The 72,089-nt window shown below is 45.0% G+C and overlaps 1 protein-coding gene across 1 annotated transcript; it reads left to right on the top strand.

Annotated features, from left to right (window-relative positions):
* Positions 1 to 23,305: 23,305 nt before the first annotated feature.
* On the top strand, positions 23,306 to 66,198 carry SCML4 (Scm polycomb group protein like 4). Its single transcript, XM_066314322.1, is given in 10 exon segments — positions 23,306 to 23,586; positions 31,967 to 32,096; positions 34,621 to 34,763; positions 34,765 to 34,816; positions 37,932 to 38,059; positions 38,061 to 38,078; positions 38,080 to 38,131; positions 52,543 to 52,809; positions 61,366 to 61,511; positions 65,870 to 66,198. Coding segments are annotated over 10 exon segments (1,263 nt in total). The 5' UTR covers positions 23,306 to 23,385; the 3' UTR covers positions 65,996 to 66,198.
* The last annotated feature ends 5,891 nt before the right edge of the window (positions 66,199 to 72,089 follow it).

The following is a 72,089-nucleotide window of genomic DNA, read 5'->3' as shown; positions in this document are numbered from 1 at the left end:
TATTGTGGGTTTTTTGGTTTTGTTTGTGGTTTTTTGTTGGGTTTGGGGTTTTTTGTTTTGTTTTGTTTTTTTTGTTTGTTTGTGTTTTTTTGGTTTTTTTTTTAGTGTGTGGGGGTTTTTTTGTTTGTTTGGGGTTTTTTTGGTTTTTTTTGTGTTTGGCTTTTTTTTGTTGTTGTTGTTGTTGTTTTTTAGGTAAGAGCTGCTAGTGCTTTGCTAAACTAGGGAAGAACTGGTACTTTTTGTGATGAGTGACTGGAAATTCAACGACAAGCCGCTCCTGCACTCTGCCCAAGTGGCACAGCATGGCAGCCATAATCGGTTACATAATTTCTATATATTATGGATATCTTTGCCTGGCCATACCTGTAAGATTCTCCACAGAGCCGACTTTGTGGGTTTGTGTACAGGTGCATGTGTGTGTGACCAACACTATACACAGCCTCAGTGTCGCTGGCAGAAAGATGCCAGGCACTGTTCCCTCAATTTCCATGTAAATTATCAAGCCCGAAGTGACTGGTCCTTCCCATCCGTGGCACATCACGTAAGCTCAGCATCGGGCCAGGCTGCTGCAGGAGTGGGACAAAGGGCTGATGCTACAGTCCGGTTTCCATGGCAACAGAGGAGGGGTAGTGATACCAGAAATGTTGCAAACATCCCTTCTTCTCACTGCAGCCCAACACGCTGTATTGCAAAAGAGTGCTCTTTTGAGGGAGGGGTGGAGAGGGGGCAGGAAGAGTCCAAATGTCCTTACCTTTCAGGTTGCAGAATTTCTAAAATAAAAGGAAATGGCAATTCTCCTTCTCAGTGTAGTTGCAAAGGGAAAGGAAACCCGCCACGCAGGCCTCGCTTTCTGCGTGTCAAATGCGTGTGTTCTTTAAAAGGCACTGGTTGGCTGCTTATCCGGACATGATGTGGTTGAAGCTGTCATCGTAATGGAAATTCATTGCTGTAGCTATGGTAAATTGAGTTTTCTGCCTGTGCTGAATGCATTAGTCTAATGAGATGTTTGCAGCTGGAGAGCCGAGCTGCTGGAGACTTACCCTGCTAAAAGACAGGGAGAAGATGGCTTTTGCTGGGTCCCTGTGACTGTGCTGAAAGTCCTCTGTCCTTTGGGTCCCAATGCCCAGGCTCTCTAAAGGCTCTGCTCAGTGTCTTAGCCTAAGCAATAGGTAAGGGGAAAGCATTCTTCTTCTTCTCCTTCTCCTTCTTCTTCTTCGCTGCCTGGTGTTTGTCGCTGAGCCTTGTCAGAGCAGCTCTTGTTCTGCATGTCTGTCTGTGGTAACTTTGAAACTCCTCAGCTGCAGACTCTCTTCCCCAAAGCAGATCCTTCCGGAGCCCTGGGAGCAGTCCCTGTGGGGAGAGAGGCAGAGATCCGCCGGTGCTGCCGGCAGCGTGAGCAGGAGCGTGTCTCTGTGTCTGTGCGGGGGGTGTGTGACTTAGTGAAGACTTCTGACTACAGAGCGCTCTGCATGCAGTGTGGCTTCAGGCTTTTCCAAACCTGAATCTGAGTGCCTTTTTTTTTTTTTTTTTTTTTTTTTTTTTTTTTTTTTTTTTTTTTCTGCCGAGGTAAATGTCTCTTCCATTTTAAAAGCAACTTATATTGCAATATATGCAGCAGACAATATATGTCTCCCATGTTCTGGGGTTTTAGTATAGTTCATAGAGCAATGAGTTTGATTACAATCTCCTCATCCCTTCAAACCAGATGTTAAGTTGAATTTTTATGCCTAACTGGAAACTGGAGGGAGCAGTACTGTCTGCAGACCGGGTTTTTCCTTCGAGACCAACAGGCTTCTAGCTTCTGAGAGACACTGAGGAGCACACTTGAGCAGAGTTGGTGTTTGCCTTTCCAGGTGTTTCAAAGCTAACTTTGAGGGAGGACGGAGCGCGGGGATGCGATGCCCTGGCTCTAGCCCTGCTGCTCCCTCCCCAGCCCCGCTGCCGCCACAGCCCGCACCCACCGTCTGCTGACAGAGGGGGAAGCCCGGCGTGGTTCAGTGAGTAATTCCACTTTTCCATCGCTGCCGAATGGCCGTGGGGGCTGGTTGCTTTGCCTGGGGCTCGTCTGACAGCAGCGGTCTGGCAGAAAGAAGTTGCTTTTGGATTTGGTGCATGCGGGGCTTGTGGCAGGAATAAAGTTAACCCGGTGAGCTGCAGAAGGAAAGTTGCTCGAATGCTCTGCTCGGAGGGGGATTGCTGTTTAATCCGGGGTTTGTTTCAAAGAGGCTTCTGAAGACGTTTTTCCCAAGGACAGACCAAGGGCGTTTCAAATTGAATAAAGGCACAATGGGAGAAGTAAAGCAAAGAAAGGGATGTTGCTTTTTTGTGGGAGCAGGGCTTGAATCTAAAGAGTGTCTTTGTGCTACAGAAGTACTTACAGCATCCTCCACCCCACCGTGCTGCCGGTCCCTGGTGCAGCTCAGCACACCAGGTTCGATCAGCCGCTGGTGTAAATCAGCACAACTTCCCTGGCTCCAGCCTCATCTGACACCAGCTGAGGACATGGCTTGGAGATTTGCAAGTTCAGGTTTTGCAATTTTATTTAGATGAGGTGCCTCCCAGTTCTCTCTGGCTGCAGGTGACTTTGTATTTTAATTCAGATGTCACAGTGATTTTCCTGGTCAGGCAGAGCCCCTCTGCCCCATCATAAAAGTTAGTTAGTTGATGCACCTGTTCTTTAGATTAGAAAGACTGCCAGGGGCATGAATTTTTCAGTGATTGAGTGTGAAAGAGGGACTGGGAAAAAAAAATCTACCAAGAGGAAAAGTACATGTGCTGAATTAAATCAGAACCCTGCAGAAGGTATACCTTGAGAAACAGTTTGTTGGTGAGTGCAGTAACTCTGATGTTTCTGTTATTCTGTCTATTGGAAATGTTTGAGTCAAATACTTCCTTATATTTTGTGGAAAATGGTGGGTAGAAAGTGGCAATTTTCTTTCTTGGGCATCCAGTGACTTGCCATGAGTTTTCTCACCTGCAGGGTTGAGACATGACTGCACAGGTGCTTGATGGTGGCAATAGGACCTAGAAAGAAGAAATTGCAACTAGATGCTTTTCCCTCGGCCATTGCCTTAGTTCCATGCATGACACAAAGTTTTGGGGTTTTGTTAAACCTTTTTTTTTTTTTTTTTTTTTTTTTAAGAGAAATACGATATAGCACCTGATCATGGTACCAGAGGTTCAGTAGCCTGAGATGTGATCTTATGCAGATGTCTCCTCAACATCTTTCCCTCCTCCAAATTTAGGTAAAATTAAAGAAAAGGAAAAAAGCAAGAGAGGTCAGGTTGTGGGGTGAACAAGGAAGTGGGATGTGGGACAGTTGTCCATTCACATCCTGGTAGCAGGAGACAGGCAAGCCCTGCCATCTGGGCTCCTGCCTGCTCCCCCAACCAGCTCTGCTGAAGGGAGGCACTTGAGCAAGAGCCTCTCTGCTGGGACATGGGCTGGCCTCAGTGGGGATGTATCCATCCTCATCCCTGGCCATGCTGGCGCCTGTCAGCATCCTAGGACACCCCCAGCTCTGGAGGGAGCCAGTTCACACCCAATAGTAAAATATGGGATAATTTAACCCGTTTGGGTTGAATCATAGAAGCTGGACTTCAGTGATCCTGTGTGTCCCTTTCAACTCGGGATACTCTGTGATTCTATGATTCACATCCCCCAGCATCACCACTTCTCAGTGGGCAGAGGACTGAACTCACATCACCAAGGCTGGCCTTCCTAGCACTACCTTGGAAATACCCAGGGTACTTCCAGCTGAAGGCAGAGGCATCCTCTCCTCCTGCAAATGGCAGGGAGCCCACACACACCTGGCAAGTAAATAAAAGGGGTAAAAGCATATTTTGGGATAAGGAAGACCTTCAGGAAATAGTTGATGAGAGCAAGATAATAACGATTTCTATTGAAAATTGACAGGAATGAAATGTTTATATTTGGTGACAGTGAAGTCAGCAAAGCCCTGTTTTCTTCAGGAGCTTTTAGTTCACTTTCATAAACTATACTCAATGGCCATGTGGTGTCTCTAAAAAAAAGGTAACTATGAGAACATATACCCTAAAATCCTACCCTGCCTCTTCCTCTATAGTTTTAAAATGGTGCAAAGGAGGAGTCAGCTTTATTTCTATAAAGCACTCCCGGCTGAGTTCTCCAGCTGACCATTAAGAGCAGTTTAACAGGTGATGGCTCTCCACAGCGAGAATGAACAATAATTACTTTTCTTATGCAAAGAAAAATATTCAAGGCTCACCTTGGAGGGAAGAATTAATTACATGTATTAATTCTGTCCTAACAAGTTGTCTCGTGAGGAATTGGTTTCCTATAGAAAGGAAGCAAAATTTTCTCTTTATTTTGCCTTATCCTAGAAAAGAAACTTGATTCAAAATTGTGTGTCAGGAGACTACACATTGCTCTGCTGAACACAATCATGATATATTGGTGCACTAAAGGTACTGGCTGATTTGCTACTGACTAATAAAATTGAAAAGAATTTATAATCTAAGTTAGTATGTTTGCACGAAGTTCCTCTGTTGATAAGAATGAAGAAATTAACAAAAGAAAAGGTGATGTGCAGTGAAGGTAGAGTTAAAATTTATTCAACTTCCAAACTTCTGACATTATTTTTTTAATAAAGCCTTATTAAAGATGATGAACCTGTAAGTCATTCATTAAGATTGACTGTTCCCTTTAGGAAATAGTGGAATTTTGGCTTGAATAAAGGATTGCCCAGAGAGTGTCTGGGTGTGTAATTATATTCCACTGAAGGATGAATAATTCCTCTTGAACAGAACAGTTTGCTGTAGCCCTGCAGTTATACTGACCTCACCTTTAAGGGTGATTCTCACTGTACAGAAGAAATGGTGCTATAAATGCCAGCCTTTCCCTTTCCCCCTATAAGAGTTTGTTACTCTGTTCACTTTGGGTGTATCTGATGCAAAGGATGGGGTTTCCTTTCCAACATGAGCTGGCAGTGCAGCCAGAAATATGTGTCTGGTTTCCTGCTCCTCTTCCCTGGCATGTGCAGTGGTGCCGGTGTGCTCAGCATCTGAAATGTCAGACTGACAAAAGCTTTCACAGGGGCCAGCTGTTGCTCTTGTTGCTTCGAGTATTTTCATACATGGGGCTCCCAGGAGTATTCCCTGGCACTTTCTTTGTTTATGACAGTGTGACTGAGCTGGAGCATCCAGAGCTGTGCCCTAAACTGCTCAGAGCGCTTTGGTTACCCTGCTCCTCACAGAGGGTCTGCTCCTCACCTGCCCCACACGCAGATGCTGGTTGCCCCCACAGCTCTGTTCAGCTGGAGCAGCAGGGAAGGGGCTGCACTTGGCACGGGGAGAGGGAGGCCCAAGGTCTCACTCCTCTGTTAACCCTGCCCTGGCACACAGGCACTGCCTGCCCTCCTGCCACCATGCTGCAGCTCCTACATCCTGGCTCAGGAGAAGGGCAGCTGGCTAAGGCCACCTGCAGCTCTGCCCCAGATACATGCCGGTAGAGATGTACTTTCCATGATAGCTGGAACTGGTGCTGCACCTGAAGCAGTGTCTGGCTCTGTACACTGCTCCCACCTCAGCACAGGGTGCCAGGGAGAAGCAGTTGCTCAGTTTCTGGAATTCTGCTGGCACCTGTGCAAGCCTTGCTTTCTCAGGGAGAACTGCAGAAAGTTCATGCCACAGCATGTGCAGTGATAGGTGATTCCTTGTGGCATCCCTGGATCTCAAGTAGTTTGAAAACAATCAGCTGCGTTTCTCTGTGATGCTCCTCGGAGGTGAGGAGCACGTGTGCACATGCTGCTTTTTGCTGAGGGATGAGTCTCTGAGACCTGCCCTGCCTCTCTCTTGTGTAAACACCTTTTCATGGTGCTTGCCTCCATTTCTCCATGCTTCCACTTGTGAGTCAATGGTGTGAGGGAGCTACCACATGATATATTGTATTTTACTTGGTGGGAGGTGCAGGAAGGGTATGAGGGCAGGAAAGGTATGAGATGCTTTCTGGTTTCAGCCCATCTTCCTGCAGGTGTCACACACCTGAGGTTTCAATGAAAGAGCTAACTGTGAGTAACATGTAAACAACCACGTCCCTAAAATGCAGGATAAGTCTTTGTTGACCTGAAGGCCTGTAAGCAGCATTGGCCTCCAATGATCTCTTCCTGCCTGCCCACCAGGAAGGACACCACAGACAGGTAGATTTTTAACCCTTGTCTTGCACCACAGGCAGATTTATTGGGAATTATGGTAGTTGTCATCCTGAGAGGCTCCAGTGAGTGTTACACACACACACTATAAACTCACACTCAGAGGGAATGTGTTACTTAAACACTCAGTCAATCAAGGCAAGAGAAAGGAAAGGTGGGAATGAGGGATCATCTCTAGTCTTGTTTGCTGGGTGTCCTATTGCCATCTCCTGTCCCCTTGCCAAAGTCACCTCTTGGGGACTTGCTGCTCACTAGCCCCACAGAGCAGCCAGGATTTGGGCAGAATAGGCAGACCTGAGCCAGGAGGTCAGCACTGCACCTTGCAAGCTGTGGAGGCTCTCCTGGGGAAGCAGCAAGGGGGTACAAGCTGCTTTCTGGAGGAATCTGTTTTACAGGATCACTGTGTAAAATGATCTGATCTCCAAAGTACACATCGGTGGTTTGCAGCCATTAACACCTGTGGACACTCTGGGGAGAGAAACACGATTGCAGGCAGGAGTAAAGGTTTGGGAGAGGTCCTCAAACATGGCCAGAGGTGGTATTCAGAAGAGATTTGAAAGGAGAAATAGGCACTGAACAGGGCAAAAGAGAGCTCTGGGGTTTTAGCTAAAGACAAATCCAAAGGGCAACACTACAATTAGGCGTTCCATATTAAAGAACCTGAGAGATTGTGAGGTTTTCTTTTGTCTCTGCTATCATTTTTGTTTTGGGCTGAGCTGCCACTGTGCCTGACTCTGTCTCTGCAGGGAAATGCCTGCACACACTCATTGCTGTGCTCTAAAGCTTGGACAGATGCACCAGCCCAGAGCCAACACAGGGTTTCCAGGATCACTTCAGGGGTTTGTTGGTGACTCCTATGAAAAACCCCACAGCATCTCTAGGATTGCAACCCAGCAGATGCTGTGGAGTCTAACGGTAGATAAGGCCTTTTAATATATGTATCTGCATATTTCCATGAGCTTGTATGTGCATGGGAACTATCCTATTGAACTGTGCAACAGAGAATTTTTCCTTGTTCTCCATCAGAAAGAATAAAGTGAATCAGTTTTACTTCATTCATTGTCCCTAGGAAGAAATATCTTGTGGAGGACACATCCATTTGGCACGGCATCTTAAAAATCATGCAGAGGGAACTGAAGGAGGACTTCAGTAATACTGTATCTGATGTGTTTTTAAGATCTGTTTCCCACAGAAGATGTCTGTTTTCTGCCTCAGAAAAGCACAGACCTGGTGGTGGCTCTTGTTTTGCAAATGCCCAGTGCAGATTCTCAAGAGAACATCAGTGAGGAGAAACGGCACAAAAAGTCTCACCTCTCTTTCCTGCACCAGGTGCCAGTAAAGGAAGGGCTCACATTTTGGTGCTGGGAAAAAGGGAGTTGTAGTGGGTGGCCCATCTTTTCAAGGTGAGAATGTTCCCTTCCTGCAGCTTATGCAGCTGCCAAGGAGGTGGTGAGTGAGTGAGCAGGGATGCTCCTCTGCCCCTAAGGGACAGGAGGGACTCCAGTGCCGCTGTCAGGCAACAGCAAAACAACAAATAGTGCTTCAGTGCAGATGTGTAGTATAGACACTCACAGAGTAAAAACAAATAGAAGAGGGGATGTCTTCAAGAAACTGTTTATACTCACTATTTATGTATATGTGGAGACTCAGTACCCTGTTGCCTTAAAAAAAAATGTTTGCGGCATTTATCTTCCAATTGAATCTGGCAGCCTCCATCTATTTCCCTGTAAACGATGAATGAGATGTGCCTAGTAACTATCTCTTATGGCTCAGTAAATACTTGAATTTATTTGCATATTAAGTTGGCCACGTTTATGTCGCGCTCGCTAAATGCAGCAGCACGAAATACTACACAGAGGAGGCCCATGGGCCATTAACGTGCCCAGGATTTATGTGAATGACTCCCTTTAACATTAATGGGAGGTATCTGCACAAATCGCCTTCCGCTGGGGGAATAGCCCATAATGTATGTAAATATATATCACTCACTACTGTTTAGTTATTCAAGAGGACGCTTGGCAACCTAAAACACCATACTGGTGCTGATATATGAGCAGTTTGCCTTAAAACGTGGGTGAGAGAGGGTGCTGCTTGTTGTGTAGGTTGTTATGTCACCTCTGAGCTGGCACACATTTGGAGGTGGTTGCAGCCCCTCAGGCTTCAGTGGGACACAGAGAAGGAAAGCTTTTCAGGGTAAAGTCCTGGCTGAACTGGTATTTCACATGGGAGTGAGGGCAGTTCTGCTCGGTGGGATGCAAGAGCAAGGAGAAGATGGGTTCCCCTGTCCTTGCTAAGCTCCCAGTGGGGCTGGGAGTGCTCCCTGTTTGCCACCCAAAGGCTCTGCTCTGTGCCCCAATGCTGCTGCCTTTCAGGAGGGGCTGCAGCGACCCTTCTGAGTTTGTCAGTCTCTCTCCTGCCTTCACTCACTCACCTGGGAAGTCCGTGTAGGTCAGCGAGCAGCGTGCCTGGGCTCTACCCACACGTGTGGTGTAGTATGTGTCCCTTCCCACAGAAATGGATGGTCCCCTGCACACTGGGAGTTTGCTGCTGCCTGCCTGGAGACCCCGGGGCTGGGCTGCTCCTGCTTCACTGTGGAGGCAGGAAACATGGGCAGGGTGTGCTCTGGGGAAAAAAAAAAAAAACAACAAACTGTTGTTGTTCCCCTTCTGCGTGGCTTTTCCCCACCTTTTCCATATGTGTGAAAGTCAGCAGTGTGCCTGGGGGGTGCAAATCCTGCCGCACCCTCAGCTCTGCTCAAAAACCTTTGGACACATGTTAACATGTTGTGCTCCTCTTGGGATTGCTGCAGCAGTATCAGATCTCTGAAGTTAAGTCTGTGCAAATACCCTTGCCTCTCAGACCATGGGCTTCTTGGGTGATGTTAAAAAATCAGAAAATTTAGCTCTTCTCTTGTTCACAGCTGACTAGATGAAGGCGAATTTGCTCTGGAACAAAAAAGAACCGAGTTTTTAGGCTGATGAGACTGACCACATTGTCTCCATCAGCCTGCTCCTGACCCTGGGGGACCGCAGGTTTGTGTGCTTCCTACACCTGCCCTCCTGAGCCTGGGTGTGTCAGGGCACCCTGCAGCAGACACAAAAATGTGCTGGTGGCCTCTGCTAGTCCTCTGGGATTAGGGGGATGGGGAGAGACACCTGGGAGAAACCTGCAGCTTCAGGGACATTTTTCTTAGCAAGATTATTAGAGATGGTGAAATTCCTTCAATCTCAGATGTTTTTGAATTTATATTAAATTTACCTGCCATGGTTGTTACCTCTGATTTCTAATTAAACGAGGTTATTAAACTGGGAGACAATACTGCAAAAAGCATGATTGGTTTTTTTCTTTACACATTCTTTTTACATGCTTAGCAGTGGCAGCCTCTGCTGACAGCAGGGATCGACGCTGAGATGGCAAAGAATCTCAAGGATCTGTCTTTGTCAGAAAGAAAGATCTGCTCAGGCAAGCCACTATTAACCTCATGCCAGAGCTTTTGTCTCTCTGTGAACTTTGAACACATGGAGCAAGAGGGTCTGTCCAGGGAAGGGCTGATGTTTAGAGGTGGACTTGGCAGTGCTGGGTTAGCAGTTGGACTCCATGACCTCTGAAGTCTTTTTCAACCTAAATGTTTCTTGATTTTTTGCTGTAGTATTTATTTACCCGGGTAGGCAGTAGGCTGCCATATGATCAGGAGAAAATGAAGATTGGGGTATGTGATGTGGAGGTAGGCACACAGGAACATCCTCCTCTGTGAAATGGGGAGAACAGGACTGATTGAGACTTCTGGTGGGTGATTTATTCTAATGAATTTGGAAGCTGGTGTGTTCTCTCAAACTCATTAATATCTAGCTCTGGAGATACAGAGGTCTCATGCAGAGGGACATACGGGAGGGGATGATGAGCACACAGGAGCCCATCCTCCTGCCTGGGTGAAAGCTTCAGGGCAGGCAGGGAGCTGGGAGAAGAAAGAAGTGAGGCTCCAACCCCTCCCAAGTACGCTCGGGGGGACTCCAGCACAACTCGGAGAGCGCAGCTGACAGCGAGCCCTTTGGGAGGCTGTGCCAAGGGAAATGGGCCCCGAGGCCAGAGAGGGAGAGAGCTTTCCAGAGCAGGCAAAAATTGCCATGCATGCCCATCTGTGTGCTTTAAGACCTCACACAAGCTGGTTTTCCCCAAAGTAATGTGAGGTTATAGAAACATGTGACAGACAGGTCCAATGGCAAACAGGGCCGTGTGTGCCACTCAGTTTTTTCTCCCATCAGTGCCAGCATGCAGAAACATGTACAGCCACGGGGGCACTCGTGTCTGGCACTTTACCAGCTAAATGAAAGTGCAGAGGGACTGGAAATGCTAACGATGGTCTTGCTGTGTCCTCAGCCTGTGTCCCAGGCTGTGACTGCAATCTTAATTACTGCTCAATAAAGAGGTGTTGCCAGTCAGAGGTGTTGTAATTATTTATTGTTAGTAGGTCCAGGAGACAGCGCACTGCCATCCCTGACTTGTTTGTTTGTTTTTAACAAAGAAATAAATGGCAGCAGAATAAATAAATAAAGTCAGCCTCTGAAAAGGTCACATTTGCCTACAGTCACAGTCCATATGCCAGTTTCTTATGCTAATTTTGGGACAGTGAAAAGCCTGACACTCTGGTCATGCTGCGTGTGATTGCTAGAGGGGGCAAGCTCAGGCTGGTCAATGCAGGTGCCTTCAAGCATCAGAAGAGAAAAGATGGGCTGGGAAGGCCAGGAGACTGTGCTCCATAAGGGAATGTTAAATTAGAGGAAAATTAAACAAAGTCTGAAATTCTTCCAGGTGCTCAGGAGGCTTCAGTCATCATGTGCTATGGATGGCACCATGTCACAGCCCCCTGAAAAGGGAGAAGAGAAACTTGCAGGGAAAATAGGATAAACTCTGACTAGAGAAAATGGCTTTCAACAAAGAATTGGGGGGATAATGGCATTGATTGTATTTGATCCTGTGTGAATTACAAGAGAGGAAATCTGATTTTGGGCTTTAAGGAGCAGAAGGAGGAATTTGCAGTGGGTCACTGTCTGTTCTACTGTGGGCATCTGAAACACACACGATCCACATTTAGAGACTGGTTTGGATTTTCCAGAGAGATACAAGCAACTTTTCAATCTGCCTTTTCATTTTCTTTCCAGTATCACAGAGATTTCATGAAGAGATACGTACTAGTTTTCTCAAATGCTCCCACAAAGAGCTTATAATCTGTCCATGAGTGATGTGGTCCCACATACAAACAATAAAAAAGGATGACTTACTTCCAGCCAACGTGACCATCCCCTACAGAGGGGCAGGCAGAATGAACTGTGACCTGCAGATATTTTATTTGTCTCATAATCACTTGTGCTTTCTCACTGGCAGGAGAAAGCGGTTAAAAGCCGAAATGTTTTATCGAACAATTTTGAAATGACTTTTTGCAGAGAATCAGCGTGCCTGGGGCATGGAGGGGCTTTATGAAGGCTTTGGACTAAGAGGATTCAGGTGATGGGAGAGCAGAACAGTCCACCCTTCTGTGCAGGCCCCCTGAGCCCTTCTCACCAAGTGCCCACTGTGCTTGGCAGGAGTTGGAGGGAGGTGTCCCTGAGGGAGGACAGGTGCTGCTCCTCTGGTGGTTCATACAGTGGGACAGCTCTCAGACACTGGCAGCCCCCAGAGCCCCTGCTGCCCCTGGGTACAGAAACCTCTGTGGTGCATTGGAATATGCTGCCCCGGGTGGCTGCTGTCAGTCTCAGGCTGCTGTGTGCCTCACCCTGAGCATGAAGGCACTTCTCCCCTGGCAGCCCCTGGTATCTCCATGGAACAGAGAGGAGTTGTCTTGGCTACCTGAGTTTTTGCCCCAATTAGTTACAAGAAGCATAGCCAAGAATGGAAGACATTGCCATTCCAGAAATCTCTTTCCCATTCTATGATACAGACATAGAAAAGATGAAAACAGTGGCACCTTGAGAGCCAGTAAACAATTCAATGTGTCGTGGGGAAAAATCTTTGTGTGTCATGCAAGTTCTTCTCTGGTCCCACAGAGCCCTGTTGCAGAGGTTTAAGCTGTACTGCAGGAGCACACATGCCTTCTGCTAGTGCTCTGTGTTTGCTCTCACCAGCCACTGACAGAGTTACACAGGGGCCAAACTGGTTCCATAAAATGTCTGAAAGCTTTCTGTTAGTTGCCCTCGGATCAGGTTTGGAAGTGTGCCTTCTACTGACAGGCCCTTGCAAGCACAAACCAACTGAAAATTCATTCAGAGTGATCTTTCATCTGGGCTGTGTTTTTTTTTAAATAGCAGCAAAAGCAGACATTTAATCAGTACAGTTTTGCAGATTCTATTGCTGAAGGTATGCAGACTCTGACACACGAGCCAGCTGGAGAGGTTTTGCTCTGAATATTGAGTTTCTAGGTGATGAAAACAGGGTTGTTGCCAAACACAATGTAAAAATCATTGAGAAAACAGAAAATGGTGGTTAGTTGAGGGAGGAAATGGATCAAAACAGTTCTGAAAAGTAAAGGTTATATGTTTATTTAGAAAATGAATTACAGACATAGTCAAACAGGGCGAACTTTACTCTAGAGTGCTATGTCCTTTAATAATCAGCCCCAGAGCAAAGCTTTGCTCCCCAGTCACAGTGAGCTGCTCCTTGCTAACTTGCTGCATGATATTCCCATGGTTCAGTCTTAGATCCAGAATATTTTGCAGTTTCCCAGCATATTTTTATTCCAGATGTATCTAATCTGCATTTTGAGAGCCACCTGCAGCCTTCCCTAAAGACAGATCCAGTGTCCAGGCAGACAGCAAGCCTGCAAGTGGCCAGAACTCACCTTCCTAAGAGGTGTGTGCCAGAAAAAAATCACAAGTGATTGTCTGAAACTTCCCCACTGCTTTCTGCCAGCCTGCCTGGTAATCACTGAGGCACCAGAGTTTTTCTGCTGGAGTGGGAAGCAGCAGCACTGGGGTGACCATCCAGTTCCCAAACAGTCCAGGTTACCACAGCAGGCTTTAGTGAGTAATGCACATGCTTCTCTTACTCCTGAACCTAATTATTAAATTAATATATTTTCATTCATGCTGTCCAATTAAAATGTTAAAATGTGATCTGAATATAAATGTATCTCTCATGCATGGAAGTGGAAGCTTTCAACATCTTCAGAATCTGTGGTCCCTGAAATCTCTAAAGACAGAAACATAAGAGCTACTCCAGTTTATGCCAGAAAAGGATGAGTCTTTTATAAGTATTATTTCTCAAAATGTAATATAAAAGTGCATCAGATCCCTAAGGAATAAGGTTAACTTTATGTGAGAAATGTGTGAAATTTCTGCCCTCTGTCCAGTCCAAAAAAAGATATTTCCCTATTGACTTTTGTAATATCAGCTCTTCAGATTTCAGGGGCTAATTTATTTCTTGGGACAGATATCTGTGGTAGGCCCATCAGCTCTGGCAAGCATGATCCAGGCAGGTTCATTGGTGAGGAACCCTCACGGAGTCAGTGGCTGGCTCTCACTGGGGCAGGAAGGGAGGCAGCACAGGGGCTGGTGCAGGAGCAGGGGGGCTGGACACGGCTGCCGAGCACCCCAGGGCTCCCCAGCACGCTGCTGGATGTCAGCTGTGTGCAGCTGGAGAAGCAGTGGACTGCTGCTTCGGTGCTCACGCTGCCTGCAAAGCGTTTTTCAGTGGGAAAGAGGGGAGAGTTCCGTGTCTTTGTCCCAAAGTAGGCACATTAGCCCTGGTCATTTCACATAGTAGATATAATCTGGCAAGGAAGGAAAAATGGAAATATTATCCCATACTGTGGGCTCAAGGAAGGCGGGGAATGATGGCAACCATACTCAGGACAGGAGCTGTCTCTGTATTAGAAACTTAGTTACTTGGCGAGGTAACTCAGAATGGCAGTGTGTAAGCCTTAATAAAACACTGAGAGCAACACAGAAGGCAATAAATGACAACACAAAACATCCAGACCACCTCAAGCTATTCATCATGACAATTTTCTATTTTATCACATGAAATTTGCTTATATTTCCTATTAAACTGAATCTGGGGAAGACAGGAAGTTTTTCAACTTGACTCCAGTTTCTGTTCCAGGGATTCTTTCTGTTAATTACAGATGATTTCAGGGATCAGACCAGTTTAAATTAAATCACTGGTTGAGAATCACAGCCTCCGTGCCACATAATTAATTAATTAATTAATGTCAGACTCTCAGACATACTGGGCATCTTTGCATCTCCAACACTTGGGGTTTGAGTTGGGGAAACTGAAACTTTAGGATCTTGGTGTTGAAAATCACACCTGGTAGGTCAGGGAGAGAGGGATGATGTGTTCTGTGTTACAGTCCTCCCAGTCACTGGAAAATTCCCTTGGTGGCAGACTGCAGATGGTCAAAGGCAGGGTGGCAGAGAAGCAGATGGAGGCTGATTGCAGCCTGGAAAGGGAGCAGCCCTCCATTACACATCCCTACATCCAGAGGGATGCTGGGGAAGGATGCAGGGTCTCATGAACCACCTAAGCAGGAGTATAATGTCTGTGGAGGGAGTGGGGGACAGGACCTACCTCCTTTGGAGTCTTTGCAGCCTGTCAGCACCAAGGGGAGGATGCTCAGATGAGGCAGGGGAGGTGAGGAATTGGAGGTAGGCTGATAGGAAGGCCTGCCAAGCAGAGCTTGGAAGTCTGCGGGACTTTGTATAATTTTGTATAATAAGTACCAAACTTATAATACTCAGCCCTCGGCCTTAGCTCTCCATCCTGCCTCCCCAAGATCCCAGAGAGAGTTTTGCACGGCTTCTGGACGGATTCCCCAGCAGTCCATTTTACCACCCTCAGGATTTCAGGACAGGGGATGGGATTTTAAGAGGACCTTTTTAGCAAAACAAAATGGCACGTGTGCATACACAGAAGCTGAGGCAGGAGGTCTCAGGACAGTGAGGGGAGGGATACAAGTTGTTTTTCTGGGACCTTGTCTTCCAAATGGTAAACCACAGCCTGAGGCAAAGGTCTGCAAGTGGAACCCCACCCGTGCCTGCAGCTCGCCTAGGCTGGACACTAAGTCCACTTAGTATTTCTTCTTCTTCCTCTGCGATATCAGAAGTGGGGCCACTAACTCCACATAAGATAGAGAGGGAAGGAAGGAAGGAATTGCTTTTGCTTTGTCCCTTCTTTGTGCACATTTGCCTTGACCACCTCTGCAGGGTGACCCTTGCCACTCACATGGTCTCGCTCATCCATTTTTCACATCTTTCCTTTGGTGCTCTGCCTGTGCTCACTCACTCTCCATAAAGTTTCATTCCCTCAACTCCCTGCTACAGGCTACATGTCTGCAACAAAAACGTCAGGCCAAATGAAGAAAGGTAAGATCAGGAGGCGAGGCTGGCCTCGGCTGCTCCTGGGGGTCCCATTCTCGCCAGGGTTTTCAGGTTCTTCTGCCTCATTAAGCAAACCTGAGTGAGAAGGGGCATGCAGCTACTGCTCTACCTGCTGTCACCAGGGTGCTATCCTTCAAAAGAACACCTCCTCAAGGACAGCACTGTCATTGCTGATGAATTTAACTTAAAAAAAATAATCAGGCTCCTAGAAGACACTGGGAATAATTTTCCCTTTCTTTTACTCTTAGTAATACAAGGTGCAGACGCCATCAACCATTTTTGTCTGGATTTTGAAGAATTCTGTGTTTTTTCCTACCAGCTCCCTGTGTCTTCATTAAGGCACCCAGATGGTGAGGGGGAGAAGAGGGCAAGAGACAGCATGAATGTCTTGCATGATGCCCAGTCCTTTCCCACCCCAGTGCAGTGACTAAAAACACCAGGACCTGCTCTCAGCATCTGAAGAGCAAACCTGCTGCAGGACCCCTTCTGCCACTCCTGAGCCTGGAGCAGCCAGCAGACCACCGGTGGCAGACACATTGATGAGTTTCTGCTGCACTGAGACATCTTTGCCAGTGTAAAAGGGTGTTTCCGTGTTTTAATTCTGTTTGATTTGGATCCTCTGGCAAATTATTAATTGAAGCACTGTACAGTTGCTGTTGCAGGGAACCTTCAGGACAGGCTGGAGGCATGCAGGTGGAAGGGCCTGAAGCCACCTGCAAAGAGAAATGTGCCATTTTCCAAGATATGAAAGCCAATCAGCCGAGTTCCACCCACACCCAGACTGGCTGCTGCACCTCCTTCACCTCCCATGGGGCAGGGCAAAAACTCAGTCACAGCATTTATAAGAACAGCCTCAGTAGTTTCCTGAGCAGAGGAAACAAGGATGGTTTTCTATAGACTGATGGCATTGGTTACCTGTAACTGCCTGATTCTGGTGTTTGAGAAGGTATCAGGTCTCAGAAGTTTTTCCCAGCATCAAAATTCTTATATTGTGTATTCTGCTCTCATTGTCTTGTAAGAGCACAACTAGGGTCTCACATCTCCGTCTTTTACACATTTCCATTACACCTCCAGGCCTTTGCACCCCTTGCTCTTGTGCTCCATCAGGTCTGTTTGAAACAAATCAACAAGTTCAAAAGTCATATGAGGAGTGAAGGAGAGCATGAGTCTGTGAATACATGAACTCTCACTCTGCAGGGAAGTAGACTAAATAAATGAACCTACTTTTTGCCATGTATATCTCATGCACCAAGTGATGTCACTGAAGGAAAACTGTCATCTCCCACAGCGTCCCTGGCTGACACAGTGGCTCCAGGGCAAGGTACACAAAGTCTATGCAGTGACAGACACCACTAAATGTTGTTTTGGATGCTGCAACTATCTTTAGTTCTATCAAGGAGAGTTAAATTTCTTCTGTGCTGCAAGGAAGTGATGATATGGGGCTACGACCTCTAACAAGAGACTGCAGCTCATTAGAAATCCATGTTTTTACAGTCCAAAACATAAACACACTCCCCCTCTTGTATCTGTGTACACTCTTCACTGTAGCACCGTTCCGAGTAGGGAAAACTCACAAATATCTCTTTGAATACCTCAGGATGAATCTTATTGGGAGTCCTTTCAAGCAGAAAATGTGTTTGAATTTTCTTCACCCTTTCTAAACAGCTTCTGAAAATGTCTAAATCAAAAAAATAGCTGGCAAAAGTAAACCACTCATGAACTATGGGGGAAGCATATTAATTTATTCAAATGAAAGGTACTGAAATATTTTGTTCACTTTTTCTTGAGAAACAACATGTGGCAGTGGTTGGGTATGGGTGATGGGAGTGTGATGAACCTGTATCCTGCCATCAGCTGGCCTCATCCCAGGAATGTTGCTTTGCATGTCTGGTTGTCTTCTGGTCCCCGGAGGGGATGCTGTGGGACATTTGGGAGAAGCACATACTGAAAGGATAGTAAGTTCCTAACTTGGAACCCGACAAAGAGGCTGAAATAAGCCAAACAATCTCCTCTTTCTTACTCAGGAAGCTTGAGTTTTCACTTGCAAAAAGGCAATTCTTTCCTCTGCAGTGTAATGTACTATTAACCAGGAACACAGGACAACACATAACTAGCTACTGCAAACAGGCAGGAGAAACCAAGTATGGGATTCACAAGGGCATTGTAGATATGTAGACATGAGTTTGCTTTTCCAGACTCATTTTATAGTCAGAAGAAGAAAGCACATATAGGACATGATAAATTTCACCCTAGTGCTGAGTATAAAATAGACAAGTCAAACCTAACTTCCAGAAACAAGATAAATTTTGGTGTAATACACCTAAATGCAGATGTCTACAAGGAAGAGACAAACTGGACCTGATCAGTGGACCCTAGAGCCACTGAAGCCACCCCAAACTACATTTATATCCGGACCTTTAACCATTTTTATTTGGACACATCCTTCTCACAGCTTCAACCATACTGGCCACATCTCTCCTGACACCATGGCACATCAGGCATCCAGCACCCATAGAGACACCTGTGTCTAAATGTTTGAATCCAGGCATTTAGGTCTCTTAATCTGTTACTGAATACTGCCTACACCTATGTCTGGTTGTCTAAAATAGTCATCAAGAGCCATCTTAGATGACCTGAAATAAGTGAGATATTTTGGCAGATGTGATACAGGGTAGCACATTAAGATGACCAGAGGCACTTACAATGAGATGAAGATAAATTGGTGTTTGAAATTAGGTGGGAATTAATCCCATTTTTGGTTCCCACAGCTAGCACAGGTATTTGTGTTGGGTTTTTTTCTTGAATTATTGATTTAGGAAAATAGGCCTGTCTGCCTATATCTTGTTGGCTAGACACTCTTGAAGAGAAGAGTTTTATATAGAAATACTCTTCTTGGGCTCAAAATGGGAAAAAGAGTCCCTCAGAGAAGCAGCTTCTCCTTTCAATCCCCAAAGCAGTAGGCAAGAAAAGAGAAGAGGTTTGCAAATCACTGTAAAAGAACTTTGTGTCACAGATGAAAATTATCCTGACCTTTCTTTGAGCAATGGTGAAATGGGTGCTCACCATGAGAGGTCATTAGGCAATCACATACAGACATGCAGAGAATATTGGCTCAACGCTTTTATTAGCAAAAAATTCCTACTGTCTGCTCCACTAAACTCTTACCTTTCATGTACTCTGCAGCGCTGCTTTGGTATTCACGATGAAGAGATGTGTAATGTCTCATGTCCCCGGATACTCCCCAGGAGGAGCAGGCAGGTTTAAAGCTTGGCTTCCAGATCTGACAGTGCTTTTCTTTTTGCTCACCTACTCCTCAGACCATCATCTCCGAGTGGTCACAGTCAAAGGACTGCCCTGCTGTGCACAGAGAAAGAGGGGACAATAGTCATGTTACTGACTGAAAGGCATCCCCTCCCTCTTGTTTAACAATGTCATATTCCCAAACAAGGTGCTTTCCTGAACAACATCTGAAGATAAGACAGGATCACAAGAAGTTTATCTCTTCTCAGCATTCAGCTGTTGGGGATGTAGATCAGTGAGACACAAAGCTCTGCAGGATCCAAGGGTTGGAGGCAACAATTGCTGACAGAGTCTTTCTGCAGCCGGGAGCTGTGGGTGTAGGGAGGGAAGGGCAATCTTCAGCTGCTGAGGAACGGGCACATTTTCTACTTGACTGCACCCCTGCTTACAGCAGGAATTGCTTATTCCTTCCCTATGTGTCATCCCCGTCCCTGTCCAGGCACAGGTTTCCATGAGGCCTGGTAAAAACCAAGTTTAAGTGATCATCCTGTGGAATTACCGATATAAAATTTAATGTGGTATTTTTACCTTCAGTCCTTGCAGTTACTGGAGTGCAGGTTAAAAGCTGCATTTATAGCAGACATTTACTTTTATTAAGAATGGATCTTTGCAGTCCATCAAAAACACTCAGCTTGGGAGGAAATGCACTGTAGCTGCCTCTGCTCTCAGCTGTAGCTTCCAGCATGGTGATCTATGTTCCTAATTGTACAGCAAACACACCAACACATGGTGCAAGGCGTGGATGGCACAAAGAATGGGCTGTTAGGAACATCCTACAGCTCACCAGTGTTGGCCTAGAGAATGTTTTCTCCCCATGCCTGGCATCCCATGGGGTGGACTGCTGTGCACAGGGTGCTCCTCAGGATCCTCTGAAGTCATGGCTGAACCTCTGCTGCCAGGGGGGATGAGACTTCACCCTTCCTGCAGTGCTTGCCCAGCTGTCAGGGTGGGGAGAGGTGTTTCCCTGCTGCCTCCTCTCTGGGGTCTGATGGGGCAATGTGGAAGGGAGGGCTAGAAATTGTATTTCCAAATGTCACTGTTTGAGAGACAATTTAGGAGAGGTCACCCTGTGCCCAGCCTTGCATTAAGTGATGAGAAGCCATAAATGTTGTTTCCTGTTTTTATTTTTAAACTGAGAATACAAAAGTGATAGAACAGGTCAGACTGAAGCTCACCATCCCTGGCCATCCAAAGCTAGTGCCTTTGGAAAAGTACAAGGACAGGGCAAACATACACTGATTTCCCTCCTGCAGCATTCTCCCGAGCTATTTGTGCCATAGTGATTTCCTGAGCTCAGGCAATGCCTTTGTTAGTAGCCTGTAATTTGCCTCCTTGGGTTTGCCCTTAAATTTCATCAAACTCTCATAACATGCCTTGAACCCACCAAGCTTTCCAGCACCGAGCTGTGGGTCAAGGCCAGGCTGTGGCAGCAGTCAGAGCTGCCCTAGGAAAGTCATTCCAAGGTAACCCCCTGACTTTGTCTGGGGGCAGTCAGACAAGCCCCTGTGCCCCTCTGATCTCTCTGGCCAGCCTGCAATTTGACTGCATGTGTTTCCAGCCTGCCCAAGAGTTTCCTCCTGGCTGTCAGGGAAGGTTGTGCTGTCACCCCTCACTGTCAGGCAGAAGCAGTTTTTGCGTGTCTGCTGCCCTTCCCTGCTGCTGGGAAGCACCTTTGCCTTGCAGGATCTGCCGCAGCGTGACAATAAATGGCACCAAAAGCACTCACATTTCCCTTAGCACACAAGAAAGGAGAATCGAGTCACGGTTGGGCTTGTAATAAAATGTAATTACAACAGCTTGTATGCTGAAGTTGACAATGTCTTTGCTGTAACAAATCAAATATGTTACGCTGAGATCCTTTTGTGCACAGTTCATCTGGGTCTTGTGTCAGCTCATGTGGTGAGGAGCTCTAAGAGGTTTTGCCAAAGCACAGTGTCACAAGTAATGGGAGCGCAGAAACAGCACAAAAAACGGTGATTGTTAAAATTTAGTGTTTCCTGACCACCATGTATTTAATTCCTCATCAGTTGCAAAAGAAAGGAACATTTCAGACAAAGAAGTGCTCTGAGTCAGTAGCTCTTGTTTTGGGGGTTGATAACTCAGAGTTTCTGAGGTGCCATCAGCTACTCTTTCAATCAGAGGAGAATGCGATACAGACAGTATCACGTTCGTGCAGTGTGGTGTTCCATGCAGGTGCACAGCCTCTCTCTCACAGCCCCATGGCCTCCAGTGGCCCCTTCTGCAGGAACCACTCCCTTCCTCGAGCAGGGAGCAAACCTGGGCTGGATTTGTCTTCCTCAGCCTCCGCCAAGCTCCTCTGCAAAGGTTTATCTTGCCAGGTTTTGTTTAAAGCAGATTAAAATGCAGAGCCTGCAGCTCTGGGCTTTCAGTGTGTTTTGGTGCCAAATCCAGTGTAATTGTTGCATTTCCTTTCCCTGCTGAACTCCCTGCCTACAGCCAGCCTGTAATGGAAGATCCTGGGAATGTTTTGTTTTGGGAGGTGGAAGAGGCACTGAGGGGGTTCCTCAGAAAGCACTACAGGGAGGAAAATGAACACTGCTGAAGACAGAAGGGAAGCAGTGATGTTCAGGGTAAACTGGGCCTTTCCATTTAACTCCTGCTGTGGCAAGCCTGATGATTTTAACCCTGAAAGGACACTCTCTGCAATCACATGAGACTTTTCTTTGGTAAAATCACAGCTCCATGGCAGGCTTTCATGGGGTTCCCGAGCTGCCTAAGCATGCCTGGAGAGTGAGTGCAACCCTGATGGTTCTGGACAATATGGTAAATCAGGCACTGCAAATTTGCTTTGCTCTGGTGTTTGACATTCAGTATTTGCATGAGAGTTTTAGGCAGGTGGAGCTGAAGACTGGAAATGTTATAATCAGTCTGTAAGTCCCATTATATGTAGTGGATCTATGTGAATAGAGCAGATACCCCTGATGTAATTGAAAACACACAGGTTTTAACATATCAAAATCCGTTTACTGGAGGGTAGGGCTGCGAGCCCTCTAATTTTTTATCATACAGGAGACTGTGTAAACTACAGACTGGACAATACCATAAAGGTGGGTTTATTTTTGGTTAGTAGCAATTACAGAGTTTTTACTAGGCATAACATACTTGCCTTTGAAACGAAGAAGCCCCTAGCTGCAGATACCTGTCACCAGAGGACCCCTACCGAGAGGTACCCTTCCCACTATGTGAGTGAGCCATCCCGATTTCATTCCCAGCAACATCAGCTCTGACCACATTGGGTTCTGAACCTGTGAAATTTTTAGGTTTTATAGCTTATAGATTTTGTAATAAATTGTAGTTGTTTGTAGTAATAAACAAACTTTTGTTTGCTTTATGTAGAGGATGCTCTTGAATCGTGTCTTTAGGTTTTCTCTGAAGTTGAGAAGCAGCTATGAGCCTGCTCTGTGAAAAAAAGCCAAGAAAACCGGGAGTCTTCCATTATCACTGGCCTGAGGGAGCACAATTTTGACAACATTAGCCATTGCAAGGCTTATCATAAAAGTATGAGAATCGCTTAGACCTTTGTGTCTAGCAATATATGCAGGCAGGACTGGGATTACTATTCTGCCCATATGCAGGAAATCAAATGCCTGGACAAAGCAACATTTGAAAACATATTTCTAAAGCTGGTTGTTTTTTGTTTTTTTTTTAATTAACCTTTGTTCGTAGGTGACCCTTACTAGAAGCAGTGAAGGATGCTGTATATTCCCTTGGTATTGTGTGTATGGTTGTATATTTGTTTTCTTTATTAAAATCTGGGCAGAAGAAAATGGATCCAATTCCACTCCATTACCCCTGCTCAACTTCAGCAGCTCCATGGAGTTGTGGTGAAGTAACTGCATTAATGGAGTACATCCAAAAGCCCGCTACTAACATGTGTGTTAACAGATGTCATAAAATTGCAGAGGGGAAATGTTTGGCAATTACCCTCTAACATGGCTACCTTGTGCTGGCAGCCTCATGGCCCAGCCCAGCCTCCCCACTCAGGAGTGCTGCAGAGGGAGAGGAGCTCTGGAAGTCCATTTTGGTACTGGTAGTACTTCTGAGGCGAGGCAGATTTGCAGAACCATGGAATTTGTGAAAAAAATCAGGTTGGCAGGGACTTTAAGAGATGATCTAATCCAAACCCCATCTGAAAGCAGGCACTGACTGATGGCTGCAAGACCAAGCCTTCATCACACTTATCTGCAAGATGCAGGGTCAAGGTGGTTGTTGTGGGATTCACCTATTGGATGTCTGCAATAGAAACCTCACCACCTGAGCAACTCCCTCTACAATACTTATGGTCATGAGAGGGAAATGGAGAAGATAAGGGTTTTGTCCAGCTTTGGTCAGGTGAATCCCACCCAAGGTGAAACACACCCACTCAGGTGTGTTTCTTGCTGCTTTGGCATCAGTGGTAACAGGGAAAACGGTAGCATTGAGCAATCTGCCTTTGGATTAAAAACGACTAAAATGAAAATTAACTAAAGAGTTGGTTCGTTTCTTGTCTTCTCTCCTTAGGGCCAGATGAGCCACCCACCGTGCCTGGACCCCAGCCTGGCAGCTGGGGAGATGCAGTCCCCCAGGATGGCAGGGAAGAAGCGAGGGCGGCCCCCGCTCCAGCCAGCGCCCATCAAAATGGCTGTGCACAACCTCTTCCCAGCTCCTGCTGGGGCCCTGCCTCTCATGAAGATCCCAAAGAAGAGAGGGAGGAAACCTGGGCACAAGGTAGGTGCATGGCTTTCACATTCCTTCTCCACCTCCTGTCGGCCTTCATAGGTTTTCTTCTAGAATTTCAGCTGAAATGCAGGAAGAGAGGAAAAGTGTGCATTGCTCCGTGCTAAACTTGCACAAGGAAAAAAAAAAAAAAAAAAAAAAAGAAAAAAAAAAAAGAAAAAAAAAATGGTTTCTCTTCTAGCTGAGCTGGAGAAAAAAAATCACAGAGTATTCTAAGTTGAAGGGGACCCATCAGGATCATTGAGTCCAGCTCCTTGTCCTGTGCAGGACACCCCAAGACCCACACCATGTATATTTTCCCAAAGGTTAAAGTTATTTTAATTTGGTCTCTTTGAAAATGTTTTCCACGGTGTTGTGAGGGATGGCTGCACACCTTCAGGGAAGTGTTTCTCATTTGTCACTTTCTTCTTTCTCACTAACAGTGATTAGAAATTAAACCAACTGAACAGAGAAGGAAAGGAATACAGGAGAGTGGAAATAAAGGAAGGAGGGAAAATAGCTGCTTTCCAAAAGAAAAAAGAAAAGAGGGGCATTTGAGAAAAATAATCGGATTTTGGTTTATTTTTCTGCTCACGGCCCAGCTTTCTGTGCAACCCTGGGGCAAAGGTAGAACTAAAGAAAGACAGGAACCTTTAGTGCCTTAAGCCCTTCTGATGCTGCTGGGCTGGGTCTCTCCCACCAAAACCACTTGCAGTGGGCTCGGCACGGTGGGAACAGTGCCACTGTGATGCCTCTCACCAGGAAAATGGGACTGTGATGATGAGGGAAGGAGAATTTGTTCTGGGGAGTGAAATTGGGCTACAGCTTAGTAAGGGTCTTGTATTCAGCAGATTGCTCTGGTAATCTCTCTGTCTCTGTCCCCCACCAGCTCAGGCCACTGTACTTGTTTGCTGTGCCTGGTCCTTGTTTTGAAGGGCCACTGGTACAGACATGCAGACTGATACACAAGGAGGGCAAATTGCTGACTGTTCAAAAATCAGAGCTGCTTGAGTCTGTGGTGTCGAGACAGAAAAGTGAATAAAACAATCAGGATATGCACAAGGCTGACCCAGCCTTCCCTGGAGAAGGTGTTGCCTGGCTCTTCCATGGGTCTCTCCTGCTTCATAGGAGGCAATAACATCCCATGGATGGTGCTTCTGGCTGAGCTCTGGACACAAGGACCAATTGTTTGATTCCTGTGATCCTTGGATTTGAGCTTAATCTAGAGCAGGCTACGCTCATCTTTATTTTCCCTCCTTTTCACCTCCTGGGAGACCTTCTTCCTCCCAGCCCCTAACCTCTGTCTAACAGTAGTTCAAAATAGAGATCCAAGCTAAGACTGGGGCAAATATTCAAGTGTTTTGTAAAATGTGGGGTACGGGAATACTTTTTGTTTTTTCACTTCCATATCAAGATAAAACTCCAGGATGGAAACATCTGAATTGCTCTACTTGAGATGTTTCTTATTTCAAGTTTATTATTAATTGTATTTATTTATTTCAAGTAATTTAGTTACTATCAGTAAAGCTGAGTGACTTGTAGACTCTTCAGATCAAAACCATCCAGTCTGGACAATAATACGTTGGAGATGTGCGGAAATTGGGTCTTCAAGGTTTGAGATTGAGTGATTTGCCAAATATCACAATGACCTTGTATGCAGGGTTTTTCAGACCCCACCCCTTCTATCCTTGCTTCTGTCCCATTTCTTCCTCATACATTTACGTTTGATTTGTAATTTGACAAAAAAAGAAAATGTTGGGGAATATGTTCTGTTCTATCCCAAATGCACTCATCCACCTGGAAAAAACTTTCACCAACTACCACATATATATAAATGGGAGAAGTGGTAGATTTAAATTCCTGGAAATACTGCAGTAACACTGTGTCTTGAACCTATGTGGCTGAGCATTTGATTGCTGTGTCCCCCTCTTCTTCCAAAGGGACCCTTTATCCCTGGCTGGGTACCACACACTCCTCCTCTTTGTCCCCAGGCACTCAGTGAGGAGGCAACAGCATCCCTCCTTCGGCAGTAGATCTGAGATGAGGTTCTTTCTTGGTGAGCATGGCACATAAAAAGGCATCCTTTTATATCCAATGGTTTAAGTGGATGGAGCTGACACTTGTGAGCTGCAGCATCCCTGGTATCTGGCCTGGTGCTGTTGATTTGTGCTGTGGGATTTGTACACAAAATGTTTTCCGTGAGGTGCCTTTGTACACTGCGCTCTCAGCTGGGGTGAACCCCTCTCCCTCCAAAGCACTTCCCCAGAGTGAGGCAAAGATTACATTTTTTGATGGGGAACTCTTGCTTGATTTAATTAGCTTGATAATTGTATGACTTTCAGATACCACGAGATTTAAATGCATTTAAAAAAATTACTCCATGCCCAAATGGCAGACGACCAAATTCTTTATAGCAACCAGAGAGCTGAATTATTACAGAACAGATGGAAAAATACTTCTGAATTTTTAAGAAACCAGGAATTTACAGCCTAGATTTAAATTTATTTTGACCGAGATGTGAATAACAGACATTTTCAATCACATGCTCTTTACAGACAGGTGACCCATTGCCTGTTTCATTGATATTAAAGCAAATATCTGTGTCTTCCTGAAATGGCATTTCATCACACTTCATCACCAAGAAAAGCCTTTTCCTTGCTATCCTGTTTATTTTTTCACAGCTTTGGCCATAAAATTTCATCAGCTGTTTTTCCAAAAACTGTTTTCTACCTTATGCGAAGCTATTTGCCATAAAATGTTACATTTCCCCAAAATACAATATTCTTTCTGATTGTCTAAATCTCTGGGAAAAAGCCTATTCTGGCAGCCGGGGGGGAAGGTTAGTAGATGGATGGGTTTTATTTCTCTGGCTGTGAGTGAGAGCAGCCCTGAAGAGCTGCCTAGGAAGCCTGTACAAGGGAAGGGTTTGTTAGTATCCTGCAGGGACACTCTCATGGGGCAGCACTGGCACAGACCATCACCTCCCTCCCAGAGGGCAACAAAGCCATGGCCCCCTTTGGGCAGCTCAAGGGCAGTTTGTCCCTCTCTACAACCAAAGCAGATCCCAGCTGGGGAGGTGGCCCCAGCCCAGATCAGCCAGGACCTTGCAAGCTCCTGCCAGGTGGGGTGGGCAGTGACAGGCACACGAGTGGAGTGACAGTTCCCATTACAGGGCACAGGTTCTGCTGCTGCCATAGGAGTCAATACTAATGATGACAAATAAGCAGTCAGGATTTGGACACGTTGGGAATGAGATTGCACAGACAACCTTAAAGTGTCCTGTTTATTCACCTGTCCTATGGTACAGCCTTGGATTTCAAGGTTGTGTACACTCCTGTCAAGGTTACCTGCCTCATTCACTGTGAAACACTGATGGGATGTAGGAGGCTGTGTGCAGACTCACTTTCATCATTTGCTGTGCAGAAGAAAGTTATTGCACGACACCAGGAGGTGGGAAAGACCTTGGACTGTGTTTCCCTTTGCCAGCTGACCTCCCCTCTCACCCTCAGTGACTGGGCTTGGGTAATGCTGAGTCTCCTCACTCACAGCCAAATGCACAGAGCCACAGACCCCAAAACATGTGCTCAGAAGCTCTGTGCTTCCCTGGTGTAGGCTTAAAGGCAACCTTTTGTCCAGCTATCAGAAGTCCATGTGGCAGGACCAGGCTGGCTCAGACACTCACCTTACTGCACATTTGCAGGGGCTGGAGATATTTCTCCCTCCAGCAGCAAAAGCTCTCATTTCCAGAAGGTGCCTCTGCCCTCCTGTCTGGAAGGACAAAGGTCTGTAAGGATGGGGTGAATCCCAGACTTTTTTGGCAATTGTTTTTTCAGGACAAGGGACAACTGGTATAGAGGAATGGGGAGCTATAAAAATGACAACCTGCATCTAAGGGGTTTAAGAAAACTGCAGGGAAAGATTGTATTGTGGTTCATTGTGTTTCTTTCACACGTATTTTATTATACAAGCTGGCAGAGTTCTTCTTCAGAAATAAAAAAGTTGCCCGGCAAATGTTCTTCACCCTCTTTCTTTTGTTTTGTTGGGGGATGGCACAAGTACCAGTCAGATGAATTCTGGCTTCTCTGAAGAGGTTTGCAGATTGTAATAAAAACTCCAGGACTCAGCAGAGTCATGCCCATCCCCAGCCACTGCATACTCAAACTTGTGGCCAGCATCAATGGCACAAAAGCCCATTCTCTCTGCATCTGATGCATGGCAACTTGGATAAAGTAGACACACTTACTTCTTACCCAAAATCCCTGATCAGCTTTCTCTGATCCCATTTCCATGGTACCAAGAAAGTCCATAAGAGGGGAGGGTTGTTTGTAGATCTTGTTTTAAAGCAATCACTTTTATGTCTCATATCAAAATGCATATGTGCATTTTTTATGTGCATATCAAAACTTACGATATTTGATAGTCAAAGGCTGATTCAAATGCCTTACCAAAAGGATTTCCCAATGTGCTCTGACAGATTTCCTCTGTCTCCTTTTCTCTTTCTCTTTCTCTCTTCTTCACTGCTTTTTTTGACTCTCACGCATATGTGCTTTCTACTGGCAAGCTCTCAGTCAGTCAGCTGGTCGGTTGGGTTGGCTTTTCGATAGAGAAGACTCAGTCCAAGAAAAGACATCTTTAAATGGAATACTTTGAGATTTACACTTTGTTGCATCCTACTCAGGGTTTCAGTGGTCAGGGGGTAGCTGTTGTTTACTTGGTGTAGTGTCTCTTGCACTAATCAGGCATTGTTTTGTTTTGATCTAACAAAGGCCAGTTCTCTACTACCCCTAATAAAATGACATTTGTCTGTACCCAGAGGATGTAGAGCAATTTTGTTTGCAAGACATTTTGTTGCAATTAATTTTGCAGTAAATTGTTCACTGAAACAGAAACTGCCAAGAAGGGGCTTCCACACTATAGAGTCTTGCCCTCTGTTTATTTGCTCTTGAACATAAGCTTGCCTGGGCCTCCAGGATTTGGGAGGAGAGAAAGGTTTGATGGTATTGGGAGGCAGTGCTCAGTGTTGGTGGGACAGCACACACTCACGAGGTCAGGGACTGAAAAGAGGATGTTTGTGCCTCTGCTTGGGACCACAGGAATGTGAGCCAATAAGGTTATTAAGGAGCTAACACACAAGTGTAGCAGAATTTGTCAGGCGTACTGCCTCAAAAATATTATCTATATAGAGAAATGTAAGTGTGAGAGCATACATGAGTTACTAGGACCTGTCCACAGAAGGATAATAAAACCAAAGGTCTGGAGCATCAGTCTTATGAGGAGTAGTTGAGGGATCTGGGGTTGTTTAGCTGGAGAAAAGGAGGCTCAAAGGAGACCTTACTGTTCTCCACAACCACCTGAAGGGAGGGTGTAGCCAGGTGGGGCTGGTCTCTTCTCCCAGACAACCAGCAACAGGGAAAAGGGAAGTGGCCTTAAGTTGTACTAGGGGAGGTTTAGATGGTATGTTTGGAAAAATTTCTTCTCTAAAAGGGTGATCAAACATTGGAAGAAGGGAAGTGGTGGAATCACTGTACCTGGAAGCGTTCAAAAGATGTGTAGGTGTTTAGGGACATGGGGTAGTAGTGGTCCTGGGAAAGTTAGGGAATGATTGGACTAAATGACCTTTTCTGACCTGAATGATTTAGTGATTCTTTATATACATGTATATATGCACACGTCTCTATAAATATATAGATTTCATATAATTATTGAGTGTGCACAAGTGCACATATGTATATATGCATTCTTTTTATATGTGTTTATATTTATGTGATCAAAAACAAGGCCAGAAGCCTAACATAAGGGCTAGCCAAAATTTCACTTTGTCAGCCTACTTTGCCACAGAAAAGTGAGTAATTGACATATTGCTATAGAACGTAATAAATCGTGCTGCTTCTCACCTTCTTACGTGGAATAAATCCCAAACTGGACAGAGACCTTGATTTTTGAAACGCTGTTCTCTTCCCATTCAGTAAAGCTTTCAATACCTTCTTTCACAGTATCCTTCTGGACAAAATGCCAGGCACACAGCTGGATAAACACGTCATGCCATGGATGAGCAACTGGCTCACCACTCAGGCATGAAGGGTTATAGGGAACGGGGTGACATGGGACAGGTGACCTGTCACTGATGGGTTTCCCACAGGGCTCCATCCTTAGCCCTGTGCTCTTCAATACCTTCACAAATTACTTGGATGTAGGAGTGGAATGGATACTGAGGAAAGTCACAGATGATAGAAAACTGGGAGGAGCTGTTGACTCCCTTGAGGGCAGGGAGACCCTGACAAATTAGAGGACTGGGCAATCACCAACCATATGAAGTTCAACGAGGGAAAGTGCCAGATTCTGCATCTGGGATGGGGCAACCCTGGATCAATGGACAGACTGGGGAATGAGAGGCTGGAAAGCAGTGCTCTGGAAAGGGACCTGGGAGTCCTGGTCGATGGCAAATGGAACATGAGTCAGCAGTGCTCTGGCAGCCAGGAGGGCCAACCATGTCCTGGGGTACATCAAACACAGCATTGACAGCTGGGCAAGGGAGGGGATTGTCCCACTCTGCTCTGTGCTGGGGCAGCCTCACCTCGAGTGCTGGGGGCAGGGCACCACAATATAGAAAGATATTAAGCTATCACAGAGTATCTAAAGGAGGACAACAAAGATGATGAAGGGTCTTGAGGGAAAGCTGTATGAGGAGCGGCTGAGATCGCATGGTCTGTTCAGCCTGGAGAAGACTGAGGGGAGACCTTATTGCAATCTTCAACTTCCTTGTGAGGGGATGAGGAGGGGCAGAAGCTGACCTCTCTGGTGAGCAGCAACGGGACCTGAGGGAATGGCATGAAGCGGTGTCAGGGAAGATTTAGGTCGGGTATTAGAAAAAGGTTCTTCACTCAGGGTGTGCTGGCACTGGCACATGCTCCCAGGGGAGTTGTCATAGCACCAAGCCTGATAGGGTTCAAAACGATTTGGACAAGGCTCTCAGGCACGTGGTGTGGCTGTTGGGGATGGTCCTGTGCAGGGCCTTGTGGTCCTTGTGGGTCCCTTCCAACCCAGCATGGTCAGTGATTCTGTGAAAACAATTGTCAGCATTTTGTTGGTGGTCATTCTTGATCCAAATTTGAAGGCAAGATGACTCTACAAAAACAGGACAACACAGGCAAGTGAGAAATGGCACTAGGCAGGGGCCAGCTCAGGGTCCCTCATACTCTACAACTGCCACATGGCAGGAGGTCAAATCCATAGCTTATTTCAGATGCACTTATTGAATGTTTTTTTCCCTCTTTCACATTGAAAATAAAAGGATTTACCCTGCCCCAGGGGAGGTGGTGGTAAAAACTCAGATGTGCCTAAGTCCGACATACTTCCCTCTCCTTTCTCAGCTTTTTGGTTTTACCATTATACTGAAACAGTGACCATTATTTTAAAACCTCTGTAATTCATAGTCACAGACAACAAAAATCTTCATCCAAAACAACTTCCACTCTCCACCAGGGATTGCTCAAGGTGTGGCTTGCAGGCAGTGGTCTGACTTCCTTTCTGCTTAAAATATACTTTGTACATTGTCCACTGAAAAACAACAAAAGGAAAGAAATACCTGTCAGAAGAACACTTTGGTGTAGGACATGTAAATATATAAACCAGCAAGCTGTGTGCTTGGCTTTCTGCTTTCCCCCCTACTTCCCTTCTTGGAAAAGCAAGAGTGGTACCTTCAGGTCACATCCATCGCATCAGTCCTTTTTAAATATGAGGACCTGATCATTGTTTGGTGAGATGTTGCCAGGTACTGGCAGCATAAAGGCATAGTGATATTGCACTGTAAAGTCACATAATATTTCTCTTCTCTGAGCTGGGCTGCAGGTCACAAAGATCACTGGATGCAACAGTGCAGCGGTTTGTATTTACTACCTGCTAGTAACACAATCTGGACCACAGTGTGAGCTTATTTACATGGGTGTCAGCCCAGAGTAGCCTCTTGGTGCCTCTGGATTTATACAAGATTACACCCCTGCAACCAAGAGCAGAACTTGGCCCTAAATTATGATGCAGTTTAAGACCCCATGTTTCTGAGTTGTGGAGCATTGTTTACACCCACACAAAATGGGGTCGTAAAATGCCATTAGACTGATTTGTTGGAGTGTTAGGAGTGTTAGGCTCAATTTGCTCAGGTGTAAATAACTACCCAGTGGGTGGCATAATATTTGCATCCTGTAGCTTAAGGCGTAGCTGTCTGCTGCAAATCAGTCAGGCTTCAGGCTCCAGTATCCTCCTGGGAGCAGGATGGATCTTCTGGCCTGGAGAAAGTGATGCAATAGCAGATTGCTAATGAGTGGGAGTTCATGGGGCGTGACATACATAGAATAAAATCGGAATATCTTGTGTATACTTTCATTATTTTTTGCAGCTGAAATCTCGTGTCCTGATGACTCCTTTAGCAATCTCTCCTCCGAGAAGCACGCCGGAGCCGGATATTAGTTCAATCCCCCAGGATGCAGCTACAGTACCCAACTCGGACACCCCACAGGCTCTCACAGGTACACAGCCTCAAGCACTACTTGACCAAGGGGTGAGCAGGAGCCACAGGCTGACAGCCAGATGTCACAGCCAGATGCTGGGGGAGCTCATGAAAATGGGGTGTTGGCAGATTAGTCTAGTGACCAGTGACAAAGAGCAGATTTATCCCGCAAAACTGTATTTTGACTGTCGTATGTTGATATTGGTGGCCATGTCAGTTCATTCCTCTTGAAATGTGAACATCATAAACTCATGAATGCTCCATTTTATACCTAACATTTTCACCCCATCTGATATGTTGCAATGACCAACCTAAATCCCTGTGTGAATATGAAGCACCTGTTACAGCTGTGGGGAGAAGAACGGAGGACTGTAGGCAGGGCTACCAGCACAAAAACCCCAATGCCTTATCACAACAGCAGGCATGGTCAGTTCCAAATGCAGTTGGAAAACACAGCTTTACACCTTCTTTTTTGTTTATATTACCAGAAGTAACATAGGCCAAGGCTTTTAAACTGATGTAAATGAGAAGAAATCAACAAGACAGCTGATTTACCCTGAGATTTCAAACAGAGATGTATTAGATAACATTAGAATCTAAACACAACACATAAATCCCATTATTTCTTAGCTGGGATGCACAGAGGAGAAGTTTTCCATCTGCTCTGGTGGCAGAATGATACTAAACCTAGTGACAATGGCAATAATATATTTTATTCTCGTTTATCCCTTCACACGCAAAGTCTGCAAAGCACTTGGCAAACACCAGCTGAGAGGATGGAAGTGCTCTGAGAGTTGTGCCCAGGGCTGCTTTCGGAGTGGGACAGGGAGGCACAGCCCACCAGCCCTGCCAGATCACCAGGGTGGCTGCAAAGGCAGGGGCTCCGTGGGTCATTTCAGGCTCAGTGGATGCAGTGCCCCACACTTCTGTCTGCCCATCCTCACGCCACTGGCACCTTTCCTCCCAGCATCCTCCCAGCAGTGTGTGCAGGCTCCCACCAGAGCGGGGTTGGCAGGAGATGAAGGGAAGCTCCAGCCAGCTTTTACCTTTCTCTCTGCTTCAAAAGGACTGTAGGGACCCTGGCTCTGCAGTGCCAGGGACTCAGCACATCACCTGCAAGCTGCAGAGTCCCTCCCACAGCTGAGCCCTGACAAAACCTGTGGTTTGTCACGCAGAAGCCACATGCTGCAGATTTGTCAAGGAGTGGCACTCTGGGAAATCTGCATTCTGACATCCCCTCTGCAATTCCTGCATGCTGCTGCTGTATCTTCAGTGCACTATCCTTTTGTTTGTTTGGCACTTGGAAGGGGTGAAGTGGAATAATGATAAGAATGATTGCTGTTATCCTTCTGTTTACCCAAGATGTACTGCCTGAGCCCCTTCTGCTGGTCCCTGCGAGATGGGGGAGCAGAGTGCACTGTGACGTTGCACTAGATTTTCATTATGGTGATGTAAACTGTAAATTATATCCAACTTTACACAGCTGTCATCATGTCCTCCACTCTGCTTGATGGAGGTTTTTTTTGTCACATATCTGATTTCTGTCAGAAGATAATGTTATATTGTTTGAGAGATGACAGCTCGAGCACACTCAGCCAGCTATTATAATATGTCTCACTTTAGCCTGACTTTAGGCTGTGTCTTAGTCGCCCTTAGTTACCACAGTGCTATCCCTGCTTTCCCCGAGATGCAGTTAGCCTCAGCCAAGCTTAAAATAAGTTCATGGGAGTGAAGAGAACACTCATTTTTTGGCCATTGCTGGCAGGCCTGGTGGCATGTAGAAAAACTGCCTTTGCAGCTTATGAGAGGAGGCATGCAGGGCTTGGCTGTGGAGAGGCTGGGGCAGAGCCCCTCGCAGACCCCTGTGCAACACAGTCACGTTGTTGGAGTCCCAAAATGTTGCACTGCATACCATGTACAGTTTCCCACAACTTCATGCAGTTTGTAGAGTGTTAGGTTGAACATGGAGGGCTAGGAAGCTCCCAAAGACCAGATTCTCTGACATGGCACTGTGCAGCCTAACCCTCCCAAATTACAGCTGCATTAGAGTCACAAGAAGCAAAGAGCCGAAGCCTTTCCAAAAGTCATCTCAGAGCAGGCTTCTCACAGTGGGTCTCAATGAATCAGACTAAAAAACAGAGGAAAAAAAATAAACAACCTGAAACACACCTCAGGCTGGCATTCCCTCCTTACTGTGAAGTCACTGCTGGTAGTCACTGCTCTGCAGTCCCAGTGCGTTTTTCTGGTCACAAGTTTAATGGACAAGGTAGAGTTAAGAGAGCAGACCCCAGGCAAGTATAGGAGCTTTTTTAGATGTGTGTATCTTATCCTAGCCTGTGACACTGAGCTAGACCTAAACTCAGCTTGCTTTGCTCTGGGAATGGGCCACTAGCACAAGAAAGTCTGGCTCTGCCATCACAAATGGCAGCAATTCACCAATGGAGGAAAAACTTGGGAAATTAATAGAAATGCAGAATGCTAGCATTTCCTAGGATGCTCTCAGGACAGTTTTGTGATAATCTTGTTGGGATTTATGTCTACAGTCTGCATTTATATCAACAAACAAGCGAACCTGGGGCCATACCTTGACAGAAAAAAGGTGCAGCAGCTGCCAGAGCACTTTGGACCGGAGCGGCCGTCAGCAGCCCTGCAGCAAGCAGTGCAAGCCTGCATCGACTGTGCACTCCCAGCAAAAGGTGGTCTTCTCCCTCATCAGGCAGGGCTATGGAGGAGAGATTGGTGTCAGGTAAAGCATCTTTGTAAGGAGTTTGTGGCCAGTAAGGAGTGCTTGAAAGTCTTAACATGTTCCCCAGTCCTGACTGGCCCTGGATGTCCTGTTCCCATCAGTGGGATGGCAACCAGCTTTGAATATCGACTTATGCCTTTGTCAAATAACCTGCTGCAGGAATCACCTTGGTGTCAGATGAAAGGACTGATGGTAAGGGGTATTGCAGTGGTGATTCTCGTGAGAAACAGCACTCCAGAGATTGCCTCTTACTACTCTTTGGAGCAGTGCTGAGGCCAGGGCTGAGAGCTGTTTTCACGCAGCTGTTCAAGGATGACACACTTTGCCACTACAAGTGCGTGCCTCATGTGATGAGGGTGGCAAAACTCTGGAACAGGTTGCCCACAGAAGTGGTGCATGCTCCAAACTCAGATATATTCAAGGTCAGGTTGGACGGGCCTTGGAGCAATCTGAGCTAGCTGAAGATGTCCCTGGTCATTGCAGGAGGGTTGGACTAAGTGACCTGTAAAGTCCCTCCAGCCAAAATCTCTCTAGAACTCTATGATTCTGTGTTTGTCGAAAGGACAACCTTTATGGAATTTAGCTGTTGGTGTGTCCCCTGCCTGCAGATCATGAGCCAAACCAGTTCTCCATTGCAGGAGTTGCAAAAGTCCCACGACAATTCCCCATGCAGCAGGACTGCATCCAGTTTATATCAGAGAGAATCAAAGACCAAGGGGAATTTCCCAGCAGCTCCTCATCTTCCCACAGCGGCGCTTCTTGCTGTGTCCTGATAAACCTCCCATGTCCAATCCCCTGGCCTGGTTCTCAGTGTGAACGTGAATTTTTCTTCTATCACAGCAAGAGTTTTGTGTCACAACATTCTTTTGGCATATGGAGAATGCAGTGGGAATGAAACAATAATGGGAATATGGGAACAGTACTCTCCAATGAGCTGCTGCAGATGAGTCAGGCACAAACACAAAGCCAAGAATTGCAAGTCCAATCAGTTTTGCAGGGACTGCAGATGCTCAGCTGTGCCACTGGGACCTTCTTTTGTGGGAGCCCAAGCTCTGGCCCTCTGCGCAGCACATAAATCCTGCTTTCCCCTCTCCTCGAGTTCTCTGTAATCACAGGTGTGCCTTCCCTAAGGGACATCAGAAATACTCTGAGAATGATCCAGACTTGTTCACAGAAACACAAGACTGAAGCAATTCAGTGCAAAGCTTAATTTTTGCATAGTTCTGAGCCACATATATGATTTTCATTACAATCAGGAGAGTCATATTATGCACCAAGCCTGCCAAACTCCTCTGAGCTGGCTCAGCTTCAGCTTCACCTGAACTAAAAGCACCTGATCAACATTCTCCCCCAATTTCATGCTTCTTCTAGTCATCAAAGAGGGGTGAATGGCCTCCTAGTTATGGCGTGGCTCTGCAATTGCACCTCGCTCCCAGCAGCACAGATGAGTTTTGTCAGGGGCTTTCCAATCTTCCCATGGCTTGGTTCACAGATGCTCAACCAGCTGTGGAGCATGATCCCTCACAGCACCTCAGGAAATCTCTGAAGTTATCACCAAATTATAAGTCTAAGGTTGCAATTTTTTCTTGTTAGCAGTGATGGGAGACAGTAGGATTGGGAAAGAACCTTCCAGGTGGAAGAGCTCAGGCAGCCCTATAAGGTTGTCCTCCCAGCAAACCTGTTGAAATCGAATATGTCTACCACAACTGATTCTGGTGGGTCTTCCACCCTCCCATGGCCAGGATCTTACTGCCCTTTTTGATTCCTAGCTAAAAATGTCCCCTGACAGGTTTACACAGAAATTTTAATTGCTCTGTTCTTACCCTTAGATGTATTTCTAAGAGAGCCACCCTTATCCTGCTAGGCTGAAATACACAGTTCCTTTCAGGTAAGAAAGATCACTGGATCAGTGGAATGGAGTGCAGGTGTCTTGCCACGTTCCACACTGCAGAATGGTGATGGCTGCAGGGCAACAGGGAAATTTCAATTCCCCAAACTCAATGCAGTCTGCCTGTGCACTTCTGCAAGGGTGAATTCACCCTTCTTCAGCCTGTATGACCAGAATGATGCCCATCAATCCATCTCAGGTTCTCCAGGTCTTTGTATAGTGGCTTTAACACTCCCATTTTCTCTCCTGGAAATATTTGTTCCACACCTTCTGGAAATATATCCGAGTTTTTCATGACTGTGTCACATTGATGTTTTATGGGCATCTGATAAGCTAGGTATTACCATTTCTTCTCCCATCGGTTATTTTGAGCCTCTTCAAAGAGTTATGGATTTCTGTTTATTTTCCAGATTTTTTTTCGCTCATTTTTACTATCACAGAAGTCAAAATCAGTTGATCCTTTCTATGCAATCTCCCAGGCCTCTTCTCCATTGATGATGTCTGCCAGATTACAGCATCCACAAAATCTTTTTGTGCCAGCACAGACTGCTGCTGGTTTCTCTCTGTGACTTGGGGTCTCCTGCCAGCAGACCCTGTTGTCATTTCTTGATTGCTCCTCTTGTATGAAATCATTGCCAATTTAATGAAAGATTTCTCATACTTTACTGGATTCTGGATAGACCACAACTGCCAACACTCCCTTGCCTATAAATGCAATTAGCTCAGTAAATAAAGATCAATGATGAAGCTGTTACCTCTCTCTTCAGTACAAGCCTGGTACCTTCCATTCATGCTCAACCATACCTTTAATTCTTATCTCCCCATTATCTTTAAAAACCTTGGGTACTGCTGAAGTCAGCCTAACAGCCCATCACTACTAGTGATCACTGAAGATCACTTTCTTTCCCCTCCCTTAGACCAGAGTGCCGTAATTGCCTCCTTCTAATCACGCAATACATTTCCAGATGGATGCCTATATTAGAAAACCTTGCACTTGCTGGCCATGCCAGTCAGCATCTTTCAGCTCTCCAGGGGGAAGGTGATCTGGGTCACACAAACTCAGCTCTGAAGCTCCTCCAGTTGTGTGTTGCCTCAGGTAGGGTAATTCTGCAAAATATTTTAAGACATGCAAATACTTGAGTAAAATTATTTCCCCTGCTCTGATTCGCCCTTCTGCCACGCATCCACAGGTATTGAGTTGCTCCTGTTTTGCTTTCCAGTTTCAGCTTCTTTTGAGGGGAAGCAGCATCTGCAGAGCCTGCTGGTAGTGAACAGCATCGGGTATGTCCTGCGCTTCCTGAAGAAGCTGTGTCGCAGCCTGCTGTGTGACAACCTCTTCAGCAACCAGGCCCTTCCAGCAGTACGGGGAAGGCCGGGACCGAAGGCGCGGATGGGTATGAGAACAGACGGATGGAGGCAGGTAGGCTGCTTCATCACCTTGGGCTCAAGATTTCATAGAGCTGAAGAAATGACTGGCTTTTCTTTTTGGAGGTGTGCTGTGTATGTAGGAAACTGCAGGCCCCTGTGGGCCCCTTCCAGAGGGAGCTTACTTGTGGTATTTTCCCAGCAGGCTACAGAGGAGGTGTTCAGGTGAGAACTGCAGGGTTGAGGTGCCCCAGCAGAGAACTTTTGGGCCAGAATGTTACGTTAACACAAACCTAAGGTACATATAGTAGCTGTGGCACAGACAGACTGGATCCCAATCTGCCATCTCCATCCGTGAGTATAAACCAAAATGAGCTGTGACTGCTAAGTGGTTTGCTTTGCTACTTGAAGGGATCTTTCTGCTCATTTAAAACCCTCTGAGAACAGCAAGGTGCCTGTCTTACTGCTGGACCACGTGGGGTAAATCCTGGAGGAGCTGTGGCATGAGGCAGATGCATCCAAGGATGCTGGTGGTCCTGAGGGGCATCTGCCCTGACTAGCACTGGGCTCCCAGATGGATGGCACACCTGAGCTTCGTTCTTGTTTGTATTCTGGGACAGGGTGCTGGCCCCACACAGCCCCCATGGAGCTGGGACATGCCTGCAGCTGCAGCTGCAATCAGAGGCTGGAAATGCCCTGGGGCCTTACTATGCATTTCAAAAGCTAGTTTAGAAAAAAAAAAAAAGATGTAAGTTATGGGCATGAGCCTTCATTTCATTTGCAGGCTTCCTCATGACTTAAATTATATTTCCTTTCTTTTATTAACACTACTTGTGGGTGTTTGGGGGGGACACTGTCCTCTTATGCATTCAGTTTAATGGCAGATACATGCTGGCAGATGAGAGAAAGATGGTTTTGTGTCCACGTTGTGGGTTTTGAATCATTATTTGCCAAGAATACCCTGAGTGTGCACTTTGCTCACCAAAGCTGGAAGAGGGCTGTTCACATGGTGCAGAAATCATCTTTTTGTACAAAGAAATCCAGCTGCCACTCTTACACATTGGAGTAGAAAGGCACTGGAAAGCAGTATTTTCTTTCCCCTCCACTAGGACGTTTTGCAGCAAGCTGAATGCTTCTGAGAGGTCAATGGATTTCTGTAGCACTGAGTGAATGCAGCCCAGGAGGCCTGGCATTTGCGTTTTCATTTGCATTTTAATTTGCATGTACATTTGGATGTACTTTCTCCGCGGCAGGGCTGTGTGTGAGAAGGCGATTCCACAACCGGAGTTTTTACAGTTGCTGTTACACTCTGAGCATCTCCCTCCCCACAAAATTCCAACGCAGATGTCCCTGGCACCATCTCACTGGATCTCCCCAGACACTGAGGATGGACAAACATTATTTTTCCCTCAGACTAGACAAGAGATGTGAGCGTAGGCAAGGCTTCTTTCCTGGGTCTCCCACTGTGGGGTGGGGTGTGCGTGTGCAATCAATAGCCCACCAGAAGCAGCATGGGCTGGGCAGCCTGGGCTAGTCAAGTAGGCTTAGATTAGATATGAGGATGAAATTCTTTACTGCAAGGCTGGTGAGGGACTGAAATAGGATGCTGGAGAAGGCTGTGGGTGCTCCATCCCTGGAAGTGTTCAAGGCCAGGCTGGATTGAGGCACTGAGTCTATGTTTAATGCTGGCATTGGCTAAATCTCCTTCCACCTTCCCAGGAGCCAGCTATTGCTCTGCAGCAGGGGTGGGTACGGGGGTTCCTCGCTGTGCAGAGCAGAGACAAGGTTTGCCCACGGAGCAGTGATAAGGAGGACTGCAGGAGCTCTGCTACGATGATCTGTGAGGGCACCTGTGGGAATAAAACTCCTGTGGAAGGAGCAGGGGCAATGAAATGCCACAAAGGGGCCATGCAAGCAGCCACATTTTTCATTGTTTCTGTTCCCCATCTTGTAATTGAGAGATGTCCTTTCTTTTAAAAATCATGTGCTTTTCAGCCCTTTTGCACCAATGAATCCAATCCATGTATTGAGTTGGTGCTGTTATTCTTGATTTACAACCAGCAGAAGGGAGCGGAGAGCAGGCATCGTGTCCAGTCATATTAATCCACTTGCCCCATACAGGAGTCACCTTTTAACCTTGCCCCAAAGCACATGCCCCTAAGCCATAATTCACCTGTGCTCACAGCAAGCTGCCAGATGCTAATGGCTGTGTACAGGCCAGGTGGGATTTGTTGACATACGCATGTATCACTTACAAGTATGTTTTACAGGCCTAGGAAGTGCACACTCATCAGGCTGTGCCTAGAGCTGGCCTCTGCAATGAGCCTTGCTGGCTGTGCATTACCCTCCCTGCACCTGAGCCCCGCGCTCTGCCTGCCTTGTTAAGGCCCCTCACCTGCCTTGTGTCTCACATGGGACATTCCCAGGGCTCCTTCTCCGCTGTGAAGGGACTTTCTGGCTCATTTGAGTGATTTTTGAGGGAAGTTGTGGGATTTTTGGGAGAAGTTGTGGAATAAATCCCAGACCTTCATCTGGGAAATGCCCAGCTTCTGGTTCTGCATTACAGCAAATCCTGAGATGTTACCTGTGGCCACAGCACCTCGGTTCAAAGCACCTCTGGACCTGCACCCCAAAATTTTCCATGGGAGTGGTAGAGCAGTTTGAGCTAAAATGATGGCAAGACCTGGATGACCTGTGCAGAAAACTCTGTGAAGTAGGGCAGGGGCTAAGTGATGGGAAGCCAGCAGAGTTCCTGTAAAGTACCTCTACTCTGTGGTCAGATTTTGTCATTTGTCTCATGCCCAGCTAATGAAGGCTTGGATGGGAGCATGTGAAAGGTACATTTCTAGGACACTTACATACTGTTAACATGCACCTATGAGATACTAGATTATTCTTCAGAGGAAACCATGTTTGCTAAAAAACTTTGGGCTAACCTGATGATGGGCACAAAAATGGAAGAAGTTTCTCTTATGTGGGAAGCATGAAGTTTGATGAACATCTACTTTCCCTTTCAGTCAATCCTTTCCTTGCTCTTTCTGTCCCAAATCTTGGGGTTTGGCTATTTTGTCCTGTTAGACAATTGATGTCTCCACATAGAGCATGGCTGCATGTGGCTGCAGCAGAGCTTTATGCAAGAACTTCAGTGGCCACCCTGTATTATTCTCATCATGAAGGAAGACAGGAAGGTCTGTGAATAAGGTCCCCAGCTTTGCTGTTCTCCCCACGGCCAAGTCAAATTTTGAAACACAGATACCATGTGGAGTTTCCTACCACTATCCACAGGAGAACAATTTCTCTTCATATGGCACTGGCTGGCAGTAGGGATCTCTATGGAGCAGAAGCACAGCAGGATGCAAGTGCCTCTGGAGGAAGGTGAGCTCTTCCTATCCACAAGCCCTTGAAAAGCTGGTATGACAAGCACAGTAGCATGCACAACAGGAGTGTGACTAAGTAGGCAAGACACTGGTCTGGGAACTGGATTTTTATAAGAGAGTTTCCCATTGACTACGTGGGCAAGCCATTCTTCCCTGTTGTGCCTTTATCTGAGTATTTGTCAAAGGAGGGCAATAATTCTTGCCAACATGTGCAACGCCCTTCTAAAAGAGCTAGAAAAAAAATGAATAATATCATAGAAAAACCACATATTATTGCAATCAATATCTTCTGTTGCAAGCACCAAATAAACAGCAGCTCCGAAGTTTCAAGCCCTGAGAGGGTAAGAAAAATGTTGTCTTTCCCCTTTCTAGTGCCATGGCTTGTTTAATCGTGTCTTGTTGCATGCTATGAGGAGCTCCTGGCTTCTCAGCACACTCTGAATAAATGGCTTTTATGGCTATCAACAGCTTCAGTGCTCCTCAGCATTTAATTACCTGCAAAGGCCATTTATTGCCTCATATATTCTTCTACCATGATCATTATCCTTTAAACAATAAATAAAACATTAAGGTCACTCTTAAAGAGGGAGCAGAGCCATCCAGCCACAACAAAGTATAATATAAAAGTCTATATGGTCTTTGGGGCTTTTGGATTGATGGCAGAGCCTGCAGTACAGTTGAGAAAGGCTGGGATGGCCTTCCTTCCTTCCTTCCTCCTTCCTTCCTTCCTTCCTTCTTCCTTCCTTCCTTCCTTCCTTCCTTCCTTCCTTCCTTCCTTCCTTCCTTCCTTCCTTCCTTCCTTCCTTCCTTCCTTCCTTCCTTCCTTCCTTCCTTCCTTCCTTCCTTCCTTCCTTCTTCCTTCCTTCCTTCCTCCTTCCTTCCTTCCTTCCTTCCTTCCTTCCTTCTTCCTTCCTTCCTTCCTTCCTTCCTTCCTTCCTTCCTTCTTCCTTCCTTCCTTCCTTCCTTCCTTCCTTCCAAAGTTGGGTGCCTTCTCCCTCCCCAGCTGACACAACTGGCCACAGGGCAAGGCATCCAACCAAGGACCTCCCTGCTGAGGTCCTGCTGGCAGCTGGAGCACCATCCAGAAGACTGGCTTCCTGAAACCAGGTGTCCAGGGTGGGACCTCTGTGGCAGAGCTGAAGGAGAGGCAACTGCAGCTGGAGCTGGAAGTTGCAACCCAGAGGAGGGTGAGGAATAGTTTAGGATGGTGTGAAGGATATGAAGTTAAGGCAGGGGGTTGAAAGAAAAGAGAGAGTCAGTCAGTGCTCCTGTGGAGGGGTTTCATGAGGGTAGTAGCAGAGGCTTTAGCATTCAGACCCTTTAAGGCTAGATCAGAAGAAACTAATAAAATGTACACTAAGGAGAAATCCTGGCAGGAAGAAAAATAAGAGATGGATGGAAGAGAGAAATTCAGCTGTGATGTAATTTGCCTGGACTCTACAGAATTGGCAGAATTGGATAGATTGAACTTTCTGACCTTTAAGTTGTGAAATTACTGTTTGCTAACTCACAAATGAAGACTCTCTTTCTCTTCCCATAAGTTTGAAATTGTATCCCTTTGTGGATGCTAAGCAATGAAGCTGTAAGCAGACATCCCTTCAGCAGCCAGCCCAGGGAAATCCTCCTTCCCACATTCTGCTGGGCTGTTTTACCTTTACTGACTTGAGGGGGTGCAAGAAAGTTCATCCCTTTCGAAAAGTTACCCCTGAGGAGGGTGGGCACTCTGCTCTCAGCAGTGACTAAAGAAAAGCCCCAAAGGGCCTCTGTCCTTCAGCCCAAGATGTGCTCAGTGCCATGGCACAGACACCAACAGTGCTGGATGTCACCTTTGCTGCAGCCATGCAGGTTAGAAAAGAGAGCCAAGCTATGAAATAGAATTTAAGGAAGCTTTATTTCTCCATATCAAAGGGTATGCATAAGGAAAGTGGATGAAATGATGGGCATAAATGCATGAAGCATGATGGATGAGATCATATCCACTACAGAAAGGAATACCCCTGGGTCTATGCATTTAATTCAAGCTTTACAAGCAGAGTAATGTGGAGGAAGCACAGACATTTTCAGAGCCCTAGTCAGGTACATGTGATTTTTACTCTGTTTTAGCTCCAGGTTTAGCTTTTACCTTTTTTTTAAGGTGGTTAAGACCTTTCCCTAGAGCAATATGATTCCTTTAAGAGATATCTGAAGTTCGTAGTCCAGGTTTTTATTTTAAATAACTTAAATTAAAGTTGAAACAGAAATTTCCATTCCTAACTTTTAAAACATTGATTCAAATACCTGTGGTCCAACACACCAGTACTTCAAGCAGTCAGATGAGGAGGCCACAAGCCAGAACTGGTGATGGGAAACCTATGCAAGTACTGCAAGCATAAGCCAATATGACTCACTTGGTTTGTCAAAGATGTGAGCGGGAAAAAGGTGACCTCAAGATCCAGCACTTACTAAGTAAAAGATAAAACAAGGTTTTGGAAGAAAGGGGAGCTTTTGCTTGTGAATCTGGATGAGAGGGAGCTTGCTTCTGGGATTACCTGGTATGTGGTGCCTATGGCAAGGTCTGGGCTTGCACCTCCATGGCAGGAAGCAGAGACAGCTGGGACCGGGGAAAGGGAATCTGGTATTTAGCCTGTTGGGATATGACAGGTTTCAAACAAGAGTCAGATTTTTTTTCATGGGACGTTACTGATTTTTGCTTGGATGTTCTTCAGTTTTTAGCTCATTTTTTCACCTTCCTCATGTTGCTCTCTTTTTCAGCCTTATATCCTCATCCCTCCCCTATCTGTCTTTATCTACCTTCTGTTTCCTTATATCCTTTCCCAGCTCACTATTAAACAAATGGAAACCCCCACACAGTGGCATTTCCATTTCCATGGAAATAAAGCATCCTCTGTTTTTTCTTGAGAAGTCTTGGCCACTGTTTAATCAACAGCGCTCCCCAGCTCCTTAGGATTTATTTGTTTGCAGTAATTATACAGACTACATCAAAATGCCTTTCAGAAAGTAGTAACACACAGCATCTGCCTGAAGAACATTAATCTGTTGGCAAAATGAGTGCAAAGCAGGGGATTAAAGCAATTAGGAGAGTACCAGAAGGAAATTGTTGGTGGTGACATGCGGTTTGGTGTTTGTGCTGGCCGTGGGCAGCAGTGAGCAAGGAAAGGGTGCAAGGCAAGGAGTTGCACCACCAGCAGCTGGGCAAGAGAAGTGCATCCTCCGACTGAAAAAAGCCGCAAATGATGGCTTCGGGAATCAGGAACTTTATGGTGGGTTTGTTCAAGGAAGAGGAAAGGTTACAGAAGTGACTTGAACAAAAGGTGGCAGTGGCTTGATGGGTTTCATCAGAGAAGCTGGATTTAAGGAAAATGCATTGAGTCTGGGGATGAATCCTAGGATGGGGTCCCAGGGTAAGGCCAGCTCCCAGCAGCATGGCACTGTGCAGCACAGTGTTGTGGAGGGAAACTGGCTCTGTAGGATCACGGAAAGAGGAGGGGATAAAAAGGCTCAACAAACGGGGATTGGTAAATTCCTAGCTGCTAGGATTGAGGCCGGCAGGGATGTCAGAAGCAGAAGCAGAGAAGACAGGAAAACAAAGGTTTTGCAAAAGAGAACTAAGACTTCGGGGCTCATATATGTTGTACTTATATGGCAGAAGAAATACCAGAAAGTTCAGCAGAGCAGCAGCACTGGGCAGGGAAAATGATCAGAACTTTTATAAAAGATCTTATACCTGCATACAAACACATGCACAGGCTCATGCTTTATATGTACTATTCTACCTAATTTCTGGATGAGATTTTATTTATGAGAATTTTATTTTATTCATTAAAGAGCAAACACAGCTTATTTTGCAGTCACTGCATTTTGCTGTAGACATCTCACTTCTTGTATCTCAAGTTATTTGTTTTTCAAACAATAAAAAAATTACTGCTAAATATTTTAAGCCAGTGCTAAGCAATATGATTCAGGGACATTCATCATGGTGGTAGCAAAACAGAAATGCACTAAGTACTTCATCTGCAGAGAATCCCAGTGTATAATACCTTGAAATTTTCAAGTAACACAGTCATTTTCATCTAGTCTATTCTGTATACAGCTTTTTTGTGACTTCTATCAATGCTGATTTATAAGGGTATGGAGTGCATTATAAACTACCTTGACAGAAAACTCCCTCTAGCTACTGCTGGAAGCTGCAAACTGAAAAGATCGATTGCAGCCTCTCCCATCTCCCTCTGCCATTGCAGAACCATTGTTGTGCTAAGACACAAACTATACAACCCTGATAAATCTCCTTTTCATGATGTACACTTTGGTATAACATAAAGGCAAGGGAGAAGGGAAGAGAAAGGAGGAGCCGGTCTGAAATGAGGTGGAAGAGACCAAAGGAAGACTTTTTCTACAGCCTAGATCCCTGTGTCATTGAAATCCCTTTGCCTTCACTCGTGCGTGTGCCTAAACAATTTGCCTATGCTGTAACATAGGACTAAAACCTCTCTATTGTAAAAAAATACATTTACTCAGTCCTCCCCAAGCACTTTAAAAATGGAAAAAAATCCTCAGTGGGTTATTTATTCACACAAGCACCTTTTATTATCAAATCTAATATATTTGTCAGCAGCTAGCTTTTGAATTTACTCTACCTTTTTATTCAGTTTGGATAATAAAACCGTGTTGATATGTTCCCAGCTGGTTTCATTCCCTGGTTCTACTGCATTAAACACAGTGTGGCTGTTGTCTGGGCTGCAAACACTCAAGGGAAATTGTTTAAATAATGAAAAAAAATTGCTTATGCTGAAGACCTAATCAGGACAACACTGGATTTTGGAAAATTCTCTAAAAAAATTTAGATTCTTGATGTTAACTGACTGGCAGCTTCTCCTTGGGGGACTCAGCATTTCAGTTACTGCAAAATATTTTCTAGCAGCTAGGACACAGCTAGATGATACACGGTGCAGTAAAGCCTCAGATTAAACCCTGGAGAATTCATTGCAGGTTTTATCTCCACAGTGTGACCATAGTTTCAGTGTTCATAATATCTGCATTCACAAGTGAATGAGGCATATTTACATTTTCCTGTTCTGACTACTAAGCCCCCCCTTTTTTCCCCTGTGGATGCAACTGTGTGTTCCTGTAACCCATGCAAATGTTCTCCCATAGACTAAAAAGCACAGGCGTGACAGCCCCGGCCCGCTGTTGGCGGATGCCCTGGGCTGCCTGCTCTCCCTCTGCCTCTCTGCAGCAGCCTCAGGGATGCTGGGACTCCCCGGGGACGTGTCTCCATGCCACTCTGCCTTGGCAAGCTGTGAGTACTCAGCTCTGCTGCCACAAACCAGATGTCGCTCCCCGCAATGTTTTCCTTGTCCAGCCCAAGCGTGGGCAGCCACGGGTTGGTGTGGAAAAGGCCTGGTCCTTGCCCAGCTGTGTAGGGTGCAGATGAGAGCACCAGAGAGTGGTGTTGACACGATAAAGAAACATCTGCTAAGAGGTGACATCATATTTTCATTGTGCTGAATGTCTGGACGGGCAAAGGAGCTAAAAAGGAATGGGCTGGTGCTGTAATCCCAGAGTAAATCACAGCAGCCAGAGCTGGAAAGTCTTAATCTATCACAGGAGACCTTATCTTTAGATACACGCATGCAGGCTCAAACTGCAGGGAAGATAAGGGCCGTGGTACATTCCTGACTGACAGAAATGTGTGAGGCTGTTTTGGAAGGCCATGGAAAAATTTCTTTTAAAATCTTTTAAGAGTTGATGTTTAAACAGAAGATAGCAGTTCAGAGCCAATGCATATCTTTCACAATCTTAAATACTGTTTTATACCTTTCTGCTCTCTCCCTCTCTGGCTTATGCTAGATTGAACTGATGGTTAAACTCATCTGAAGGCTTTCCTCCTGCGTTTCAGCATTTGCTTTTTGTGTTTCCTCACTTCTATTTTTCCCTTCCTGAAAGCTGAGATACAGGGTTTCTAAGCTGCTGCTTAAAACTGGTCCCCTCCCCTTCCCCTCCACACACCCTTCCCACCTCCTCAGTGGAGCAAATGCCATTCTTGTGCAGGGAGCAGGAGCCAGGCTCAGGAACTATAAAATATAGGCAAAGATAAAACCATTCAAAGAAGGAGCCTCTCGATAGGATTTTGACGCTGTGGCTGGCTCCTCTCAAAATGACTGGGAGATGAAAAAAGACTATCTCTGCTAGGAGAAAGGAGAGGTCTGAGGAAGCAATGATATCATGCTGCTTAAAATATGGAGTTCACATCTGGTCAGCCCATTATAGACAATATATGGTAGCACTTTAAAAGGTACAGGGAAGGGTCAGAGGCAAAGCCCATCACTAAATGATATGAGGAATAGGAGACGACACAAAAAAGGAATAGTGGAGGCAGAGAAAAGAAGACAGAAATAAATCTGTATTGACTGTGAGGAAAAGAAAATTAATGGGGAATTTAATTAAAGCAAATACAAATGATTGAATATGGAGGTGGTAAAGGTTATGAAATGACATGAAGTATTATCCTAGAAGGAAGGGCAGTTGTCCTGGGAAGCTACTGGTGCGTAAAAGAGAACCTCCCTGGCTTGGGGGTGTCCAGCACGCTCAGAGCAGGGATGTGGGGTGTCCAGCAGTGCCCCGTGCAGCCTTCACCCAGATGCAGCCACTTCATGGCTGTGCAGGATATGGCCTGTTAACTGAGAAAGGGACTCTGGTCCCAGTTCATTGCCCTTACCCTGGGCTCTGCTGTCCAAGCAGCAATCTGGGAGGATGAACCCAGAAAAATGCATGGTCTGGATCAATGAAGTGTGACATGGGTAGAAGGAGAACTGCAGAGAAAACAGCCATGAAAATTATATGTGTGGGAGGAGAGAAAATAGAAAAGTGAGACAGGGAAATAACTGGCAAAATGGGAAAAAGGGTGATGTAGGTGCAGGAAAGTGGAGTTAGAGCAAGGTCGAGACAGTGGCAATATGATGGAAGAAGAAGTAGAAGAGGTGACAGGGAAGAACAGAGGGAGAAGCTTGTGGGGGTAATAGGGAATGGAGCCTGAGAGAGGTAAAGGGAGAAAAAGATGTAACATGAGCAGCGATGTGGGAGGAGCAGCAGCAGGCGGGGAAAGTGGTGCAGACGTGCTTGGCCTGGGATCAGAGAAGGAAGAATAGTGTCTCTGCAGTGTACATGGAGATTTTGCCGATAGGAGAGATTCTGACAAACTAAGTTTGGGCTTTTTTTAAGATGTAGAAGAAAAAGTAATAGATTAGATCTGTTCTGGAAAAGGTCAGCTAGGGATCATCTTTTCTGTGTATATACTACTCTTTGTTCCTGCTTGGCTTGAAATTGATTTTCATTTGCTTTCCTAATGTACAATGAGAGTCAATTCTTTTGTCTTTCTGGAGCACCTCTATTCCCAGATGCTACCAAAGGCCCTGAGTTTGTGTTCTGCATTCACACATGCAGAATGCATCCATGTGGCACTCTGCAGTGGCAAATGAGTACTGCTGGGGCAAAGAACTCAACGTGTTCCAGAAGTGAGAGGCAAAACAGGTGTTTTCCTTCCTCCTAATGGAGAACTGAGGTCCAGAGATGACAGATAACCTGATCAAGGTAATTCCACAGGTTTGCAGCAGAGCTGGCATGTTAACTGCAAATTCTCAGGCTCTTTTAACTCTCAGCTGACACATCTCCAGCAATTTGTCTAGGGATCTTACAGACTGCTACTTTCAAGAAGCTTAGCTAAAGAAATGCACATTTTTAACTGGGAAGGCAATTGTGGCTTTTTTTTCTCCTTCTTTGTTGCATTTTAAGGTGTGCTGGATCTAACAGCCTTGGGCTTTTCAATCCAGTTGCCTGTCGACCATTCATGGAAAGGAAAAACTACGTCAAAATGGCTTTAGCATCTCAGGGTGATGAGCAGTTGTAACAGAGACTACTGTGCTCAGAGCAAAAGCTTGAAGCAACTTTCTCATAAATCCTGCTTTAAAGCATTGGGTACTAGTTTCTCAATAATATGTGGAACTGACTACCTACAAAATAAAATATGAAAGTGAGTCAGAATACAGAAGGGCTAAGTTACAGATTTATGAACTGTTGCATTTCCAGCCCCAGTAGAGATTTATATTTTCTTCTGTTGTCCTAGAAAAGATTTTTTTTCCCTAATTGGCTAAAGTGGGATTAGAAACTGTGGTGGCCACACACTTTACAATGCCTTCTGGAAGCTTACAAATGCAGATATTTTTATGCACATCATCAGTGGAATCTCAACTCATGCAGCTTCTCTGTGCTACAAACTTAGAGAGAGCTGGAAAAAATGGGAACACAAAGATCTTCCACAGAGTTTTTTTAGTTTTTGGGCAGGGGGCCTCTTGAGAAGATTCCTGCTCCCCCTAGTCCCAAGGAAGACATTATTATGACTTTTCAAGTTCCCAGAGCACCTTCCACTGGGGAATGTTTCATACAGTAACAAATGAAGGCTCCAGCTTGTTCCATGGCAATAGGCATCATTACTCCCATTTTGGAGCCTGAAGCAGAGATGTGGAATAAAGTGCATCTAGATCAAGAAAAGAGTCTTAGGCAAGGTTAGGAATGGAACTGACAGAGATTGGCTTCTTATTATAATCGTGTACACAATGCATGGGTGTCCTTCCACAGGGAGATTATATGTGTACATGTCTTATTTCACACACATGTTGAAACAGTCTGACCTCCCTCAAAAAATCCCTGGTGTCTGCTCAAAAATTTTGGAGTAATATACATCCATGGCAATAAAAGCTGTATGCTGTTTATTTAGCAGGGCTCTTTTAATGTGCAGTTTGTTGTTTTGATAGTCTATGTCTTCTTCATATTGTAATCATATTAAAAGAGCATTCTTTTCCTGGAATAGAGGTAATGATTCACAAGAGGCATAATTATTCCATGCAGTGCAGGCAGGATGCTGCAGAAAGAGACATCTTCTTTATGCATAAGAGGCTTTTATTGCAAGTGTTCTACACAGTAATTAAATTCCTTTGAATGAGGAGGCTTGATTGGATTTTCTTTGGTTTATTGGGAGGAGTTTGAAAAGCAAGGTATTTAGCTCAATCGCTATATAATTTTGGCATCTGTTGGAGGTTAGGGAGAAAGGTTCACAGTGTCTGATTCCCATTTCTCTTATATGCTATGTTATCTGAACTCCCTTGAATTCAACTGAATTACACCCTAGCTGTATTTGTATGAGAATCAAGCTCAGAAATTCGTGGCAGAAAACAGCAGGACACCTGAATGCATGCTGTAAGGATCCAAATCTTCTCAGGGTAAAAAGCCTTGCTAAAGGAAAGTTACTTGCATTTACAAAGGCAAATGCCCAAAAGCAAGGAATATTCACATTTGCAGCTTTCCTTCAAATCTGATGTTTACCTTATGGTGAGTCCAGCTTGGCCCAGATGGGATAAAACTTTAAAAAAAGACAGAAGCAATAAAATAGAACATGTAACAAAAATCAGTGCTGTGGCCTGACACACAAGCCAAGGTGATGGCATGGCACAACTCCTGAGTATTTGAGTTGTCGAAATAAATCATGTTTGTTTAACATCAGCTACTGAGGACATCTGCCAAGTAATGTTTTTGGTTTCTTTTAAGGAAAAGAGTGAAAATGTAAATTAAAAGGAATACTCTGTTATATAGAGCCTCAACATCTATTAGCAATGGAGTTTGTGTCTTATAGCATAAATTACAGCAGAAATTCTTGTTACTCAACAAGGCTGAATAATCCATCAGGAGGAGAGTGTTGCTCTGGCCAGAAAATTGATGCACAGCACCATGGGGGAAATTTCACCCTGCTCAGATGTCTCTGGAGGGAGGGTACACATGATGAGGAAAGTGGCCTTTTCAACAGCTCAGAAAAATGTCATGGGAGGCACTTCCATAATCTAGGGGCTCCCTACCTGCCAGGTGTTAACACCCAGTGGGAGTGGGAATCTCTAAAGTGCAGGTTGCCAGCAGGGTTTCTGTGAAGGCTGGATCTCATAGAGGTTTCCAAGGGCTCTGCTTATATCCCTGCAGTGACACTGGGGCTGGGTGACAGGAGAGGTGGTTTTGCAGGGAGAACGGCAGTGGGAAAAAGGAGGAGAGGAAGACCTGTGGCCATCTTTTGTGAAGAGAGAAAAAAGCAAATAGGAAAAATTTGAATACGAAAATACTGCAAGAGGAAGACAGTGGCACAGGCTTGGAAGTGTCAGTCCACACAGCGACAAATCTCAGCCTAAGTGTGAGGGGAAATGACAAAAAATCTGCATACTGCACACCTGGGGCTAGACCTGCTCATGCCTGTGAATGAGACCCCCACGCATAGGGGAGTGTAAGTAACCAAAATAAGTCTTGAAGTGCAAAATTTGATTTGTTTTCAGGAATCTGAAAAGCAAGGTGTTTAGCTGCTACATAGTCTGAAAATTGCAATGGAGAGGACAGGAACTGTAGCAGTGGGTTTGCAGTTGTCTGTGATGTTGGCACATTTGAACCTGAGTCAGGTCCAAGTGACTCACACATAACACATAACTGTCCATGATAAACCTTGGGTGTGCTCATCAGTCATCAAGCCTGTATCCTTGCAGGATACTGGGCCTGATGGATGTCTGCAGCTGAGGATGCTTCTGATTAATTTTGGTAATTGCAGCCAGCATGCTTTGGTTTATTACCTTCACTCCTTCCTACTGGCTGCCAGGCATTATGAACCCAATAAACTGCCTGTCCCTTTGTCCTCCTCTGCCTCCTTCCTTTCAGTCCTCTAGTCTTGGTGTATTTGAGGAGCACCATGAGTCCAATTAGACTTGGGCCAAGTGGCCCAGGACTTTACAGAAAATAATATTGTAAGCTGACATGGATGATTCATATCAAGCCATGGTTTCCCTCTTGTGGCTCTACTGACTTTGAATGGTTGAGTTTCCCTTCACTCTTTATTGATTCTCAGCAAGGAACTCTCCTGGGGCCAGCTGTCTGTACAGCAAGTTGAAAAGGGAGTTTACACTTTGCAACCAGAAAAGGGGAATTTTGGCCAAAAAACCTTTTTTTCAAGGGTTGATTAAAAAAGTTTCTGCTTTACTGATGTTATTTTGTGTCTGGGCTTCCTGAGCAGAGACAGTTATTCCTGAGGACTACCTGGCTGATGCTCCAAACAGGAAGCAGTACAGTGCTGATCCTGCCGACGCTGCCCTGGGTTCCATGGGCTCCATGTACACCTCACGTCAGAGCCCGGCAGATGGACACCCTGCTGGAGCCTCCTCTTCCTCCTGTGGCCATCATCCTGCCCAGATGTCTTCAGGGGGGTCCTCATCTACTGGCCTGCGGCATCAGACCTCCAGCCCAACAAGGAGTGGGGCCTATCTTGAAGGAAACAAAAGTGGTAATGCAACATTTTCCATTTAGCAATGTGTGCTGCTGTATTGGTGCTGTGCTGGAGTCCTAACTCATTCCCAAATTCCCAAGGAAATTAATAAGGTGTTTCTGTGATGGAAGTCATCCAGACCACTCCTGCTTCCATTTAGAAGGTGAAATAATAATCTGTGTAAACACAAAATCAGTCTGTTTGCCATGAAGTAAAATGGTGAAAGTTTGCTAATGCTGTTGTTATGTAAACATATGTATTATCTATAATTGTGTGGCAATCACACCTGTTATTATCAGCTCAGACATATAGACATTCCTATATAAGGCACTCCTCCCCAAGATTTATACTGCCTACAGGCAGGTTATTGGTGTGACACCGGCTGTGTACAAGATGTGATGAAGAGCAAACCCCAATATTTGTGCCTACCTCAAAGGATTTTGGTCAAAGGTTTTGCTTCCTAGCTGCATGCCCATCCTGTCCCTTAATTACACACCAAGCCAGCATTTGCTTGAAAGATTCCCCAATAAAACATATGTTTTTAAAACTCATTCAGCTCACTGCTCAAGGCTCTTTTATTCTTCACGAAGCAAAGTCACAAGAAGTTATCTGCAAATTCAAGAAATGCCATGGGAACCACTGCATTCAATGATATTCTTCCTCTTCCTTTGTATTTTTTGTTCAGTTACATTTGCTGGGGCAGTTTCTCTACTCATCCACTAATGTTCCTATTGGCCAAGATTTTTTTTTTCCCCTAGAAATTACCCAAGTTTATCAGACAGGTTAGCTATTTCACTGAACTGCATTTAACTTTGTTTGCATTTTCCAAATCCTCAATCAACAGGTCTTTATCAGTAGTGGTGCCAACAGTGTCTTCACCCCTTACTAATTATTCAAACTTCATGTCTGCATTTTTCATTCTGATGATGGATCTAACAAAGGAGTTGAGTGTCTCAGCCATTTTAAAGTCATTAATTTTTTCCCTTCCTCATTTATTAATGGAATCTACTGCCACTCTAGTACTATTTTTAAAAAATCTTGATATATTTGCAGAAGATTACTGGTTCCCCTAGCCCCTTTGTCTACCAGTATCTCATTACACTGTCTTTTGCCCTTGCATTTCCATTGGAAAATTCCCTTTCAACTGATTCTGCATATTCTTGCTTGGAAGCCATTCCAGAGGCTCTTTCCAGTATCCTTTGCTTAATCTTTGCTTAAGTTCCTTCACACTCCTCACCTCCCCAACACCTGTATTATTTCTTGTTTCTGAACTTTCACTATTTAATATTTTAGAACATTATTCTTCCAAAATATACGTTACAAATATTTATCTCTGTATTTATTTGTTTATCTAATTTGCCTTCTTAGATATTCAATATCCACCCAAAACTCTCACTAACTTGACTATTATTTTCACACACTTGCTTCCCTAGTTTAGCCCCGTGTTACTCTATTATTGATAAGTGTTCAGTTCTCGTAATTATCTCATTCTTTACTTACAGAGTCAACTTTACTCAAAGCAAAGTAGATAGTACAGAAATACAGTGCAAACAACTTGTAAAGGTCTGTCACTAGGAGCTGGTGGCCTCAGTTACAAAGGAAAGGAAATGAAAAGCCATTTTCTTTCAGATCTCGCTCAGTGCCTCTCAGGCTGGCATAATCAGATGCTGGGAGGACTAGAGGCTCACTGAGTAGAGGATTCATTTACCCCTCTCCCACCACTTCCTTAGAGCCTCTTAGCAGAACTGGGACCTTTTTGCCAAGCTTTATAGTTGGCAGCCATGAGGAGCCAAGATTTAACAATGTTGTTACTTGCCTTAAAAATCTTGATCATTCTTCTTGAGATCAGTCAGTCTCTTTGTAGCATATACTGAGGGGCCAGGGCAGTTCAGAGCAAAGGTCTGTCAAGCCACACATCTTGTCTCCAGCACAAAACAGCAGCATGCTCCAAGGAAAGAGATAAATGCTGAGATGGTGGTGCATCTCCACTACCCTCTCTGCCTCCAGAAATTTGTGGCTCAAAGACTTCCTCAGCCAGAGGTGGCAGATTCATATTTAGTAACCCTTCACAGATTTTTCTTCTCTGAATCACTTGGTGGCTTACTGAATAGTTTGTGCATTTTCAGAATACACAAAACATCCTGCATAAGAATGTGTTGTGTGGAGAAAACCCTTGGTATCAGGGGACAGAAACTATGTTCAAGGGACTGATGCTGAAAATCAGAGCTCCTTAAGCTTGTTCAGCTGCATTGTTTTTTCCTTTTGTTTTTGACTTTGAATGTCACTGTTTCCCAGACTTGGCCAATGTTCTGTGAAACCTCCGTGTAGTCCCAAGCAGGAAGCTCAGTTCAGGAGACACTACCATCTCTCTTTTCATAATTTACCACAAAATCTGCAGTCTTTACAAAATGAAAGGCTGAAATAAAAAGCTCATGTTTTTTTCCAGAACTGAATCAACAAAAAAGTCATCGAGTGGTCATGCAATAGGCTTTACAGATTCCTGTATTTCTCTGGCTTAAAACAATTTAAAGCACTTGAGGAGCGAAGAGAGAGAGGTTGCTTTTGAACCAGGCATCCATGACATGAGTGCCTCTGAAGCAGCCACAAGTAACTTGAAACTGCTACATATAATACTTGGGGTTAACAGAACTCATCCCAAAGCAGCATAATAATTTTTGTGTGATAATCATTTGATACTTGCATAGCCTAGTTCCCCTGAGGTCTCTGGGCCATTTGACCAGCTAAATACTAAATGCTTCCTAAAACAGAAATGTATGCAGTGACCATCATTAAAATGGTTATGGATTCATTGATATTGTTGGGGTTTTCCTGATTTTTAGGCATTTATTAGTCCTGGTATCACCCACTGTAAATTAGGGTCTACCACAGAGGCACATGCAAACCCATACAAGGTTTGCTGCAAGGTCCCCAACAACCCCCTGTAGCATCCCCTGTGCTACAAATATGCATTGGCTGTCTGTGCTGCCATACACTGTGTTTGTGCCACCACCATCCATCACACTTCCTCTAATCCTCTCAGCTGCTTTCTGGAGACTCCAGACATGGCCAGGCAGTTTTTGGTGGCTATGGTGGGCGATACAGTGACATCCATGAAGTCAAGGTGCCCACACATTCGTTACCATATCACTTCAAGCATTAGGACACTGTGATGTTTCCAGTCACAGCCTGGTTTCATCTCTTTCACTATTTCCCACAGTGTCAGGTCTGCAAGACTGGAATTCTCACCAGAGTCCTACAAAGCATTACCCACTCCTGCTTAAAATTAGACATTGTATTACTTCACAGAAAGAAATCACATTTTCACCCACCATGTTTCTTCCACTTCTACTGGCAAACCCAAAGTTTTAAAATACACATTTCTGCAATTGCCCTAGTGCAGCCACACTGGAGTTTTAATACCACCTTCACAAATTCTCTCTTGCAAAGGTCTTTGGAATCTCTGCATGTGTTTTTCTTCTTTCTAGGCATAATTTATATGTTGCTGAATCATAAGTAAGCAAAGATGAGTAAGTGGTGCATGTCAGTCTCTGTTCTTATCCTCTTCAGTTTGTATACTTATGAGGCAGGGATGGGCTCATTAAAAAGAGGAAGAATTTATCTCTGAAACCTCAAATGAATCCTGTTTATTTATGGATAGTTTTGAAAAATAGCTTGCCTTATTTATTATGGTGGGCAAATATAATGGAAAAAGCCATAATCATAAAACATATCTCAGTGCATAGCAGAACATGTCTTTCAAGCAGAATGGATGAGATTAAACCTCAAAGCTCTCATTAATGCGATCGGAAGCTTGATGCCTAATTCTCCTTGATTATGCTAAAAAATTCTGAAAAAAAAAAGATGCAAAAAAAATCTCGTTTCAGAAAGCCAGTTGGGGCAGCAAACAGATAAACACTGCGCTTTCCTGTCATCGTTTGCCAAATTGAAGCTTTTAAATTACGGGAAGGAATAGTCAAGGACATCATAAACCTTTCCAAGCCTGCTTACATAACAGACAAAGCCTTTGTCCCAAGTATGAAGAATTGTGTGTTCAACCACAATATAATAACCTTAACCTTGCCTTGTAGCTTGTTATTTTTATGGAGATTTTATTATCCAGTATTAGCAGTTAATTATTATCACCTGAGGGTCTTTGTTAAAGAGGCAATCCTGCTTATTAGTAGACATATTTTCTGAAAACATCTGGGGGCAGGGGGGTTGAAATTTCTCTTCTTCCACAATAACGCTGCAAGCAGCTCATGGGGGGCGGATCCAGCACCTCCCCGAGGCAAAGGAGCTGCTGATGGCATTGGGAGTCTCAGCACTGCATTCAGCAAATACAGCCTGCCTGCCAATTTTTGAGGACGTTTCAGTCTGAAAGTTCCAGTGCTTCCAGCGAGCTGCCTTTTCGTTTCCTCCTACAAAGGAGAGGCAAAGCCAGAACAGCCCGGATAAATATTTAATGTCCGCGGCCCCGTGTCACGCAGCTGGACGCGGGGCCGCTCCTGCAGGAGCTGCTGCGGTGCTGCATCCCCGCACCGTGCCGGCCGCGCTGCTCAGCGGGAGAGCCGCCGCACCGTGCGACAGGGACTCCTCGGGGACGCGCCGCCAGGCGCAGGACACCAGCCAGGTCGTGCCCGACACGTCCTGCCAGCTCCGGCCAGCGCAAACAGATGCGCTCAGCCTGATCTTCTTTGCAGAGCTCTCTGCTGATCACGGCTTGTCAACACCCTGCCCCGCCCCAAATACCCTGTAATTGTGTTCCCCCAGGTGCCCGCTGGTCTGATGCATCTCTTCGTCTCCTGCTTGGTGTGCCTTAGATTTTTAGAAAAGTATCTTAAAGCTTTCCTCCTTTCCTTGTTTGTAGTGGGGGTGGTTTGTTTTTAAAATAATTCCTATTTCTCTGCACCTTTGAGGGTCTGCTACTTCTGCTTAGTTTCAGTAGATCTGCTGCTCTTTATTATCTGCTCCAGTGCAATCAGAGAGAACCTTTTAAAATTTCATTCCCACCCCCTTCCCCTGAGGCAAAGAAATCATTTAGGCCTGCAGCAATATTAAAGTTCATCTGTCACTCCCTTTCCACTCTTATCTATCAATGACTGTACTCCCTCTGGGCTCTGTTTGTTTGCCAAGAACATATTTAGGGAGTCTGTTATTTGTCTTTCCTTCTTTTGCAGGTTTAACTCCATTTCAGCATTTTATTTCCTTGTCATGCCTCTGCAGCCATTTGGCTGTTGGCTCTGTCTCCATTCTTCTTCTCAGGAAGGTGCAGAGGTTAGAGATGAGAGGCAGAGAAAAGTGTGGGGTGGAAAACTCAGACTGAGCCAGGCCACCTCTTTCCTTCAGCTTCACTCAGCTTTTGCCACTGACCTGGTAATTCCAGCTGTTTCTGTGTGGGCAATGGTCTTGACTGAGATGCCTGGAGATGTTCCCCTGCAGAGGAACTTCTTCACTGTCCTTCCCCAATATCGTTTGAGGCAGGAGGGGAGAGTGCTTCCCTCTGATTACCTAAATTTCCATATCCCATTCCATTAATTTGACAAATTTTTGCCACCTGTCAAAAACAGGAAATTGGATTTGACCTAGATTATGATCTCTAAAAATAATTATTGGTCGCAAGCACTCCCATCTCTTTGTAATCTGAGTATTCATTATCATCTTGATTAATTCTGATGACAGGATGGCGCAAGATACCCAGGAGACATGAGACTTCCTCATTTATCTGATTCTTAGGTTAAGTGTGAATACCTTCAGATATGAAAAAAATGTATAGTACTTGCCCTGCTGCCATCAAACACATTTGTGCTTAATATAATCATTCACCAAAGTGATGCTGTTGAAAGAAACCCCATGCCTTTGTGTAGACATGAAATGATCTATTTTCTTTTGTAAATTGAGGAATTACACTCAAATGGATAAACTAGAATGTTAAAAAGCCAAATAAACAAATCAACAAAATTAATCTATAAAAATGAAAAAAGACTGTTTCCAGACTCACCAGCTAAACCCTTATATTTTGCTGCAAACTCTGCTTTGTTAATAACATTTAAAGGTAGCTCCTTTCACACAAGTAAATTAACATACTTTAATTAATGAAAAAGCAGCAGATAATCCAAAACTTGATACTAGGTAGGTAAATAAAGACAAAAATGTATTTGAAGTATTAGTATTGACACCTTATTCTTGTTTATATATTAGGATGTTATACTATTGCTCAGGCATGGATTTGAAAGGGTTATCTTCACCTGCTAGGATCTGGAAGAGTCTCTTTAGAAAGGTCATTTATATATTTGTCTTTCAGAAATCACATTTATGCTATTGATTGCTAGATTGCAAGGGAGTGAATAGATTCCTCCTGTCATTTCAACCTTTTCTTCTCATCCTCCCTTCCTTTTATTACAGATACTTCCAATACCTGTGAAGCCTCCCAGAGGCACTTCTGCTGGGGTCTCTGCTCCCCTTTGCCCTTTCCTGGGCAGGTTGCAGGCAGGAGTCAGTGAGCTGCAGGCTGCCCTTTCTGTTCCTGGTGTACATCCCAGGCTAAAGTCCTCTGGGCTTTCCTTACATTTATACAAATTCAGGGGAAAAAAAGTGCTCCTCAGTAGTGGCACATTTCCCCTGACCATGTTATGGCAGCAGCAGAGAAACTTCTGCAGTCTTTTGATCACAGCCAAAACTTTCTCTCCTCCTTCTGTTTTCTGACTAGTTTGCAAAAGCCTGGTCTTTTTCCTCAACCTTTCATCTGAGGTGGTGTAGTGCCCTATACCTCCACACATCAGCTCTCAACCAAACCACTGGAGATCATGAAGGGGAGATGGTCCCACTTGTCCCTGACAGATCTCCTCAATGCAATTGATGATCCAGGGGTTGGTCAAGACTACCCTGTTCCTTTAGCACTCTGTGTCTCCATTGCTTCACAGCAAAGGCTCCAGATGGCGTCTGTACTGTGGTGTATTGCATTTATTCTGTGAGCGGGGCCCAGGGTCACCTGAGTCCGTACAAACACTGGTCCTCGCTGTCTAATTAAAAGGACTTGCGGCTGGTCCTTGTCCTTTGTATCCAGAACAGCGACTTAGCAAATGAGAGTGCAATTATCATGATATTTACATCTCATCTCATTATGAAAACCAGATTTGCACATTCATAGCATTGCTGCTTTCTGGAGTTCATTCTGAGTAACTGCAAATACACCTTGTTACATTATACTGTAAGATGGGCATGGTGGCAAGGGAAAAAAGGACAAATACACACGTAAGCCCATTATTGGGTGTGTATGAGCAGACTCTCAGCTAATATAAATCACCAGAGCTCTACTGAGGTCAATGTGATGACAATCTACATAAGCCCCAAACCACCCAGCACTTTCACCCACGTGCATTGGGATCGTGTTTTGAGTCACGTAAGGGGATTCTCACACATCCCATGTGTCTTTATAAGCTCAGTATTTCTCTGGAGAGCTCATCCCTTCTCTCCTCAGCGGTTCTGATTGTCTCTTGGCTACTCGGGGCATTTTCAGGCTCTAGTTTTGGTGTCTGTGATCTCCTTCTACATGCACTCTTCTGTTTTATTTCTGGTATTCTGTAGTGTATACTTGCTTTCCATTTGTACTTCTTCCATTAAAAACTGGGCCTTGACAGAAAGAGATGAACAGATGTGAGCAAGTAACATTTAATGCATCTGTGTGCTGCTGCCTGCTAATGCGAAGTTTGTGTGGTGTGGATATAAACAAATGGAAACAGCTTTCCTGTAACCTAACATAATATAGTTCTTGTCATAAAGAAGCAGAGTAAGTGGGGGTACAAATTATATTCAGGTGGAGATTGAGATTTATAATTCTGCAGAGACTAAGAATAAAAACATAAATGCACTTTCGTTCCAATGTGCCTTTAGTCACTTGATTTAAAGCTACAGCAAGCTGAAGTCACCTTAAATCGTCGAGGGGTTATACCATTAAAAAGTCACATGAGCAATGTTCATCTTCATATGTTTTAGTAACTTTCCAAATCGGCATTCACTGGGGACCCTCAGCTTAGTGAGAGACTGAGGTTAGGAAGACACAGACTGAAAACCTTCTGCTAGGCTCTAAAACAAGTATGAATATCTGAATGCAAATTAAAAAACCCTATTTGCTGAATCCTGATTTTATCTTCTAGCCTCCACATTCAATGGCAGACTCCTTTGTTTAGTGCTGAAGAACTTTCTCACCAGGTGTGAGGGTAGTGTCTTCTTGTGCCAAGATCCCTGCTGCTGCAGATCAGACAGCAGGGGCAGCTTGGTTTAAGAGCCTGGCAGCTGGCACATTTTTCCTTCCCCAGCAGGGACCTAAGGGTTTCATTTTTTTAAACACAATTCACCAGCTGGGATCATGTCTTCCAATAAGCAGTCAAACTGGAAACTTCCTCAAGTCTCCTTTTTTCCCTGTGCTGCCATCTCAGGCCAGTATTGCATGCACAGATCCAGTGTCCAGTGCTGCAGTGAGGCTGCCAAAGCCCTGCACACTCACAATAACAAACCAAGGAAACCTCTGTGTGCCATTGTAACACACTGTTGTTGTGGGCTTTTTTGTACCAACAGCCTCAAGTCCTTCACCTGAACGACAAGATGCAGCTCGGCCATCAAGCAAGAATCCTTTGACCTGGACAGTGGATGATGTGGTTTGGTTTGTGAAGGATGCAGACCCTCAAGCTTTAGGCCCTCACGTGGAGCTCTTCAGAAAACACGTATGTAGAAGGCTGCCTTTACCACCTGTAGGTAATTTAAGTCACAAGAGACAGCCAACATAGGTCACACACAGCCCCTCAGCTGCTTGGGCTTGCACAGCCAGGTTGAATGCAGGGCCTGGCAAGGAGTTCAGCACCTCTGGAGGGTTTGGGTTAAAGAAATTTCACTGGTTCCTTGAGATGGTGGTTAAACACTAGGAATCAAAACCATGGACTTTGTGAAAAAGTGGATGATGCCCCAAGCTTGTCAGTGTTAAAGAGCCTTTTGGAAAATGTCCCTAATAATACAGTGTAATTTGGTCAGCCCTGAACTGCTCTGGCAGCTGGATTAGATAATTGTAGGTCCCTTCCAACTGAAACAGTTCTGTTCTGTTCTATTCTATTCTATTCTATTCTATTCTATTCTATTCTGTTCTGTTCTGTTCTGTTCTGTTCTGTTCTGTTCTGTTCCGTTCCGTTCCGTTCCACTCTGTTTTGTGCTGTGTTATGCTACTCTATTCATTTATATTTCAATGGGAAACCCTAACAGCGTCATTAGAAAATGCTTACTGTTTGTTCCTAGCTACTCTAGCATAAATTGTTTCTATGCCAAGCCTAGAGAGAAAGCACTGAGTATCTGGTACTCATTTTTCATTGTCAGATTGGCACAAAAAAGCCTCATTTCAATGACATTTTTTTCACAGGATATATATGGTTCTTCTCTGAAGAGCATTTTTTATGTGTCTCCAGATATTTAGCAGGAGAAACCCAAACCAGCCAATATTTTAATCTTTTTTCCCCTCAGTATTATGTAAATATATAACCAAATTTAACAGACCTGCTGGCTCTCTAGAGGATATGATAGTTGCTTTTGAGAGGATAACCTCCAGTGATGGAAATTACATTATCCTTAATTAGTAAAGGGAAAGACGGTAAACTTGTCTGATCTGCAGTTCCTTGTTCTGCTGCTGTATATAGAGTTGACAGCAATGTATCTATTAGCATTTTTTGCCTTCTCCATCTCTCCTTAATCGATTTTTCTGGCTATGAAAAATGGATTTTACCCTAAAAGTGACTTGTTTGTGTTCAGCTGGAGGTCATAAGTTCTCGTGTAAGTGTCTGGACCTAGGCCTAAATGAGAATTGTTCCCCAGCCCTGAGTCCTGACCAGCACCCCCAGTGCTGCAGAGACAACAAGAAGGCTTGATCAGTCCTTGCCCCTGTGCCAGCAGAGACAAGTGGGGCTGCGGAGCTGCAGACGAGAGCTGAGGGAGGTAAACAGACTTCAGCTACACTCTGTCTCCAGGATTTCCAGGTACAGGAGAGGAGGTGGCTGAGGAGCAGCTGAAAATGAACACAGGCCTTGATGTCTGCTCAGCCTAGGAAGAAATTGAGGCCATCTGCCATTGGGCAGACAGGTCAGTGGGATGAGAACAACAGCAGGCACAGCGGCGCAGGGCCAAATCTGCAATTACGGGTCAGGTGCTGGCCTGCTTTTCCTGCTTTCTGCCTTATAGACTGAAAATAAAAGCGTGGCCCATATCGGTCATGTGGGAAACCAGGAAGATAAACAAGCCACCTTCAGATTTGAAGGAACTTGCTATATAGAACAACTTTCTGCCATACCAGAAGGGGCTGTGCATAGAGAGAAAATCTTCATGGAAGAGAGCGAGGATTGACATGGTTTGAGGGGTATAGGCATATCCAAAAGGGGAAAAAATCCCAACCCTTAAAGTTTGTCTTGTAAATATGGAGAGTGCAAAAGCACTAATTTTGTCTAGTTTCCATTTGTAGCAAAGTATGCTTTTCTGTAGCAGCAGGGCCTGGGAACGCTCCAGGCAGTCATGGGCCAGCTGCGCTGGAGAATGCCACGATACTGCAGCTGCTCTGTGACCAAAGAGATCAAGCTAAATTGCCACTAAAGACTGTCCCTGTCATCCTTTGTTGCACACCCAGCACCCATGGGCTCTACTTATCACTGGCTACCTTGTAAAATATGCCATAGGTGTGAGAACCTGGGTATGATTGCCACACAACTCAATTCAATTACACCTTTGAGTTATATATATCCCTGCAATTTTTCAGCCTTCAAACCTCATCTGGATTAGCACAAAGACCCCAGGGGTGAGAGACAAGTGATTAGTCCATTAACCTCAGCCATATCTTCCCGTATGTTCAATCTTTCTGTGAAGCAGGTGCATAATTTACTTAGAAGCACTTACTGTCATTGACAAGGCCCAGCTATAGCCCGAAATAGTTGCTTTGGCAATCAGCACATCTGAGCTGGGGGAGAGAGGCTGTTGGGACCAGCAGGAAGAAAACAGCTGGAGGATGTATCCTGAATGTGGGCAGTGGGCTTTCCTACTGCTCTACCAGGCCATTTGGATGCTGACCCCAGCCCTCAGAGCCAGCTCTTCCAGCCTGCAGCTCACATTGTTCACTGCCCCAAAAGGTGCTGCAGGATGTCCTGGCTCTGTCTGCTCTTCCCACCAGGAGCAGAAACTTCGCTTCTTGCCGAGATACCCAAGGAGGTCTGTCACAGGTAGCTCCTGAGAGTGTCCACCAAAGACTGAGAAACCCTACTAACTCCCCTGGGCTGCTCCCTCAGCACATCTGTGTGCCAAGGACAGCTGAGCTCTTCACAGACAGAGCTTTTGGTCTCACAGAAAGGAGCCACTGCCCTGGTTAGAGACCTTGTAGCAGCACTGTGTGAGATGCTGTGGAGATTCCATCGGCAGGACAGACTTGATAGAAAGATAGGGAGAAGGGAAACGGAGGAGGGGAAAGGTGGCCCAGATGGCACTGAACATTACCAGTTCCAGACCTGGTTCAAGATCTGCTGGGGCTAATGTACATGTGGGAACCACGTTATTCTTTTTAAAAATTATTTTTAAAAAGGGCTGACACAGTAATACTGTAAGGAAGTCAAGCCAAGAATCTGCACAGGGAAATGGCTAATATGGGACATTTAATTGGATATGAATGCTCCCTCTGGCATACTATTGTCATGGAGTTTAATCTTGACCCCTACACAGTAATAATAATGGAAATAATAAAATGCTGAACTCAACATTTAGAAACAGCTGCCTCCACATCTGACCCTTGACAGTGTTTTTACCCTATGGCACCAGAGTTAAAGGAGTTCTTATTTTATTTCCTATGCAAATAGTAATTATATGTAACACTTGTTCTTACTTTACATTAGCTTCCTTAAAATAATGGCAAGGAGAGCGGGGAGGTGGAGACAGTTTCTATTATGGATAGAGTGGGGGTTGCAAAATGAGGAGCATTAATTGATTGAGTTAATCAGAAAGTGACCTTAACTGTTCATCAGATAAATCACCTAGTGAATGGAATAATAATGATCAGGGCAAATTAGGATCCATAGTGTTGCTTAATAAGTAGGCAATGGATCACTGTGGAAAGATCTGACCACCAAACCATAGGACATGATGTAGACAGCATTGGTGTGTGTGTCTCTGTGTCTGCGCACACACACACATAGCTCTTGTGATGTTTTATCTCTCCGAGTGTGTAAATGTGCTGAAGCTGTGGGGACAGGTAGTATTATTTGGCAGATCCACTAATACAGTCAAGAAAAACCAGACAAGCTTTGGGTCCGAGGAAGGACAATACAGCTGAAAGCTTCTGTGTTTTACACCCCATAGTAAAAGACAGTCTGTTTCTCTGTGGGCTCAGGCTACTTTTGCAGTAGTACTTCGTAATTTCAAAAGGTTTTCAAGACATCTGTTCTGGGATAAACAGCTGAACTTGGTGGCAATTTCCTTCACTTATATGAGGGTTAAATTAAAATTCAGCAAATGTAATAATAAACGCAATTAAATAAGCAAGTTACTACTGTCTTCAATTTGAGAAAAAACATATATATAGACACACACATGTGTACCATATACTTGCATCATTGGGTATAAGTGTACTGGAGATATGTGAAACATGCAGATAGCTGGGGACAAAGTTGAAACTGAGATCCAGAGGTGTTCTTTTAGCAGTTTAGTGTGGCTACATCCTTCACTGTATCCCTTGCTCATACCTTTCTCTCAAGGCTGACTGGCTTTTCTCAGAGTTGCACTTATTTTTAAAAAAATCTACTTTTAATTGCAAAATAAATTGAAAACCTAAACTAATCTTATAGTTCCTTGAAGAATAAAAAGTAGCATTTAATTAAATCTTCCTTTACAGCTTCCTTCTATAACTCCTCAGATTTCAATTTTTTAAATGAAATTTCAAAATGCGTGACATTTCTGATAACTCTACCCTAAATGACACGCTGTTTCTAATTCGCCTTGTTTAATGTATCAGGGCACAGCACTTAAAGGGAGGTTAACACATTTTGATTCTCTTCCTCTCTTTTGAAACCAGGAAATTGACGGCAATGCTTTGTTACTGCTGAAAAGTGACATGATCATGAAATACTTGGGGCTGAAATTGGGACCGGCACTGAAACTGTGTTACCACATTGATAAGCTCAAGCAAGCCAAGTTCTAATAGTTTCTTGAACAACAGAATCTGAGCTAAATCTAGATGGAAGACTAAAGGTAACATGCTGCCTTACAGAAATGCATTCGTTTGCAGATTGCTTTTCCTTGTTTTTTAATCAAAGACTTTGTCTTTTTTAACATTTGTGCGTTGTCACCTTTTTTTAATCCAATGGGATCTTTTGGGCTGCTTTGTGTTAATAATTTGCCAAAAAGTATATAATTACAACAATTATTTTCTATCATTAATATTATTATGATTATAGTAAGTCCTATTTTTGTAACCAGAAGTGGGAAATCAAAACCAAACACAGCTACGGCATATGCATAGGACTGCTAGAAGACAAACCAAGAGTCCCTCACTTGCCACGGGTCTGCCTCTGGGGAGCAATCGCTGACCTGCATTGCCGGGGCACCAGCACCGCTCTCCATGCTCGGGGGCTGGAGAAGTGCAGAGTTTGGTCACCTTTTGGCTGCTGGAAACTGCCCCGTGTCTGCCACTCTCCGGAAAACTTGAATTATTCACTTAAATAAATGAACAAACAAACAAACAAGAACAAGAAAAAAAAGAAAAAAATAAAAAGAAAGAATAAATAAAAAACAAAAGGTGGAGGGGAAGGCTTTTTCCCCAGCTAAAGTGCTTTTTCCCGCTAGAGGGAGCAGCCCTAGCAGACTTGTGGCTGGAGCTCTGATGCTGCGGTGCTTTCTGTCTGATGAGCTTTGACCATCACGACTCTCCTGTGGAACACGTCCATAAATAGCGCCAAGGAATCACAGGCTCCCAGCAGGACGCGCCCGTCACCGTTTACAGATAATTAATTCAAGAAGAGCCCCAATGCAGCGAGTGTTTCTGACAGGATGTTTCCCGTCGCACCGAAGAGGGGGTGGATGGCTCCCACGGTGTCTGGCGCGCACAGCTGTCAGCTCCATTCCCCGAGCCGCCTCAGTCTGGCGCGCACTCTGTGCCACTCCAAGAAAATCTCAATTTCTGCGTTTGTTTTTGTTTGCATCCTTCAAAAACAAGGAAGCCGGGAGAGGTTGTTCCTGACGAGGACCTGGGCACATCTCTGCCCTCAGCACAGGCCCAGGACAAATGCTGTAGGGTTGGTTCCTGATCGCGCTGTGGCTTTCAGGGCACAGACAGATGTGTTGGACTTTCTGCCTCAAGTGAATTAAAAATTCACTTCTGCCTCTTACATAAATCTAAAAGGTGCTTATTGACACTCCATGTAACCGAGGGGGACAGATCAGGTCTCAGGCTGAGGAAGTAATCTGTGGAATGAGTGTGTCCTTGTTTTCATCCACAAAGGATGACTGTGAAGGGACACAACCATACAGTTCAAACCCCTAGTGCATGACAGGGAGACATGCAAGTGTTTTTAGGTCATGCAGGTGATTTCAGAGCTAGTTAGCTCAAATGAATTGAGAAACAGGGTCCTGATAATATGCAAGATTGTTTGACCCTGTTTATGTAGGAAAAAATGCTACCAAAAATACCTCATGAAATAAAATTCAACTTGATGCATGTTGCTAGACTAGAACTCCTACAAAAAGGTACCCATTCAAGGGCCTATTCCTGGAAATCCTTAAAAATAGGAGAAACCGTATCCTACAAGACTTACCCAAAACTCCTGGAGACTACTCTCCTAATTTAAAAAAATGTGTCATAAATTTGCAGGATTGGATCTTTACAGGACTGACCAGCTTTCAGCAAACCCTGTCTGCATGCTGAAACACCCTAAATAGGAATAGCTGAACAATTGTGTTAAATGAAAACTCATATATGTCATTGAGTGACGTGATATAGGGAACCCTAAACTTGCCAATGTTTGTAACACAACACCCATCCACATCACTTTGTGTCTGTGGTATAAAGAACGGAAATCTCTTTGGTCAGCTGTCTGGTTGAGGCAGAGGTGACTTTCCACCAACAGCAAACCTGTACAGTTCATTTTTCCCTCTTACATTCCCAAAATCTTGCTGTATTAGTAATATCGCCTTCAGAGAGTCTTCAAACAATCTTTTTTTTTTTTTTCCTCATAATTACTAACTTAGCTAACCTCTCTTCCTTTTTCAAAATGGGATTTTAATTTCTTCACTTAAAACCCCACCTTGCTTAAATATATCAGTAATCAGAGCTGGTTAGACTTTATCAGATGGCTTCAATGCTGGAAAATCCACTTTGTCAAAATCAAAACTCTTTATAAAAGCATGTCACTTTCTAACATTAAATTCTATTTAACTGAAACTACAGCTTTCAGTAGTGTCAAAACATCATTTTGACATTTTGGAAGTGGAACATTTTTTGTTCCAAGAATATTTTTGCATTTTATTGTATTTTCCTGGAGGATCTGTAGCTTCACATTTTGTTCTAAGAGTGGGGGAAAAAAAACATAACCCAGAACTAGACTTTCCTAAACATAAGGCCTTCCAATTCTGTTCTGTGTCTCACCCCTTTCTCCCACTCTCTGCCCCTGCTCTGGATGTCACAGCCGAGGGGGCTGATCATACCAACACAGTGTGAAGAGACTCTGTGGTGGAAATTATGTTCATACACGTGATTTAACATGCTGAAATCATTTTCATGTATGCATCTGACACACACAGTCAGTGGTGCCATCTCATTTGATATCACACTTGTAGGTACATCGGGACCATCCAGGCCACGATATTTAATGCTCTGTTTTTCACAGGGGAGGCAGTTAGTGGAGTCCTTTTACATGTAAGTAATGTTTATGACAAAAATTCCTCATTGCATGATGTTGTTTTGTTTTATTTCACTTGAGAGGCAATTAGGAGACAAACATTATTGCGATTGCTGTAATATGGAAATTGTATGTAATTTTTATCTTTCAAGTCTTGTCAGTGAAGGTAGTTAAGCAGCTCTGCTCTGCTGATGGTTTCAGGCTGTTTCCCCAGAACAGGCACTGAAGAATCAGGGTATGTATGTCTGCTGCTTCTGCATTGGCTGCTGCTTGAAGAGTGACCTGTAGAAATTACTTTGCTTGCTATTCCTTTCACAGCTCTCACTTCAGACTGTAGCCAAGCCACTTGTATTTTTTAGCTGTTCCCAACAGGTGGGTGGATGTGTGATACCTTTAAAAGCAACACATGTGCATCCTTTTTTATTCGTAAGCACTTGTAGCACGATCAAAAGGTGCATTGGTTGCTTCAGGCAGTTTCAATTCTTTGTGAGCTTTCACTTTTTTTTTTTTTAATAAAGCAAGCAGTTGAAGTCCAAGGACCTGGGGACCATTTTTCCCTTGCTCAAGTGGTGGTTACAGGGTATTGGGAGCACAGAGCCAGTGCTCCCAGCAGATCCATCTTCTTGGATCTCACTTGGCTGACCAGCTCAGCCTCAGCTGCCAGCACAGACCAGCCTTGCTGCCTTCCCATCCACCTGCCATCACAGCCTCTTCTCTCGCACCAGCAAACACCTCCTTCCCCAGCCAGACCTAACTGCATTTCAAAAAATGCCTCTGGGAATGCCTCCACCTCTCTGAGCCGACTGTCTTGCTTGGCAGGCTGAGGAGTGCAGCAGCCTCTGCAGCGTCAGCAGCTTCGCTCAGTGTGATTCATGCAGGCAGGCACCCTTGGGACCGGCATGTAAAGCATCACTCCAGGCTGTTACTGGCCTTAAACTGATGGCTGAATTTCTACAGGTTGTCAGCAGTCTTCATGAGTTACACTTTCTTCCTTTGTAAAGAATGGATGGCTGTGAGAGATTAAATGGTTATTAGCAAAACCAGCAATAATTAGTAAAATAACAAGAAAACGGCTGATAAAGTTTTTGTGTGGAAAGGACACAAGCTCTGTTGGATCAGCAGCAGGAGCACACACCATCTTCTGAAGCCTGGGGCTGACTGCAGCAGCCCTGGTAGCCACTCCTCTTGCCCTGCACAGCCACCCCATGGTTTATCCCTGTCCGTGGAATGCAGCACGCCCCCATCACTGGCTGCACTGTTTGGGGGCTGCACAATCTCAGGGAGGAATCTATCAGCTCTTAGTGCCCCAAAACATACCCCAAACTCTCAGTTAATTAGTTAGTGCCTTCTTTATTTGCCTGCCTTGTCCCTCTTTTCATTTGAATAGTTTCTGTTTAAAAGAGCGACATAATGAGGGAGATCCCCCAGGTCCCTAAAGCAGCCTGTGAATGAGCCCTCAGCTCACCCCACAGAGGAGCATCTCCAGGGTCAGACATCTGCCTGGATACAACTGATCCTCCCTCAGCACAGGAAAGGCAGGCAAGAATTAAATGCCCCCTTTTTTATTAATCAAAATTAAATGTTTTTTACGCCCTTCCCCTCTCCGAACTACAGCCTCCCTCCAAAGGGCCTGTGTTGCTCTCTTCTTCCCAAAGCAGCTAGGAGGGAGACAGAGGAGGTGCCTGAAAGGACTGCCTGCTGCTGGGTGATCCAGCAAGGCAGCAGGTATGGAAGGACCAAATCCAGCTGCTCCCCTGGCTGGTGGAAAGAGGTGTCCTGCCCGGGGATTTGGTCAGGAGGATTTTCCTGTCCGACACGTGCAGGTTGCACCCCAGTGTTTCAGTCTGCACCTTCAGTCAGTTGCACGTTTAGTCTGCTGCAGCATAGATTTTGTCTCCAAATCCACCTTCTTGAGCTTGTGCTATGGAACTGCTCTGCTGGCACAGGCTGCTTCCACATCAACAGGCTTGGGGTTGCTAGGGAAGTAAGTCATAACAAGCACATTGAGGATAAAAATTCAGGGAAACGACAGGTCAGCAAGATCCTCTTCCCTTTCCAGGCACTTTCGTGTGCAAAACTTTACTCAGCAGCTCCATAATGTGGCAGAATATGCTGGTTTTTGGCTGAGGTAGTGTTAAAACACAACACCCACACACCATGACACCTTGCCACTGGCAACTGGCTCATATGGAGCTGTAGGGATTTTCCTTCTCTCACCAAGAAATTCCCATGGTCCTAAATTCACACACCTTTATCAGAGAAGGCAAGCATGTAGCTGCACACACTGCCTCTGATGCCTTGAAGTCGTTGCATGCTGTTCCCCAGTCCATGCTCTCTTCGTGGACAATTGGAATTTGCTTCTCTCAGAAATCTAAAATTTTTCTTGAAAAAGAGTCAGTTTTATCCACTGCCATGAGTTAAATATTATGGAAACATGACTGCTAACAATTTGCCTCACGTAATTTGTACTAATGCTAATAAGCAACAGCTGCAACACTTCCTGTTGTAAATTCTTTTGTGGTTGCAGCAGAATTATCACACCTGTACTTCACAGATCTGATAGACTCAAACACAGCTTGCTCATTCTGGCCCCAACTCCAGCAAATCCCTGTGCCTCAGAAGTACAGCTACAGAAAGATGTATTTACAGTCTCTGTCTCCTTTCGTTCCCAAAGCCTCTGCTCCCCACCAGGTACCTGGAGCAAAAGGAGTGGGGGCCGGGGGGATGTGGCAGCCTGGAGGTCAGCCAGTGCATGCATGGCATGGTTGGAGCACATTGCTTTCAGCAAAGATATCATTGACCAGCCAGGTTTATTGCAGCTCAAGCAGACAGGCTTTTGGTCAGAGGCTAAGTACAGGAGAAAAGTGATTTATTAAAGAAAAAGAAAGAAATATGAGTGTGCAATACACTGCCACCATAAGACTTAAGCTGAAACCCAAGAATCCTTCAACTGTAATCTAAAGAAAAATGTTTCCCTCACTCAAGACTCTAAATAAAGCATGTTAGGCCAAACCCAGGTCCCACTGAGGTCTGCATAAGTTTTTCTATTGAATTCATAAGACTGGGGCTTGGCTCATAAACCAGGTCAAGCTTCAGCCATGTCCCATAGTAACCAGAGCCTAACAAGCTGTTCCATCCTCTCTTATAAAGAGCAGAGACAGCCGCTGCCAGCCAGCCCCCTCTCCCCTGCTCTCAGGAGAGCTGCTAGCTTACTGGAAGAGAGTTCTTCCAGTTGCACCTCTACCTGACCCCAACACCTTCTCCTGTTAGCTTTGCATTATAGCTATGAGTTTCATTGAAGGGGGTTTGGGTTTTCCACTTTGGAGCAAACCAAAGCCCATGCCCTGAGGATTTCAGCCATGCCACTAGGCAGAAACTTGCACTGATTTAAGCATGACT

Source organism: Sylvia atricapilla, chromosome 3 (assembly GCF_009819655.1).
Source record: "Sylvia atricapilla isolate bSylAtr1 chromosome 3, bSylAtr1.pri, whole genome shotgun sequence".
NCBI classification, from domain to species: domain Eukaryota; kingdom Metazoa; phylum Chordata; class Aves; order Passeriformes; family Sylviidae; genus Sylvia; species Sylvia atricapilla.
The sequence above is the reverse complement of the archived record's forward strand: the minus strand, read 5'-3'. Positions and strand labels throughout refer to the sequence as shown.